Source organism: Crocuta crocuta, unplaced genomic scaffold, assembly GCF_008692635.1.
Source record: "Crocuta crocuta isolate KB4526 unplaced genomic scaffold, BGI_CrCroc_1.0 scaffold77, whole genome shotgun sequence".
In the NCBI taxonomy this organism is placed as follows: domain Eukaryota; kingdom Metazoa; phylum Chordata; class Mammalia; order Carnivora; family Hyaenidae; genus Crocuta; species Crocuta crocuta.
The window spans coordinates 6,303,804-6,361,802 of record NW_027532172.1 but is presented as its reverse complement, the minus strand read 5'-3'; the positions used below and the strand labels follow the sequence as shown (position 1 = coordinate 6,361,802).

The 57,999-nt window shown below is 42.5% G+C and overlaps 3 protein-coding genes across 4 annotated transcripts in view; 2 read left to right on the top strand and 1 right to left on the bottom strand.

The window, feature by feature from the left end:
- The window catches only part of USP4 (ubiquitin specific peptidase 4), a 46,114-nt gene extending 36,008 nt beyond the window's left edge, over window positions 1-10,106 (top strand). For both annotated transcript variants that reach the window (XM_077777186.1, XM_077777187.1), the window contains 7 exons: window positions 1,805-2,032; window positions 3,948-4,018; window positions 4,277-4,395; window positions 4,823-4,972; window positions 6,002-6,105; window positions 8,891-8,979; window positions 9,360-10,106. In XM_077777186.1, the coding sequence (XP_077633312.1) occupies window positions 1,805-2,032; window positions 3,948-4,018; window positions 4,277-4,395; window positions 4,823-4,972; window positions 6,002-6,105; window positions 8,891-8,979; window positions 9,360-9,521 (923 nt within the window). In that variant the 3' untranslated portion in view covers window positions 9,522-10,106. The remainder of the gene's footprint in view (window positions 1-1,804; window positions 2,033-3,947; window positions 4,019-4,276; window positions 4,396-4,822; window positions 4,973-6,001; window positions 6,106-8,890; window positions 8,980-9,359) is intronic.
- A 440-nt stretch (window positions 10,107-10,546) lies between these two features.
- On the top strand, window positions 10,547-13,849 carry CUNH3orf62 (chromosome unknown C3orf62 homolog). The gene is made up of 3 exons (XM_077777185.1): window positions 10,547-11,163; window positions 12,070-12,161; window positions 13,308-13,849. Exons 1-3 carry the CDS (start codon window positions 10,691-10,693, stop codon window positions 13,571-13,573), a joined length of 831 nt encoding a protein of 276 aa, XP_077633311.1. The 5' UTR covers window positions 10,547-10,690; the 3' UTR covers window positions 13,574-13,849.
- Window positions 13,850-21,614: 7,765 nt separating this feature from the next.
- On the bottom strand, window positions 21,615-51,088 carry IHO1 (interactor of HORMAD1 1). Its single transcript, XM_077777332.1, has 8 exons — window positions 51,012-51,088; window positions 47,450-47,520; window positions 43,975-44,149; window positions 42,121-42,284; window positions 31,861-31,909; window positions 31,334-31,421; window positions 23,158-23,261; window positions 21,615-22,813 (listed from the first exon to the last, which is right to left on the bottom strand). Exons 2-8 carry the CDS (start codon window positions 47,503-47,505, stop codon window positions 21,674-21,676), a joined length of 1,776 nt encoding a protein of 591 aa, XP_077633458.1. The 5' UTR covers window positions 47,506-47,520; window positions 51,012-51,088; the 3' UTR covers window positions 21,615-21,673.
- Between the last annotated feature and the right edge of the window lie 6,911 nt (window positions 51,089-57,999).

Below are 57,999 nucleotides of genomic sequence, written 5' to 3'. Positions count from 1 at the left end.
GTGAGCGGGGCAGGCAGGCGCCCCCCAGCCAGTCTGGGAGTGGAGCAGGCTCACTTAGGCGTAAAAGGGCCAGTGCCACTGCCTCAGGAGCCGAGTGAGCTGGTTGGCAAAGGAACGTCTCGTGCCAGATGGCTATTTTGGAAGGGTACTGATAGGGTCCGTGGCCCGCCCTCATGCGTGGCTGTGCTGTTCCTGTGGCCTGGGAGGAAACTGCTGCATTGTCCTGGGCCTGACTTGCCTTTCCTTATAAACACTCCCAAGGCTGATGGTCTTCGAAAAAGAGGATTTTTATGTACAACATTCTCTTTTCCTCAGTGTCGTCTACTAATATTTCCTGAGTATGTAAACTTCATATTTTATGTTATTTTATTTTCTTATTTTTAATGTTTGTTTATTTTTGAAAGAGAGAGACAGAGCGTGAGCGTGGGAGAGACAGAGAGAGAAGGAGACTCAGAAGCAGACTCCAGGCTCTGAGCGGACAGAGAGCCTGATGCGGGGCTTAAACTCATGAACTATGAAATCATGACGTGGGCCAAAGTTGGCTACTTAGCCAACTGAGCCACTCAGGCGCCCTGTAAACTTCATAATGTAAATGTTTTCTTCTCTTGTTACTTTTACATCACCTTATGGAGTTGTCCCGTCTTTGTTGAAATTACTTACCCAAAGCTCTGACTTTCCCCTTTTCTCAACAACAGAAAGTACAGTGAATATGTTTATGGACCTTTTTATTGCAGCCCCATAAACCATTTCTGAAATACCTAGGAAATTTACTCATCAGCATATGCCTCTAGAATGCCTATTAAAAAAGACTTGAGGGGCACGTGACTGGCTCAGTCAAAAGAGTGTGCAACTCTTGATCTTGGAGTCATGAATTCGAGCCCCACATTGGGTGTAGAAATTTCTAAAAAAAAATAATAATAAACTTAAAAAAAATTATTGAAACTCAGCACTCTCTGATGAATAAAGAGAAAAAAAAGTGGGCAGGATCCAGTGTTCACCGGGACCCAGCATGGTACCTGCACCTGAGAGACATTCATTCACTGACTGCTTGTTGAAGGGACAGTCAGCCTGTTTCTTGTAGAGGAACTGAAGACTTTTGCTTAAATTTGTGATCATAATATTTTTTAATTGACTTTTATTTTCTATTTTTATATTGAGAGAGAGAGAGTGAGTGTGTGTGTGTGTGTGTGTGAGTGAGAGAGAGAGAGAGAGAGAGTGGGGGAAGGGTAGAAAAAGAGGGGGACAGAGGATCCAAAGCAGACCTTGTGCTGACGGCAGACAGCCCGATGCGGGGCTCGAACTCACAAACTATGAGGTCATGACCTGAGCCAAAGTTGGGCGCTTAACCAACTGAGCCACCCAGGTGCCCCTTAATTGTCTTTTAAATTGTGTTTCTCAACTAAACTGTCTTCTTGGCTTCTCATTTTTTTCCTTTTCTCTCTGTGGGTCAAGTGATGAAGTTGAAAGAGTCAGAGGATGTGGGGTGAAGCCCAGTAAAGTACCAAGTGTGGAGGGACCCAAATTTAGGACAGTTGGGCCTGCTGACTCATTGTGTACCTTTGGGGGCATCACTGAGTCTTCCTAGGCCTGTGCTTCCTCCTCATGGGTTAGTAGTGCTCACCCTGCCTGTCTCACCAACTTGTGAGGGTCATACATGAATTCTGGTGCCTTGTGAAGGCTTAGATGTAGCCTCACATACACAGGACAAAATCTGGAAGGAAGCACCGTAGTTAAATATGAAATAAAATTTTCAACATCAAAATGGTGACAGTTTGTATACACATTGGTTTTCATTGTATGCCAGGAGAAGAAGATGAAGAAATGGAGCATCAGGATGAAGGCAAAGAGCAGCTTTCAGACACAGAAGGCAGTGGTGAGGATGAGCTGGGAAATGATCACAGTGAGACCACCCAAAAGAAGGTCAAAGGCCAGTCCTGCCCGAAAAGGCTTTTTACCTTCAGCCTCGTGAACTCCTATGGAACAGCTGATATAAATTCCCTTGCAACTGATGGAAAACTACTTAAACTCAACTGTAAGCATTTTCTTTGACCTTTCAAACTGGGCTTTTGGGGGCTTAGGGTCCGTTTAAAAATCCCATTTGCACTCAGTACTCACTGCACTGGGCTTTTGCCATCTCCCTATAGCTCCAGAAACAGACATTTGTGTGGTCCTTGGCTCAAAATTTCCTAAAAACTGTTTCCAAGACCTCACCCCCTGCCCTGGCCATTTTGTCAGGGCTTTTCCTTTGTTCCTTGATGACTTCGGATGGATGTGAGCTCTCCCTTCACCGCCACCACCCTCAGGACCTTTGCTCTGGGTTGCTAACACTTCTCGTACCTCTGGCAGCATTTCCCCAGAGCCATGTCACTTAATGAGGCCATGTGTTGTTTTCTTCTGTTCCATGAGATCGCTCATGAAATGTGCAACCCATGGTCATGGGTTGTGTAGGCTGTTTGTTAGCTGGAGCCTGTAACGGGCCGCCGCGCAGACAGAAGAGGCATCCGCACAGACTGCGCATTGTGCAGGGAGAAGTGACCCCTGCCTAGAACCAGCGCCGTGTCTCCTTCATTAGCAAAGAAATGAGCGCACTGTCCTTTTGCTCTCTTTCTTTTTTGTTATATTTCTTTAAAAAATTTGTTTGAAGAACAGCTTTACCGACGAGTTTCTGAGTCTCCATGTCTGTCTCTCTCTCTGTCCCTGCAGCTCCTTCCTCTCTGTGTGGCCGCTTCCTCTTGTACAGAGCCTTGCATGTTCTAGCCACCTTCTCGAACTCCAGTCTTTGACTCTCCACTTAAAACTTTCCATATCCTTCTACCTCTGTCTTGCACTCTGTGGCCTGGAAAGTGCAGGCAGTGAGCTGGGGCAGTGTAGGCATCACTTTTTTTTTTTTAATGTATTATTTTTTAATTTAATTACTTAATTTACATCCAAGTTAGTTAGCACATAGTGCAACAGTGATTTCGGGAGTAGATTTCTTAATGCCCCTTACCCATTTAGCCCATCCCCCCTCCCACAATCCCTCCAGTAACCTTCTGTTTGTTCTCTATAAAGAGTCTCTTACATTTTGTCTCCCTCCCTGTTTTTATATTATTTTTGCTTCCCTTCCCTTATGTTCATCTGTTTTGTATCTTAAAGTCCTCATATGAGTGAAGTCATATGATACCCATCTTTCTGTAATTTCACTTAGCATAATAACTTCTAGTTCCATCCATGTAGTTGCAAATGGCAAGATTTCATTCTTTTTGCCGACTAGTACTCCATTGTGTATATATATATATGTATATACCACATCTTCTTTATCATTTATCTATCGATGGACATTTGGGTTCTTTCAATACTTTGGCTATTGTTGATAGTGCTGCTCTTTTTTACCCCCCCTAATGTTTATTTCTGACAGAGAGCAAGCAACCAGGGGAGGGGCAGAGAGAGGGAGACACACAATCCGAAGCAGGCTCCAGGCTCTGATCCCAACGCGGGTCTCGAACTCACAAACTGTGAGATCTTGACCTGAGCTAAAGTCAGACACTTAACTGACTGAGCCACCCAGAGGCCCCTGGGCATCACCTTTTTCTCCTCTTGGGGATCGCATTCTTGCTGTGCCTAACATCCCTCATATCAAAACCACTTCATTATTTTGTCAGGTTTTCTCATGGGTTAAGGTGGGAAGATATATGTGGTTGCTGTTACTTCATCTTGATCTATGTTCTTTCAGTATCCTTATATAGTTAGAGTCTTTGGAACTTACTATGACATTGAGGAAATGTTTGCCAAAGGTTTTGGGGGTCCTGGGGTTCAGAGTAGACTGGCTCAAGATAAAGCATTGCTCTTGGCAATGGCTGGTGATAACAGGTGTTGATGGTGAAGACTGTTGTCACTCCTGTCACCTGAAGAGCCTCTCCTCTTGTTGGCTATTCAGTTATGAGTGACACCTTGGTCCTCCTCCACAGCTCGATCCACACTGGCCATCGATTGGGACAGTGAAACCCGGAGCCTTTATTATGATGAGCAAGAATCTGAGGTAGGTGACTGGGGACTCCTGGTCAGTGGTGCATGCTGGCTTCTGCTCTGGCTGTGTATTCGGGTCACTCTCCCCAGTTCCCCAGCAATTTGACAAATTCTACTGCAGATTGAAATGGAAAGCACTTGAAGATATTGTCATTATATGTTCAGATACTCCAGAAAGTGCATTATATTCCAGGCATGGGAGCTTGGGAGGTTGGCTTAACTGGGTTAGAACTCATTTCCCCAATAGAAGTCCACACTTTGTTCCCCACAGGCCTATGAGAAGCACGTGAGCATGTTGCAACCTCAGAAGAAGAAGAAAACCGCAGTGGCCCTGAGAGACTGCATCGAGCTCTTCACCACCATGGAGACCCTTGGGGAGCATGACCCCTGGTAATGAGGCACCCCATTCCAAGCAGGGGCACCTGTGTACCCTGGACTGAGCTCTGCTGTGGCCATCTCTGTACACAAAAACCCTTTTGAGGGGAGATGTGTCACTCTTTATCACATGGCTGTGACATGACTGTCCCTATATCATAGACTTTCTGTGCAAATTGTGTTTTCCAGACTAAGAAAAGCCATCCCTCTGTTTTGGAACATGGCTCAGAGAGAGAGAGAGAGGGACAGAGACAGACAGACACAGACACAGACACACACACACACACACACACACACACACACACACACACACACACAGAAGCGGCCCATGCTGAGTGCAAAAAAGATGTTAGGGGATTGTGGCTGTGCCTTGTGCTTGGGTGCCCAGGTTGCCCTGGCTCCTCGGCCCCCGGCTAAGTGGAGGTTTCTCTTTTCTTTACAGGTACTGTCCCAACTGTAAGAAGCATCAACAAGCCACGAAGAAGTTTGACCTGTGGTCTCTGCCGAAGATCCTGGTGGTCCACCTCAAACGTTTCTCCTACAATAGATACTGGAGAGATAAACTCGACACAGTCGTGGAATTCCCAGTCAGGTGGGTCCCTGAGCTACAGTGTTCTTAGGAAAATGGTAAAGTAGGCAAGAAATCTAGGTACTGATTGGCTGAGAGTTTTGCGACCAAAGGCTTTTCCGCGTTAGGATGTTTGTTGTTCCGCTCTGGGCTGTTAGACTTTGGCTCACTCCCTCTCCCCATCCTCCCACGTTTGGGGAAAAGATTCTCCAGCAGAGTACTTTCCAGGCTCAGGGTGATGCTGGTCATTGCTACCACCTGACTGAACTGGTCATCCCATCCATCATTGGTCCCAGGGAGCCTGGGCTCAGCTGGACAGCACAAACACAGGGCCTCCGCTTGTTAACAGGGCTACAAAGTAACCAGAGTGTAGTCTGCTGAGGAGAATTGGGGCTGCAGGTTGGGACGCAGAGCCACCTGTCCTATCCCTGGGGTAGAGAGTGAGACTGGCTGTCTACTCGTGTCCTCAGGTCCCAGGATGCAGAGCATAACTGATGCAGGAAAATAAGTCAACCAAAGAAGAGTTGGTCCACAAAATACAGATTTTAGAGTATTTCCCAGGTAGTGGGACTATAGGTAGATAATGAAGTATGTAGATATGTCACTGGGAGAACCTAGGTGGTAGCTACATGAATATTTGTTATAAGTTCATTTAACTTTTCTTTATTTTGAAATTTTCAAAATAAAATATTGGGGGGAAAGTTTTCTGGGGTCTGTTTTGTTACTTAGCTAAAATTTTTATAGCACCAACTAGAATTTTGGTAATAACAGCCATTTCTACAGAGTTGCTGCAGCCCTCTCGTCTGTGCCTAGAGCCCTGCCTCGCCACTTGGTCTGGGGCCCGAGTTAGCCAGGCAGCTTCTCCTCTCCAACCTGAACATCTCAGTGCTCAGAGCAAGACCCCAGGGCCCGTGCCGCCAAGGCCTATTCATTCCTTCCTCTGCAGTTAGTTTTTGAGTGTTTCCCTATGTTCTATCGTGGGAGTAGTGGGTTACTCTGACTTCTTTCTCTGAGTTTAATGTATTAAAGACCATTTTTGTGTTTTGTGCTCAGAGCTCTGAACATGTCCGAGTTCGTCTGTGACCTGTCAGCAAGGCCTTATGTGTATGACCTCATTGCCGTGTCTAATCATTATGGAGCCATGGGGGTTGGCCACTGTAAGTACTGGCATCTCTTTCCTCTGAGATGTTGAAATGCCCTCAACCAGTCTCTCACCAGCCTCTTCCTGTGTGCCAGGCACTGCCCTAAGCACTTTCTTTACACAGCACCTCAGGCCTCAAGTGTCAAGGTTTCAGTCTTGGTCCAAACTGCTGTTTCTCTATTCTGTCTTTTTTTTTTTGGTCTTCATATTCTTGAATCTGATAACCTCCCCTCTGGGAATCTATCCTAAAGAAAGGACTTGACACTGGGTAAAAGCTTTATGCACAGAGATATTCACCTCTTTATAACAGTGATAAATTAGTATCAAGATTGCTGACCCACAGTTGGCACTACTGTCTGCGCACTTGATGGAAGAGCGTGCAGCCATTGCAAAATAAAATTAGTGATCACAGGGGGAGACGCCCATGACGTGTTCAAACCTGCGTCATTGCAGAAGCTAGTGTGAAAATTACATTAAAGCAAAAAGCAAGAAAACCTTCTCTTTGCTCTACTTTATTTTCCAGTATGTCAGAATGTGTAGGTTTACTTTTATAATGAAAAGACTTATATTTTGTTGATTACGGAAGGGTATTAGTGATGTTGAAGACCTGGGTTTCCTCCCATTTCTGCTGCATCTGCACCATGCCAACTGCCACTACACCCAGTATTAGGACCCTAGAGATGACACCATGGGAGATATCAGTTCCTTTTATATTCTCAGCAGATTACAAAACTGCCCTAAGCCCCAGTCTTCTCCCTTGTACTGGTAAGCTTTTTCTGTTGGCTCAACAGTCTGCTCTCCTGCCCCTCCCTTTTTACTATATCACCTCATGGCTCACTCAGGTTGGCTGCTCAGTGTCCAGCCCTCTTGTCTACCTTCCAGGCCATCAGAAGAAGAGGAAAAGGGGCACAAACTTCCCCTTTAAGCCATCTTACCAGAAATCTCCCACAACTCCTCTGTGTACATCTCATGGGCTATAACTAGGCACATGGCTACATCTAGCTGTGGGAGAGGCTGGGAAATAAAAACTGCACCTGTTTGAAAATTGGGCTCTACTGGAATGGCTATTGGCTACCTCTGATCACATCATATCCTGCAGCACTTCCTGCAACTTTTTTCCTCCCAAAATTAATTTTGGTATCTGTGTTCATGCATGTCAAATGAATTTACTTTAAAAAAATGAACTTACTTTTAAGTACTATTTTAGTATATAAACATACCATTTGGGAAAGTTTCTTAGCCTCCTTATCCTTCTGTGTTCTCATCCATGAGCTTAGCCTGGTTGTGTGAGAACCCACATTGGGTCCACAATTGGAACTCCAGGATCGAGAACCACCACTGTGGCTGTTTTGACAAGCACGGACAATGGGGACAGGCTGTCGGCACCTTCTTCTGTGTTCTTCGCCCCTGCTTTGTGTAGGTGCTCTGATGAAGAGCTAAATGGCTGGCCCAGAGTCATGTGGCAGGTGGAGACTAGCACCCAGTCCTCCATTAGAGTCTGTCGTCGCGTAGAGTCTGGGGAGAGCAGGAATTGGTCATTGCTGCTGGGATTGCTGTTGTAAACACATCCTGCTAGGGAACAGTATAGAATCAAGACAGGAAGCATTGACTGTGGGAAATGCTTAGACCACCGTGAGGCATTGTTATCCAGCCACAGACTTGGACTCAAATTTATCTTTCTCTGAAATTGATGACTGTGAGTCATCTTGTCCACATCCCCAGCTTTGCAAACCCAGATGCCCAGCATGTCCCTTACCAGGATTACCCCAGAGGCTCCAGAGGCAGAACGAGGCAGTAATAGCCATCTCCCTGGACCAAGTGGGGGAGTTTGACGTGGCCTGTTATTTTGAGAGCCATTTTTGCTTAAATTTTTTTTTTTAATTTTTTAATGTTTTATTTATTTCTGAGAGACAGTGTGAGNGCACAGCCTGATGCGGGGCTTGAACCCACAAACTGAGATCATGACCTGAGCTAAAGTCAGAAGCTTAACCAACTACACCACCCAAGTAACCCACAAAATTACAGTTTAAAGCCTTGGTCCCTGGGGCACCTGGGTGGCTCAGTCGGTTAAGCGTCGGACTTCGGCTCAGGTCATGATCTCGCGATTCGTGGATTCGAGCCCTGCGTCGGGCTCTGTGCTAACAGCTCAGAGCCTGGAGCCTGCTTAGGATTCTGTGTCTCCCTCTCTCTCTGCCCCGCCCATGTTCGTGCTCTGTCTCTCACTGTCTGTCAATAATAAATAAATGTTTAAAAAAAATTTTTTTAAATAAAGCCTTGGTCCCTGATGACTCCATTTTTACCTTTTCAGAGCCTTTTTGAGAAAGAACAAGTTTCAAAAAGGAATTGTCTTTTGGTTGTTAGCTATAAATTTAATTTCAGGGTCTTTGTTTTCTTTTATTTTTTAAAATATAATTTATTGTCAAGTTAACTAACAGAGTATACAGTGTGCTCTTGCTTTTGGGGATAGATTCCCATGATTCATCACTTACATACAACACCCAGTGCTCATCCCAACAAATGCCCTCCTTCATGCCCATCACCCATTTTCCCTTCCCCTGCACCTCCCCATCAAGCCTCAGTTTGTTCTTTGTATTTAAGAGTCTTAGTTTGCCTCCCTCTCAGTTTGTAACCTTTTTCCCCCCTTCCCTTACCCCATGGTCTTCTGTTAAGTTTCTTAAATTCCACATATGAGTGAGAACATTGTTTCATATTTTTAGAGTTTTATTACTGTTCAGTGTAATAAACGAGCCAGACTAGTTCTCTGGTGATTGCTAGAGGTATTTTCTTTGTTGACTTGGCAGACACCGCATACGCGAAGAACAAACTGAATGGGAAATGGTATTATTTTGATGATAGCAATGTGTCCCTGGCCTCCGAGGATCAGATAGTGGTGAGTAGGCTCTAATACTTGGTTCCTCCTCTTACCTTTCTGGGTAGAAATCTCCTGGGTCTGCTGGGAAGAGTCTCCTGGGCTGGTTGGTTATTTGGTCATCCTGATGTGACAGCGGGAGCTGGGTGTGGTGGAAAAAGAGTTGACTGCCATTCCTTCTGGGACCCTTCCTAAATGAGAAGCTCAACTCTCTGGGTTCTGTCAGGGCGCTGACCTTTCCCCACTCTGGGTAGAGTCACCTTCATGGTTGCCTCTGTGCATGGACGCACAGGGCACAATGGCAGATGCCTGAGAGTGGGTCTGGAACAGTGAGAGAAAAGCTGGGGAGAATGGGTGATAATTCCAATCAGTAAATGAACTTTTCCCCTCTTGTGTTTTAGACAAAAGCAGCTTACGTGCTATTTTACCAACGTCGAGATGATGAATTTTATAAGACACCTTCACTCATCAGTTTTCCCGGATCCTCTGAGGGAGGGACGAGCCCAAGCGGCTCGCAGCAGGGCATGGGCGACGATGAGGCTTGCAGTATGGACACCAACTGATGCTGCCTCCGTGACTCTGCCACCCCACAGCGCCAGTGTAATCCCCCAGGAGAACATCTGACACCCTGGAGACTACTAGTCTAAAAACCAGATGAGGAAATTCTCTTTTATGAGCAGAAGAAAAAAAAAAAAAAAAAGACCCTGTTTGCTCAGAAGGGTTATGTCAAGAGGCTGAGTTATTTTTCTTTTTATGCAGGTGGTGAGAAATTTCTTATAAGACCTGTGGGGTGGAAATTAGGGGGTGGGGTGGGGGGTGCACAGTGGAGTAAGTCCTGTGCATTCTAAAGAATGGAGAGGAACACTAATTGAGTATGAAGACCTGCCGCAGGCTGCCCTGAGTTCCTGGATTTCTTATTCTGGTGCTGATTACCGGTCACCCCAGCAGTCTGCCCACAGTAAACCAAGCCTCAACTTCACTTGATGTTGTCCCCTTCTCCCTTGCTATGCACTGAGATGGGTTTATAATTCCCTCAAAATTAGCCACTGAAGCCAGTTTCTGTATCCCTTTAAGTCATCTTGGAATTTCCATCTTTCTTCTCCCTAATGAAATGAAAATATTTGGTGTTGGGGTCCCCTGCCCCTCAATCTCGTGTGGAACCTAGCAGTTCTGTTAAGTCCCTCACCGTTCTTGATGAATTGAGACTGTTGGATACAGTGTGGAGCTTTTATTAGGCATCACTTAAAAGAAGTCGGTTCACAAAACTGCTGGGTTCCGTGGCCCTCAGGTTTCTCTCCATGTTGGCTTGAGAACAGGAACCTTCCCTTCTTGCCAACTTTGGTAAGAAGTGAGATCGCCCCTCCAGTGGCTTCTGGGGGTTCCGCGCCCCCACCTTCTCCCAGGCGGTTCCGGCCCCCGCAGTCCTCACCAGCCTCCCTCGGTGGGCAGGGGAGGGGGGTGGGGATCCCGCTAGCTCCGTTCCCCTCTGGACCACATGGGTTTAAAGAACTAGGTGGTCGTCCAGGCATTCTTGTCTGACCTTTAACCTTTGGGGGTGGGGGAGGCGCCGNCCCTACCCCTCCCCCTACCCCTACCCCTACCCCTACCCCCACCCCCTCTCCCACCTGGAGTGTGGGTTACTGTGGCCTCTGTCCTGTGGCGTGGATCAAGCTCCAGGAGATGCGCCTTTCGGGGGTGGTTTGCAGCTTGATATGTTAATGTTATATTCCTGATGCTCTGTGCATTCCTAATGTATTACATAATAAAGACATGGTCGCTTTTAGGGGAAATGTCTGAAAAACTGAGAAGATGCAGAAAGGAGCTGACTGCAGCCATTGACCGGGCCTTTGAAGGTGTCAGTCATTCCAAGGAGTGCTCAGGCCAGCAGAGGCTGGAGCAGGACACCGCGCCGCTCTCCTTCCCCCTCCCTGTGCACCGGCTTCTTTGCAGGAGGCACCCGCTGGCAGCCTGCTCCTCCTCCTCCCTTGCTCCTTTCGCTCCAGTCCCTTGTGCTCCTGAGACTGAGAGCCCTGCTTTTGCTCCAAACCATGCCCCAATGAACGCAAAGCCACATGCTTTATACTCGAAAAGGAAACCTCTGGCCAGTAAAGAAAACGTATTGACGCATTCCTCCATTTTGGCACCGGAAAGACAGTTTTGGAGAGCCACAGGAGATGGGGAGAACTGGAGAAAAGACAGCCTAAGGTGATTCCAGTTTGATAGTGTAAAAAGTTACGATTAAGGGGATCTCATTTCTAAAAATTCCGTTTGAAGTTCCTAAATTGAATTCATAGCACTGCCTTTGCCTCCCCCTTAGGATGGTCAGACTAGTCCTAGAAAGTACCTTGCAGGCCCTACAGGGGTAGGGAACGTTAGAGAACCTGATTTCTAAAGCGCTTCATTTTTTATGCTGCAGAAACAATGTCCATACTAGGGACAAACTGAATGGATACTTCCTGCCTTCATTCTTGCTTTTTCTCCCTTCACCCCACCCCACCCCACCCCACCGGTTTTTAGGCCGTCCCTGGGTTAAGATGTCCCCTAGACCTTTTTACTCCCTGGTAGCTTTAAAGTTTATTTAAGTAATCTCAACACTCAACGTGGGGTTTGAACTCACCACCCCGAGACCAAGAGTCATATGCTCTTCTGACTGAGCCAGCAGGGCACCCCTCTCCCGGTAGGTTTAAACTGCCTGATTCTCAGCACCTTGATTTGGAGAAAGGATGACCTTATGGGATGAAACTTCAAGGTCCTGCCATCTTGGCTGACCCAGAGGCAGAGAACAAAGAAGCTATTTAGTTGGTTCCATTCTACAAATGTCATGTGGGTATTCATACGCATTAATGCACTGTCTGGGATACTTGTGAGTCATTAGGATGATGCTATTAGTCAGCCTCACTGATTTAGCAGTTTCCAGTTGTCCTCTCTATACGCAGCACAGAAGACAGTTTAAAGTTACCAGTTTTGTTTTTAAGATTATCTAACACTGAGTTCCCTACAATATTTTCTTGAAAGAGGCTCTAATCCTCTTCCTCTTCTTCTTCTTCCTTCTTCCTTCTTTCTTCTTTCTTCTTCTTCTTCTTCTTTTTTTTTCCTACCTGGGGGTTGCAGAAAAGATATGGAAAAAGATTTGAAGGTTGACTCAAACATGCCACTCAGCAGTTCTAGCCAAGAGGTCACAAAGGATCTGCTTGATATGATCGGTGAGTACAGAGGGCAGGTCTGTCCTCTCCTTAGGATAGGTCCTTCGTGCAGGTCCTGAGTCAGCAGGTGTCTTAAAAAAAAAAAAAAAAACCACTGTCTTAGTTCTCATCCATCTACATGGTACATTTGTTTTCCCTATGGCAGGCTGTCTGCATAGAGCCCTCATGGAACTGATAGCCTGATGGAGTCACACAGGAATCGGGTCATTTCATAAATGTCTAGTACAGTGAATCCCTGGATATAAGGGACAGTGGCTCCCCAGGACTTGGTGGTTGAGTTGAGACCTGGAGTCAAGGATATAGGCAAAGAGGGGGCATGGTGGGGTGGGTGGGTAACATAATATTAGAAGGAAGGATCCCCAAAGCTCCCCTGTAATTCCAGCAGCCAGAGAAAGCCACTGTTAACATAGTGCTGTACATCCCGTCAGAGGGTTTTTTTCTACACACACATCTGTACATTGTGTAAACTATGCATGACCTATTTTTATTATTATGTATGTATGTATTTATATATGCTCCATTTCTAAATGACTCACACCGTACAGTGGACCAACAGCCCCTAGTTAAGGGATGCATGGCCTTGGGGGCTGCCTGAAGCTCTTGTCTCTGGAAGTGTCTCCAGGTTATGGAGATGAAAAGGAGGCCTGGTGAGAAGATACTCCAGGCCACAGAGCAAGACCCCTGCCAGCCCACTGTGAGAAGACAGTCTCCTCCAGTAGTCCCAAGAGGGGAGCTGAAGTCACCTGCCTCAGCTCACTATCTTCCACACCCTTGCCAGCCCCAGGCAACATGTGGATTCCCCAAAAGACTGGGGTTTTTTTTCACACTATGTCTGGTCATGCCTGCAGGTCAGGGAGTTCCCTGAGATCCAAGACAAGCGTATGCATCTCTGTGTCCTCCCACTTACACCTTCCTTGGGAACTGGCAGGTAGTTGGGCTCAAGAAATGTGGAGCTGAGAGGGAGGGCTTCAAGCCCACCTAAAAATGAGGCCCTCACTCTGGCAGCTTGCCCGCCTCAGAGCAGCAATGCCAGGCTTGGCACAGTCCCTGAAGAGTGACCGCCCATTTGTGGGTTTTAACTTGGGCCTGGAATGGCTTTGGGAGCCTCTCACTGGAATTGTAATGCGGGATGTTCTTATTTTCAAGACCATGCAAGCATCCGAGCTATTGAAGAACTGGCTGGGAAGCTAGAATTTGAAAACACGTTGAGCCGCGTGTGTGGCCACTGTGGAGGCTCGCCCTTCAGGGAGGAAACCTGGGCTCTGCTCTCGGACGAGAGCCCTCAGAAGGCCTCAGATGCAGAGCCTGGCAGCCTCAAGCAGGCTTTCGATGATCACAGTATCGTTGAGACTGTGCTGGACTTGGAAGAAGACTACAATTTGATGGCCTCTTTTAAATACCAAATTGAGTAAGGACAGCTTTGGTTCTTTCCAGCAGGAGGCTGCCTCTCAGGCAGTGATTGGTGTCACTGTGGGCCACTGCCGAATGGCTGGCAGAACTGGGTTACCACACCGTCTTTAACTTCTAGTTGTGTCCCTTTTTGAGCTGAAAGCCCAATTTTTTTTTTATTGTTGCTTTGAAATGTTTCTTATTGTTAACTTTTTTTATCACTTTCCTTGAAATCTCAAATGTGTTTTTGATTGACATTTAATACACCCAGTACCCAAGGCAGGTATGGGTCGTGGGCCTCTGCTGCGTCTTCTGGTATTCTTTTCCCATGGGCCCGTGAGTAAGTACTGGGGCCACAACCAGGGTGGGCTTTGTGCACTCCCTGGGACCAGCCCAGCCCAGGCCAGCACAGCCTACACAGACTGTGGCCTCAGGTGCTCTGCCACCCATGCACACTTTCCACCCTTGCACAGGGCTGCCTGTTCTCTGCACGGGCTCCATGCTCTCCTCTTGTCCAGACCAACCTCCCGTCAGTGTCCCCCAGCCCTGCCCCTGTTCAGCTTGAAAGCCTCTGCAGGGACCTCATGGTTGTGTTGGAGGGGCGGATCCCCTCCTGACAGGACACTCCCATGAGGCCTCCCCACCACACTCTCCACATCAGACCTCTGGGCCCTCAGCCAAGGGTAATGAGACAAAAAGGTAAGCAAAGGTCCTGCCCATCCACCTTCATGCCTGAGCCTCATGCATCCCACTCCAGGCCTGGAGACCCTGTGGCAATGACCCTGCTGGGGCAAGATGGGCAGGGAGTGAAAGAGGAGCCAGCTCACTGCCCTTCTGACGTTGGCATAGCAAGAAAAGCATAACAGGGCTGCCTCTAGCCACACTCCTGGAAAGAAAGGACAAGGGCATCATCAGAAATTATTTCGGCAAATATCTCAAAACCATGATGTTCTTTCAGGAAACATAAGCTATTGGGCAAGATTTGATGCCCAGAAATGGAGTCTCAGGGAAGTGCCTGACTTCTGGGCTCATGTAGGGAGGATGGGGGTGAGGAGACTGGCACAGGGGCTGTTGTAAGACCCAAAGCTCAAATAACCCAGAGAACTGGGAAGGAAGGCCTGCTACCAAGGGCCCCCCTCCGAAAGGCCATCTTTTAGGCGAGACCTCAGCACAGGGCAGGCTGCAGAGCCGGTGACCACAGGTCTGGTGATTCCTGCAAGCTCTCAGGTGGAGACTGTGTGCTCACTCCTTAATGGAGCAAATGGCACCACTAGCCTCCGGCCACTTCAAGGGATGGGCCTCCCCTGCTGGGGCAGCCACCACCAATGCCCTACCTGGGGCAGGGGCTGGACAAGGTTAACCAGAGGACATTCAGTCCCTGCAGGGGATGGCAGCCTCAATAAGCACTCATAGTCTGTGGAGTTGGGGGCCAGTTTCTTCTCCCATAGCAAAACGGACAGGAGCAAATGAAAATAATGCTCACAGCATCCTTAGCCATACTGCTCAAGTAAAGAACAGCTGTGTGCATAGAGAGAGGTCTACTTGAGATCCAAAAAAGGGCTCAAAACAGTGAGTTTCAAATAATAAGCGCTGGTGTGGATTGTCTCCCAAAGAGAAGGTGGAGCTTAATCCACTCTCTTACCCCATCACCACCCCTTGAGGCCAGGCTAGACTTAGTGGGTCACTTCCAAGGAACAGAGCAAGGAAAAAGAAAAACAGATTTCTGTGCAGAAGCCTGATGGCACGTAAGCACGTGATGAAGGTAACACTACCAGTGATGTCATGTGGATGAACTTTCTGCCCCCCACAGGGAGCAATGAAAAGGGTGCTCCCCCTCTATCGTGCCCTTACCAAAGCCCCCACATCCCCAGTCCAATCATACACTAAATGTCCGACAAACCCAGATTAGGGGGACATTGTGCAGGGTGCCTGGCCAGCACTCCAGATTGTCGAGGTCGTGAGAACAAGGAAAGACTCAAAACCTGTGACAGCCCAGTGAAGACTAAGGAGACATGCTGGCTACAACACAGGGTAGTATCCTGGATTGGATCCTGGAACAGAAGATATTAATGGAAAAACTGGGGAAGTCTAAATAAAAGGCTAGAGTTCATGTATTTATGTTAGTTTCTTAACTTTGACAAATATGCCTCAGTTATGTAAGGTGTTAACATTAGGGGAAACTGGGTGAAGGGTAGATACAAACTGTCTGCAACTTTCCTATAAATCTAAAGTTATTCCAAAATTTGAAATGTATTTATTTTTTGAAAGTGCAGTTGATTCCAAGTTTGTACAAATGTGTGTATGAGCACGGCACATACAGGAAATTGTTATGGAAGGTAAGGTTTTGTTGTTTTTTTTTCCTTGTCTGTATTTTCTCATTTTTCTGCAGTGGACATGTATGGCTTCTTAGAAACCCCATCTCCACCACAGCCAAGGGTATCCCTCACCAGCGAACCGCCCACACCTGACCTTCATGGTTCCCAGAAACTGGGGCAGAGACCAGACCCACAGTGGGAGAAGTCACGGGGCCTTGGCAGGGGAGTTGCTGGATCCCTGGACGGAAAGCTCTAGGTCTGCATTCACGCTCCCCCAGGTTTTTGCACAGGGAGCGGCTTCTGGCAATAGGGGCCTCACCCCTACCAGAGAAGACTGCAAAGAGAGGATTATTTCTGCCTGTGGAGGAGACTGTGGTCCTTGAGAACAAGGCTCAGCATCGGGGAGAGGCCCCGCTCTCCATGGCCCCAGACAGATACACAGCTGTTTTAGCTAAACCTTTATGTAAAACTTCAGATTTGCCAGAGGGGTGATTCACCTTGGATCCTTGGATAAGGAGCTTTTTCTCACTGCAGAAATACAGCTTGTTCACTTAAAGCAGGTGAGCCCTGAGCCTCTGGCTCTCCAGTCCCAGATTAGCAGGAGCAGCCATATGGTCATCTCCCTGGTGACCTGGACTCCTGTCTCTGCCTCCCTGGCTTCCTGAGGTGTCCCAAGGAGACCCTCCTGCCTTTGTCGTCTGCTTGACTGGGCAGATGTGTGCTCATCTACACACACAGGGAGTTTGGGGCGTGGTCTCCAGACTTAGCTAGAAGGGGAAAAGGACTCTAGAACATTTACTTGGGTTTGTGGGGGGCTGGGACCAATGACTTCTTGAGACAATGATAGTCCTATTTGAGAAACTAAAAATGTTTTACGTCATTTGGTTCTCTCCCCCGCAGCTCATCTTGGCAAACCAAACAATCACTGAATTGTTTCCGTGGAAACACCAAACTGTGATTTGGATTAGCGGAATCAAAATAGAAACAAGGCAACCTCAAGAATAAATAGGAGCTTTGGAACCTGCTAGTTGCAAACTGCAAATTCAAGCCACAGCATAAGGCATGTGAGAAGCTGGGTCCATCCAGCCCTGTAAGAGTCCCCTGGCTGCATCCCACCAGTGTCCATGCCAAAGCTACTAGAAACCAGTTCTGTATACAGACTGGTTGACTTTGTAAGGCAGGATCTGGCCCACAGAAGCTCCTAGGACCTGCTGGGGGGCAGACAGGGCAGGCTGAGGAAGAAGGGGTAGGATAAAGGAGAGAGATGAGCCAATGGCCGAGTGAAGGTCAGCTTGGAGCAGAGAACCACAGCTGAGGCCTGAGAGCAGAGCAACAATTCTTTCAAAAGGACAATTCAAGGGCTGGAAATGTTGACCCTGCCCTCAGCCTCAACTAGACTGCCATGTTCTCCACATTACTGGGCATGGCTGTCTAGCCACATGGGTCTAGATCAGAATCTGAAATCTTGCGAGGTGAGTTCTGGGGGAACTTCCGGTTAGGGGGAACTTCCTGTTCTGGGGGAACTTCTCTGCCTCTCTGAGGCTCAGCCAGTGCTATCAGGCACTGGGGCCTGTCTTCTCATTTCTGGATCTCCAGGTCCCCCTCTCCCCTGCCTCCTGCTCCCCTCAGTAGGGGAATAGGGGAGCTCCCTCCTGGCCTACCTGCCCTGGCTCCTTGGACCAGGCAGAAGGCAACAGAACTCCTCAGCCCCTGTGTCTCTCACCTGTGTATCCAGGAACGTGCTGATAGGGCAGCAACACCATCCTCCCACTTGTGAAGTTGTGAGCTGTCAGTGTTCAAAGAAATTGAGGACGAGGATTTGCAAAAGAGGCCTAATTCAGGCCAATCTTCCTCTTGTTGAATGACCCAGCTGGGGGCTCACCTGGTACCAGAATGCTACCTCTTCTAACTAAATAAAGCAAAAGGCATTGAATATGGCAATGGCCAATGAATAGGGCATTCGAACAAGGGAAGCCACTACACCTGACCGTAAATAACAATTGAAAAGGCTTTCATCCCAAGACTATCTGAGGCTCTGGCAATTTCCTTTCTCCCTGGAGTATGTGAGAGAATGTTAATATTTTATGTCCCAGAAAAATAGAGTGGACCAAGTTTTACTTAGGAAATCTACTTGACAATGGATCCTAGCCCTAGTGAGGAAGGACTCTCTGTGCTTGCCCAACTTGAAAATGCCTGCATTGATGAAGAGTTCTGGCCTAAGGCCTGGCATGAAAAAATTTTCAAAATTGCTCATCCCTTGTAGGAAGCAACTATCTTTTTGGAAGGCAAAAGAAAGGCTGTGGTTTTCTGGGCATTTTGGGTGGAGAGAGTTTGCTGGCGCCTTGCCTGGAAGAAAAGAGGGCATATTGCAGGAGACCCCCTCATCAGGAGACCTTTGGAACTTCTGAGACAAAACACAAAGGAAGTTGCAAAGGGATGCTAGAGAGACCTGACTTTGGGACAGGGCTGCAAAGAGCAGTTCAAATGTTAAGCAAGCAATCCCTGCCCTCAGTATTTGTCACGTGTCTACTAAGGTCAGACACTCTCCTGGGTGCTGAAGATACACCTGGGATGAGGCAGATGCTGCTCTTGCTTCTGGGGTTTCTATTCCACCCACCAAGGCAGGCAAATCAAGTATGTGCATCAATATGCCTTTCAGATGGAACTGTAGGAGAAAATTAAAACAGGGTAAGGGAATGGGCAGTGAGTAGGGCAAGCTCTTACAGAAGAGGTCAGGAAAAGGTCTCTCTGTAGGTGACATTATTTTTTAAGTTTATTTATCTGAGAGAGAGAGAGAGAGAGAGAGAGAATCCCAAGCAGGCTCTGCACCATCAGTGCAGAGCTGGATGTGGGGCTCAAACTCACAAACCGTGAGATAATGACCTAAGCCGAAATTAAGACTGAGCCACCCAGATGCCCACTCTGTAGAGGACATTTAAATTGATACTTGAGAGGTGCCTAGGTGGCTCAGATGGGGTTAAGCCTCTGACTCTTGATTTCAGCTCAGGTCATGATGTCATGGTTGGTGAGTTCGAGCCGAGCCCTGCATCGGGCTCTGTGCTGATGGCTTGGAGCCTGCTTGGGATTCTGTCTCCCTCTCTCTCTCTCAAAATAAATAAATAAAAACTTTAAAAATGACAATTGAATGTCAAGACAATTAGGTGCTGTGGTTCGCTTTATTTCCATCCTCAGATGTAGCTGGGGTCATTATCAGAGGGAGGAGCCCCTAGGTGGCTCTCTGGGCCCTAGGTCCATAGACCTCCCACTATTTCGCCCCTGTGTAGCCACATCTCTATCAGTTATCCAAAGAGCCAAAAACATCGTGTGCTCTGGGGATGTGCCTGGGATATGTCACGCTCACCAAATCTGGCAGGAACACAGTAGTTAAAAAAAAAAAAAAGCCTTAGGAATAAAATAAGAAACAGAATATCCTTTCCCGATTATTACCAGAGACAGGCAGTGTAATTTTAATTAACTCAGCCTTGTTGGGAGATAAATTTACTGCTCATTCTACAAAAACACCCAGCTCATAGAACACTGAGTCACTCTGATCTTTGACTTCATAACACAAAATTAAATACTTCTGAAGAAATGCAGGATTTTATAATTCACAGCAGAATCAGAGAACAGAGGGTCCTGCTTTGGCATTTCAAAATTGGACAGACCCTTCAGTGAGAAAGCCACAGTCATAAATATTAATTGGATTCTCTCAACAAGGTCTCAACTTTGAGTTAAAATGATCAAACTTTTCAGCTTAGAGTAATAAAAGATTTCCAGATACAAACCCCTCTGGTCTACAAGCCTCATGCTTGCTGCTCAGCAACCACCTGCAGTCAGTTTGGGAAGGGTTGGAAGGACCCCATTGCATGGCTGGGGGTCATGCCTTCCTCCCATGCCTTCCTTGTACAAGCAGAGAAAACCAGTATGGAAGGCAATAGAGACTGGCAGAGGGCAGGGTGAACGGGCATGCAGTGAGGCTCACGGGGAGAAGAGGCCAGGGCAGCCTGAGGCAGAGTCCAAGTCCAAGTCTTTCCTGGGCCTTGGAAAGGGCTACTGTCATTGTCTGAGGTTCCCAGCTAGAGGTCATCGGAGGCCCGTGGTTTGGAAACAGGAGTAAGAGCAGCTTAGGCTGGTGCCTAGTATCCCTGACAAAGGTGTTGCAGCTAAATTAAACTCACACCTTTGTAAAGGGATACACACCCTTGAAAATAATGAAAATAAGAAAAAAATCAAGAGCCACTGCTTTCTGTAATGGTCCACTTAGAGGTCCCAGTGTGATTTACTGCATTGCCTTGAAAATGGGCAAATTCTGGAAGGCAATCCATCCAGTGAGGATTTTTACTTTCAAACAATAAAGGAAAAGAAAAAAGGAAATTAGTCCAAGTAGGGTGGTGTTTATTCAAAATAATTTGGGTGAAGTCTATGGAATAAAAAGATGGTATATGTCTTATGCATTTTATTTTCTTTTTTTAAAATATTCATTTTTTAGGAGAGAGAGAGAGAGAGAGAGAGAGAGAGAACGAGTGGGGGAGGGGCAGAGAGGGGGATTGGAGAATGGATGATATGAAGCAGGCTCTGGGCTTGGTGCTGACGGCAGAGAGCCTGGTGTGGGGCTCAAACTCATGAACTGTGAGATCATGACCTGAGCCAAAGTCAGAAGCTCAACCGACTAAGCCACTCAGACACCCTATTTGATTTTCTTTTTTTTTTTAACTTTTTAAATGTTTGTTTATTATTGAGACAGAGAGAACCAGAGCATGAGTTGGGGAGGGGCTGAGAGAAAGGGAAACACAGAATCCAAACCAGGCTCCAGGCTCTGAGCTGTCAGCACAGAGCCCGATGCAGGGCTTGAACCCATGAATCATGAGATCATGACCTGAGCTGAAGTTGGATGCTTAACCGACTGAGCCACCCAGGTGCCCCTTGATTTTCTCAAGTTGTTGGGAGATCCTTCAATAAACTTAATGGAAAAAATGTTTTTAAAATTTTTTATTTTTTGTTATAAAATAAATATACATATATATAAAACAAAAATTCAAAACTGCTGCAAGATATAAATAGCCAAAGTCTCATATAAGCCCATGTCTCTCTGGAAATAATGCGGGGTCCTTAGATGCTCTCATTAGCTTGAAGGTGGTTGAAAACAGGATAGGGAAAAACAGCTGGGAAGGAAAATGGGATTGTGTGGCTTGTGTACAGTGGCGCTCTGGGCATTTATTGGGTGCATGTCACCTCTTTTTCATTGGCAGCTTAACATTCTCTATTTCTCTGTTCACAAGAAGACAGCGTGTCCTGTAATACGTCCACTGATCAAAAACTGCAAGTGCTCTGACAGTAAAACTGGATAAAAATAGTAACTAAAAAATCCTGAGGCCTGGATAGGCATTGGTCATGTGTAGGAAATCCTGTGAAGACCAAAAATGTTTGGGAGTCATGCTGCCACAGTAACAGTTCTGTGAGAGCCCTTCTGCCACTCAGTATGCATACGGAGGCCAGCCCTGCTTTCACCAAAAACAGCACCCTCCTCCTGATGCCTTACACTGAGGCTGCTGCCCCAGCTCATCACCATCTTCACATACCTCACTCCAATAAATAAGGATGCAATTATCCCTTATGCCTGTCATGGGAAGCACCTGCTACCCAGAATGCCAGAGCTGCCCTCCCACCCCACACCTGTCCTGCACTGACCTCCTGAGGGCTCCAATCAGGCTGCAGGGACTTTCTGCTGTTAGCCAGCCCCAGTGTTCTAGAATTTGTCTTTCAAGCTGAGACCAATTAACTATCAGCTGAAGTCAGTTTATGGGCTGGTCAAAAGCCATCATCACTGCTGTCAAAACCCAGATCATAGAGCATACTCTTGCCTGGCTCCTTGCACAGAGGAGACTGTGAACTTCCAAGGCGGAGGTCACTGAACCAGCTCATCTGGTGGTCCCCCAGAGAACTTTTAGAAAGCAGGCTATTTTCTTGGGAAGAATGCCCACTGGGCTGCAAAATGTTCTCCTGCGCTTCCCTCACTGTCTTACTGGGCATGACTGTTGCTCTCAGAACAGGGCTGACTGGTTTTGTGGGAGTCCTGGCACCCCACAGATGCAGGGACTGAGTAAGGGGTTCCTGCTGCTCCAGGGGGAGCCTCTGTGGGCCAGAAACTGGAAGCTGAGGAGATTTAGAATTGAAAGCACAGGCTTTGCTAGGGGTTTGTTCTTGCTTCCTGGCTAGGAGCTTGCTTCTGCAGGCTTTCCTGGGCTGCTGCTGCTTGCCTTTCCTCCCTCTTTCCATAATTGTGCCTTTCTGTGTAGTCACCAACTTTTGTTCGCAAGGGGCACACGAAAACACACCTTCAGCTTGACATTTTTGGCAGGTGTTCTTAATGCTGGATTCAAAGTCCAAGGGTATAAGCCTTGAGGCTCCTTGGGAAACCCAGTTCCTGTCACAAGGCACTTTGTGGCCTGGGGAGCTGGAGCCATGGTTCTCAGAGCTGGTATTATTCTGAGTCCAATTCTTGCAGTTGGTCTGCACTGCCTTGTCCTTTACTTGCCTGTTTCTTTTGCCGGTTCCAGCTGCCATCAGCACAGCCTCTCCCTGGAGAGCAGCACTTTTTGCTCCCTCAGGACAGACAGCAAACTCCCCAGGCTGCAGGGAGCTCATATTAAGATTCCAGACAGCAGGGAGGGCCTGAGTTTGCCACGTAACTGGTTCCCCAGAGGCATATCTGTCCTGCCTGGTGAAGCTGAGGCTCTGAGCCAGAGGTGGTGAGGTCTGGGAAGTGCTGTCTTTCACCTGCCCAGGTACCTGAGGGACTGAAATCAATCTCTTCAGCTCTGCTATGACACTGGCCACATTCAGCTGGCCTAGCTGCTCACACAGCTGCTGGAAGTCCTTACTCTGCTGGGCAACTAAAACTTCAAGGTGCTTCAGGCCGGACTTCATTTCTATAAATTCTGCTTGTCTCTAGGGAAAGACAGTGGAAAGAAAAGAGTTATGGACACTGCAACTCAGAACGTACAGTGAAATGTGCAAACCAATCAAAGCATGTGCTGGCAGAACCACAGCTTTCCTTTGCTGGGTGCGTCACAGAGGAGGCATGGTAACACCCTGGAGCAGGGCCCCCTGCGCCCCACATCATGCCGGAGAACCTTTGAGAAGGAAGTTGGCCTCTACCTTGGTCCATTACAAGGGACCTGTCTTGGTTCTGCTCTTGGTTGAAAAAAATTGCAACTTTAAAGGTGTCTCTCTGGGACTTAGTGACAAAGCCAAAAACATACTTGATGAAAGAAGCTGGGATCCACACTTACAGCATCAAATCTCTTCTGTATCTCGAGGACAACCTGCTCCATGTTGCCTTTGTCATGCACAGTTCCCAACACCAGATCACTCTGGGCCTGCACAGTCTCTTGCACTAAATACAGAAAAATGACAATTATCTCACGAAGACTATGGCATGCCCACCCTGCCCAGACCACAATGGCGGAGAGGAAGGAGCTAAAATCTGGCACTGGCCGCCTGGGCCTGCTCAGCTAGTGCCCAGAACTCTACCCAGATCAGCCTTAGTGAGGAGAGAAAGCCAGAGTAGGGCAGTTCCTCTGCTGTCTCTTCTTCCTTCCCTTCCCGAGAACATCCTGGCCAAGGCAGACTCAATCTCAGCACCTCCTAGGGACACTGAAACCTGCCCAGATGATGGCACCAACCTCCTCCTTGGCCTACCTTCTTGGTCCCGTCATCAGAGTATTCTCTCGAGAGTGTAGATATGATCATGCCTCCTCTGAAACCCTTGTTGAAACTTTCAATGGCACCACACTGGCCACTGGATAAAGTCCAAATCTTTAAATTGGCCATCAGACCCAGGATCACTTCCTCTCACCTTCTCTATCCACCTCCACATCTCTGAGCTCTGTTTCCTAAGCAATCTCCCTCTCGCCATTGCCCTTGTGCATGCCCTTGGCTTGGAGTCTATCTCTGCTTCTACCCCTGTCAACTCTACCCATTCCCCTCAACCACCACCTCAGTGCAACTCATTCTTATTCTTTCTTCTGCTCTCAGAAGTCCCCTCCTTGGAAAATAGCATTTCCTGGCTGGCTTGGGGGCTCCTTCTCTCTGCTGTGTGCTGTACCATCACTTATCACCCTCCACTTATGTATCCCCTCTTTACACTTGGGCTGTAATGAACTTGGTGACCCAAGTTGTAACCTCTCAGGACTGATACTGATTCCTCTCTTTGGCATAGAGAGCTTTTAACCTACTAAACCACCCAGGTGCCCCTGGCATAGAGAGATTTTAAACACACACATGTGCGCGCACGCGCACACACACACACACACACACACACACAGTCTTAATAACCCATTGTGTTGCAATCAATTATTGTCATCCTCTTCTAAATGGCAGGTCATGTGAAGATGCTCTTACATATATTCAACAAATACTTGATGAGTATCTGCCATATGCTATAAACTATTATTATAAGTTCACATACATCTTAAATGCATAGCAAGTATAATTTACAAATAATCAGGAATAATATACCAGAGATTCCTTTTATCTTCTCATATATCTAAAGGATATTTCAAGATTCTTTTTTTTTTTTAAATTTTTTTTAATTAATGTTTTATTTATTTCTAGGAGAGAGAGAGAGAGACAGCGTGAGCAGGGGAGGGTCAGAGAGAGAGGGAGTCACAGACTCTGAAACAGGCTCCAGGCTCTGAGTTGGCAGTCAGCACAGAGCCCGACGCGGGGCTCGAACCCACGAACCGCGAGATCATGACCTAAGCAAAAGTCGGACGCTTAACCAACTAAGCCACCCAGGCGCCCCTGATGTTTCAAAATTCTTGACAAAATGTTTTTATTTTAGATGGGTAAAAAACAATTTGGTAACAAAAGATGCTTAACTCTTCACGAAAAATGGAAGGAAAACAAAAGTAACATCTGGTGCTTGAAAAGACAGGATAATAGACTCAAATTAGATCTTACTTGAAAACTTCCCTCAATCTGATAGGTGCTTTGTTCCCCATGCTTTAATTATTCTGTCTTTTGTCTTCTCTTATCAGCCAAGGGCAGGAATTTACCACATGGTATCTCATAAAGTTTAAGTGATTTACTTCAGAGTTTCTCTTTAAAATAAAACATAATAATTACCTTCTTAAGGGGAGTCTTACATTTCAGATTTGAAAAAAAAAAAGCTTATTTATTTTTGAGAGAGAGAGAGCATGCATGAGCTGGGGAGGGGCAGAGAGAGAGGGGGACAGAGGATCCAAAGCAGGCTCTGCACTGACAGCAGAGAGCCCCCGATATGGGGCTCATACCCACAAACCACGAGATCATGAGTTGAGCCAAAGTCGGACACTTAACCAACTAAGCCAGTCAGCCTCGTGCTCGCTCTCTCTCTCTCAAAAATAAATAGGCATTAAAAATTTTTTTTAATGTTTTATTTATTTCTGAGATAGAGACAGCGTGAGCAGGGGAGGGTCAGAATGAGAGGGAGATACAGGATCTGAAGCAGGCTCCAGGCTCTGAGCTGGCTGTCAGCACAGAGCCCGACATGGGGCTCAAACTCACGAACTGTGAGATCATGACCTGAGCCGAAGTCGGGCGCTCAACCAACTGAGCAACCCAGGCAATAGGCATTTTAAAAAACTAAAAAAAAAAAAAAAAAAAAAAAAAAAAAAAAAAAAAAAAAAAAAAAAAAAAAAGAAAGAAAAGAAAAGAACATCAAGGGAAAACATGAGGCTCAAGAACTCAAGAAATGTCCGTTAAAGGATAGTTGTGGGGGGAACCCAAATAACATAAAGAATCAAGAAGAAGAATTGCATCAAACATCTCAATAACCAAACTGAAACTAGAAGACAATGGAGCCATGCCTTAGAAATTCTGAGGGCAAAGAATTTCTCACTTAGGATTCTAGACCCATGTGGAGATAGAAGTCATTTTCAAAAATGCAATGTATAAAAAAAGTTACCTCCCATATACTTTCTCAGAAAGCTATTGGAAGATGTGTATCACCAAATACAACTGTAAACCAAAGTCCAGGAAGCAAAGGGATCCAAGACTGGGGATGAAAAAAATAATTGGATCCTCAAAATGATGGTGAAGAGAAGCCCTAAGATTGGGATCTCAGGAGTAATCTGCCCAGTCTAGAGCTGGAAGGCCGAGTTCAGCTGGGAGGTCTCTAATGAGAAAATGAAACAGAATTCCTGATGTGTCTGAACACATTCAATGGAGATTTACAGTTTTATCTGAAAATTATTATCAGATACTGTACTAGGAACACAGAAACAGTTTTGAACAAAACTGTCTACTATATACATGAATTCTGCAATTTTGAAAAGGAAAAAATAACAATAAACAAACATGAACATAAATAAATGAAAACTGTAATAAATGCTATGATAGGGATTATAATAAAAATAAGAGCAGGGTCACCTACTTCATATAAGGTCATCAGAGATGGAGACATTTAAGGTGAAACCAGAAGAATTAAAAGTAGTTAACCCTGCAAAGATTAAGGGAAGGTTGTTCAGATAGAGAAAAGAGCAAGTGCAAAGTTCTGAGGCAAGAAAGAGCCTGTTATGACAGAAATAGACAAGCCAGTAGAGTCTTGCAAAATAACAGTAAGAAATGGTAAATTTTAAGTGTATTTTACCACAATAAAAAAAGTAAGAATTTTTTAGAAAGCAAATGTTCTCCTATTTCTCAATACAAAGTTAAATTCCATATGTCAACCAATTAGAAAAAGGCTGTTTACTTATGTTTCAAGTACTGGATTCCTGTTCCTAAACTCAATTAGTCAAATATTTTTCCAGACATCTTTGCAGATATTTGTAGTAGGAAGCAAATGTAATTATCCTATCCTAGATAAATTCCTAAATAGCAACGTTTCCTAGCAACAATAAACGTTACCAACCACAAAAGCAGAGACTGAGGAAGGCAAGAAAAGTGTTCAATTCCAGATTCAGTACTGAGAAAGCATCTATCTGTGGTCCCACATGGTCTTTCCTTGTCCCCTGGGAAAGGGGATCTTTTCTTTTTTTTTTTTTATTTTTTTTAATGTTTCTTTTATTTATTTCTAGGAGAGAGAGAGAGACAGCGTGAGCAGGGAGGATCAGAGAGAGAGGGAGTCACAGACTCCGAAACAGGCTCCAGGCTCTGGGCTGGCAGTCAGCACAGAGCCCAACGCAGGGCTCGAACCCACGAACCATGAGATCATGACCTAAGCTAAAGTCGGACGCTTAACCGACTAAGCCACCCAGGCGCCCCAAAAGGGGATCTTTTCTTTTGGGATCTTCTCTTTCACAGGATTTTTGTATTGAGCTCATTACTTCCAAAGTCTATCCTTTTTTTTTTTCCTTTTACAAAGTTAATTTGGGGTACCTGGGGTGCTCAGTCAGTTAAACGTCTAACTCTTGATTTCAGCTCAGGTCATGATCTCAGGGCTCATGAGTTCGAGCCCTGCATCGGGCTCTGTTTGGATAGTGTGGTGCCTACTTGGGATTTTCTCTCTCCCTCTCTCTCTGTTCCTGCTTGTGCTCTCTTTCTCTCTCTCTCAAATTAAATAAACTTTAAAAAATTGTGGGTTTTTTTTTAAAGTGTATTTAAGAGGCATCTGGCTGGTTCAGNAGGCTCTGGGCTGGCAGTCAGCACAGAGCCCAACGCAGGGCTCGAACCCACGAACCATGAGATCATGACCTAAGCTAAAGTCGGACGCTTAACCGACTAAGCCACCCAGGCGCCCCAAAAGGGGATCTTTTCTTTTGGGATCTTCTCTTTCACAGGATTTTTGTATTGAGCTCATTACTTCCAAAGTCTATCCTTTTTTTTTTTCCTTTTACAAAGTTAATTTGGGGTACCTGGGGTGCTCAGTCAGTTAAACGTCTAACTCTTGATTTCAGCTCAGGTCATGATCTCAGGGCTCATGAGTTCGAGCCCTGCATCGGGCTCTGTTTGGATAGTGTGGTGCCTACTTGGGATTTTCTCTCTCCCTCTCTCTCTGTTCCTGCTTGTGCTCTCTTTCTCTCTCTCTCAAATTAAATAAACTTTAAAAAATTGTGGGTTTTTTTTTAAAGTGTATTTAAGAGGCATCTGGCTGGTTCAGCTGGTAAAACACCCGACTTTATTTATTTATTTATTTATTTATTTATTTAAAAGCACTTGAGTCTTGATTTTGGCTTAGGTCATAATCTCATAGTTTGTGGGATCCAGTTCCACATTTGGCTCCCTGTTGACAGCATGGAACCTGCTTGGGATTCTCTCTCTTCCTCCCTCTCTGCCCCCCCCTTCCCCCACTTGCACGCACGCTCTCTCTCTCTCTTTCTCTCTCTCTCTCTCAAAATAAACATTTAAAAAATTTTTATTTAAGAAAATAATTTAGTGGCCCCTGGATGGCTCAGTTGGTTAAGTGTCTAACTTTGGCTCAGGTCATGATCTCATGGTTCATGAGTTCAAACCCTGCATCAGGCTCTTCGCTGTCAGGAAGAGCCTGCTTTGGATCCTCTGTCCTCCTCTCTCTCTCCCCCTCCCCTGCTCATGCTCTCTCTCTAAAACATAAACATTAAAAAAAAAAAAAACCCTCAAACCTTTAACAGTATAAAAAGGCATACAATGAAAAGTAACTCATTCTCTCCCATCCAGACCTCAGTTCTACTTCTTAGAACATATAGTAATTATACATAATTAACATTATGAGCAGTTTCTGGAATTTTGCATGGATACATTGATAAATGTGGATATCCATGTATAGATTATAGATTGTGTTCGTGTGTGTGTATGAGTGGTTCTTTAGAAGGGGACTCATTTCATTTTTGCTTTGGCTGTAAACATCAGATATTTTTAGCTTTTTTTGTAAAATGCCATTTAAAATCCATTTCCATATTCTGGATAATAACTGTTTTCTTGGAAAATGATTTTTTTATTCATTTCTATTTTAGCGATTTGACAACGGCTCTACCGACATCAGATAAGATTCTGATGCTTTTGCACTGATGGCCAGTGGTTTTCCTTTTACGTGGTTTTGTTCTCTCTGCTGTGCTAATGAGAGCCTGAGGAAAAGTCCGGGAGCTTCCATCTATAATAAGAGATTCCTCAGTCTCCCATTTTTGGGGGGATACCCTTCTCAATTTTCACTGATTGGTCACACTCCTCCACAAGATGTGTCCTGGAGTGAACTATGTGCACACAAGCAGTACCTTGCTGTTAGTATTTAACAATGCATAGATATTTCCATTTCAACATGGTTCGCAAAGATAGACCTCATTCTTCTTAATGATTATATGTACCTTGCTTAAGAAGACACTGCTGTACTCCAAGATTATAAAAATGTTGTCCATGTTTTCTTATAGTTTTTGTTTTTTTAATTTGAGAGAGAAAGTGTGCACATGTGCATGAGTTGGGGGGAAAGGGCAGAAGGAGAGAGAACCATAAGCAGGCTCCATGCTTAGCATGGAAGTCGACACAAGGCTCTATCCCACAACCATGGGATCATGACCTGAGGCAAAATCAAGAGTTGGACACTCAACTGGCTGAGCCACCCAGGTGCTCCTCTTATAGCTCTTATTATGACTTAATAATTATACTTAATATATTTATTCATGTGGAATTCATTTTTATGTATAAAGTTATCTGTTTTCTAAAAGAGACATTTTCTGATTTTCAATACAGCCCTTCATTTTTATTTTCCTAATGATATTTTTCAATAGAATTGATACCTGTTAGATGGTACTGCTCTCTGCTAAGCCTAACTAAACCTAAAGTAGGATGTGGATGGCCTTGGCAATTCACTCTATTACTCTGGTCCTTAGTTCTCAGCTAAAGAACAAGAGGAGTTAGATCAGATGCCTTTGAGTGATCCTTCTGGTTGAACAGGCAGACTGTGACTGGGGAAAGATATCATGACCTCATTCTGTGAAGGCGCCAATTACATAATAGCACAAGAGAGTACTTTCACACATCTTTTCTCTCTCCCTTTCCCTTACAAGCCACAGTCAGTGCATACTGAAGGCTGTAGAATGTACTGACTGGCAAATTCAGTGCTTCTGGTCAGCTGGACTGGGCCAGACCATATGATAGAGGATTTGTCTGGTTCTTCTCTCAATGACTAACTTCCTGATCCTCATCACTACCTACCAAGAAAAGGAATGACTCTGGACAGACTACTTGTGCTCATTTTCAAGAATGACCTGGCTTTCTAATTAATATGATGCCACAGTATCTTTTACTGTTTTCCCTATCAATGTGACTCCTTCTCCTGAATCTTACCCTCTAAAAAGGAACCATCGGGGGTGAAGGATCAGGACCCCTACCGTTACTATAAGCCAGGCCCAGTTCTAACCCTCACTCTGCCTTGATCTTGTATTGGGACCTTGGGCACTTCCATTCCTTGTACTGGACTAAGAATGTCACACTTTTGCTGCAACCTTCCTTGTTTCATTTCACCTAGTTTTAAATGTAGAAAGCAGGAATAGTACTCTCCTTGGATACTTCCAAATGAGTTATTCTATCATGTTATACAAAGGAAGCATTCCTGATTTGCTTCTGCTCTTTGTCTTGCTACTTCTTGTGAGGGTAATAGTCCCAGGCTTCCTGAACTGATTTCCAAACAGATGCACAGTTGGCCTGTGTGTGGAATACCCAGGTTGGAAGCTAGCAGACAGTACAGTGCTTTCTTTGCAGACAGATGGAGATTAATTTCTAAGCCACACAAAGGCATTAATTTTTGTAAATCATGAGCAATCCATCCCAAAGCATTTAAATAAGTTGACTTCAATTGTTTGAAACAAAAAATAAACACACAGACAAATGCAAACAAGTGCAGATGCAGTCATCATCTTGCTATTTAGCTGAGAAGCTGTTGGTTCTACAGAGGTGTCCACCTAAGGAGAGCTGTGTAATGGCTCTCTTCTGCCATAAAACCAGGACCATGGTTTTGTCTAAACATAAATCAATAATTGGCAGAGCATGGCACGTTACAAACCACTAACTATAACTGAAATGGAGAAAGATGCTGTGATTCACTACAAAATAGCTCTCATTAGAACCAGGACAGAAAGAAGAAGTGGAGGTGACTGGATTATTTCTAACTCCAAAGTGAGCAGAGTGTTTATTTCTAAGTCCTAAGGGAACAATGTCTTTAAAGACAGCACAGCTAGCAATTCATTTGGGACTCAGGGATGCTGCTTATTCACTTCAGGCAGTGAGATGAGAAATCTGGCAGAGCTAGCCTACCCAGGGGCAGTGGGGTTACTGGGTGGAGGATTAGTGGTTCACAGAGGGCATCTAGGGACCAGGAACATTCCCACACATAGGGGTCCCCACTACCGAATTCAGCGTGCACCACATCTCTTCAAGGCTAATCTTAGGTACCCATCCTCTCCTCTGGAAATACTGTGAAACCTCACCACTGGCAGAAACATGGCTAGGGTCAGAAAGTTAGGTTCACTGCTCACTAGTGCCCTCTGCTGATAACCTCAAACACAAGATACTCACATGTCTTGGCCATAGTCTCCAAACAATCCAAAATAGATTGGCTTCTTGAACTGAGATGTTCCTCAGACTTTTCCACAGATGCCTGCAACTAAGAAACCCCAAATTAAGAAAGAATTCAGACTGTTGCCTTATTTTACTAACTTGGAGTATTGTCACTTAATGATAAAAAAGGTGGTTAAAATACTGCTATCCTATTAAGATATTGAATTAAGATCAATGCAATGTAACTATTAAAAACTTCTTAAAATAGGGGCGCCTGGGTGGCTTAGTCGGTTAAGCATCCCACTTTCGCTTAGGTCATGATCTCGCGGTTCGTGGGTTCGAGCCCAGCATTGGGCTCTGTGCTGACTGCCAGCTCAGAGCCTGGAGCCTGCTTCAGATTCTATGTCTCCCTCTCTCTCTGACCCTACCCTGCTCGCACTGTCTCTCTCTCTCTCCTAGAAATAAATAAAACATTAAAAAAATTAAAAAAAAAAACTTCTTAAAATATAAAATGTTCTCATTCCTTGACATGTAGCTATACTTACCCGGTGAATGCTTTCTCTGATATGGGAAATGAAGTTGTATACAGTCTCACTAGAATGAGCAAGAAAAAAAAAGAAAACGAATCTTTGTGAAATACTGAAAATGTAACAGAATCGATTTCATGAACATGGCAGGCTGCAAAACAGTGCTTGGTTAGAGCTGGGAGACTCAGTCCTGAAAAATTTAATGTGCAGCCACAAAAAATAAGGACATAGACTTTTCATGACCACTGCCAAAGCAAACCACATTTTCTTTTTAAAAATCTACTCTAGGGGCGCCTGGGTGGCTCAGTTGGTTAAGTGTTTGACTTCGGCTCAGGTCATGATCTCACAGTTCATAGGTTTGAGCCCCACGTTGGGCTCTGTGCTGTCAACTAGCTAGAGCCTGGAGCCTGCCTCAGATTCTGTGTCTTCCTCTCTCTCCTGACCCTCCCCTGCTCATGCTGTCTCTCTCTCTCTCTCTCTCAGAAATAAATTTAAAAAAAATTTTTTAATAAATAAATAAATAAATAAGATAAAAATCTACTCTAGGGGGCATCTGCATTGCTCAGTTGGTTAAGTATCCAAATCTTGATACGGTCTCAGATCGTGACCTCTTGGTTGTGAGACTGAGTCCCTCATCAAGCCCCATACCAGGCTCCGAGCTGAGCATGGAGCCTACTTGGGATTCTCTCTCTCCTTCTTTCTCTGCCCCTCCCCCCCATTGCCTCTCTCTCTCTCTCTTTCTCTCACCCCCCTCAATAAATACATGAACATTTAAACCTGTCAGATACCAAAAAAATAAGAAGAAAATAAAATTTACTCTATATGTATCTTTAAAAAGGTTAAATATTAGGGGCACCTGGGTGGCTCAGTCAGTTAAGCATCCAACTCTTGATTTCAGCTTAGGTCATGATCTCACAGTTTAGTGGGTTCAAGCCCCACACTGGGCTCTGGGCTCTACCCCTCCTCTACTCACCCTATCTCTGTCTCTCTTAAAATAAAAAAAAAGTTAAAAAAATTAAAAAATGTTAAATATACAACTCAAGTAATTACTACAGTAAAACAGGCCAGCTTTCATTTTGATAGCAACAATAGCTTCAGAAAATAGTGATTTCTTTCTGGTAGTACAAAATTCCCGGAAATATCTTAGTCTAATGACTATTGTATTGACTGTGAGAATGGGCAGAGTCAATTCTGGGAGCAATATTAATTTCTAATGAAAAGAAACTATTACAATTATTCCTCAAATGAATATCCCACTTTTGAAAAGATTCAGACATGGATTATTATCAGAAATTTTACAGATTTTGTTTCTTTAATCTGCACAATATAAACACAAACATCAATTTTTAAATCCAAATAGAGCTATTCTTTGTACCAAGTCTTTTGGATACTCAACCTACTGAGCTAACCAGGTGCCCCTAACATTTTCCATTTAAAGTCAGTCTAACGGTTCTATAAAATTCTCATTTTGTTTATTATTTTTTTTTGAAAGAGAGACAGAGAGCATGAAAGCAGGGAAGAGGGGCAGAGAGAGAGACTGAGAGAGAATCCTAAGCAGGCTCCATGCCCAGCACAAAGCCCAACATGGGGCTCCTTCCCACAGCCCAGGGATCATGACTAGAGCAGAAATCAAGAGTTGGACGCTTAACCAACTGAGTCACCCAGGCCTCCCTGCATCAAACGTCTTAAAAGCAACATATAAAGTGATATGGCGATGGGAACAATGCTTTAGAAACGTTGAGGAAAAATAATGAACCAATATAGAATTCTATAGCCAACCTAATTTGCAATCAAGTGTGAGGGGAAAGTAAAGAATTTCAGATATGTAAGGTCTCAAAAAATTACTTAGGTGCCATGCGCCTGTTGTCAGGAAGTTTCTGGAATATATGCTCGACCAAATCCAAGGAGTAAACTAAGGAAGAAAAGGATCCAAGTAACAGAGAATCCAGCATTGCAGAGAGGAAGTAGAAATGCCTAGGACAATGGTGAAGGGGAGACTCAGGATGACAGATGCGCTGCAGAGCAAGTCAGAATTAGGGAAAAAAATGCCTCTGAGAAGAAAATAACACTGAAAGGATTTCTGATGTGTTTGACTATAAAACAAGGAGCTTTTTTTTTTTTAAATTTTTAATGTTTTTTAATTTATTTCTGAGAGAGACAGCGTGAGCAGGGGAGGGTAAGAGAGAGAGGGAGATACAAAATCTGAAACAGGCTCCAGGCTCTGAGCTGGCTGTTAGCACAGAGCCCAACGTGGAGCTCAAACCCATGAACGGTGAGATCATGACCTGAGCTGAAGTTGGATGCTTAACCAACTGAGCCACCCAGGCACCCCAAGGAGCTTTTTAACTAAAATTTCTGTGTAGAGTTTGGGGAAAGACTGATTCCTACATCAAAAACTCAGCAAAAAAGAAACCAAGACAACTTTCTTTTTTAATTAAGAAAATGTAATTATTGTATATATAATTTTTCTAGGCTATCTAGTTAAGGCTTTAAAGATTGAAAAATTATTTAACTGAAAATGTTCAAACAGCTATATTGGGATGATGGAAGAGAAGTTTATGGTGGAGGAGGCAGAGAAGCAACTTTTTACTCCAGGGTCACAAGTCATTCTCTGAAGCTGAAAAAAATCAAGAAAAGATAATGTAAGTTATTTAACATATGCCATAAGATATATGGAGGTTAAGTACTAACAGAGCTAAAAAGGTTCAATTTGGTGTAAAAAGGAAAAAGGAACTAGAAGCGGAGAAAGAGGGGTGCCTGGATGGCTCACATCTGATTCTTGATTTGGGCTCAGGTCATGATCTCATGGTTCCTCGGTTTGAGCCCCAAGTTGGGCTCTGCACTGACAGTGGGGAGTCTGCTTGGGATTCTCTCTCTCCCTTTCCCTCTACCTCTTACCTGCTCCCTGCTCGTTCTCCCCACCCACCCCTCTCTCTCAATAAATAAACTTAAAAAAAAGAAGTGGAGAAAGTCCTGCTGTTTTTCACTATAATCCTAATTATATATATATATTTTTTACCAATAGTTTATTGTCAAATTAGTTTCCACATAACACTCAGTGCTCATCCCCAAAGTGCCCTCCTCCATGCCCATCCCCCCTCCCCTAATCCTAATTATATTTTTAAAAAAACTAACATGTAATAACTTGACTGAAAGAAATATAAAATTTTAAAGGTGTCTAAAGCCTAATAATGCTACCAAAATGCTGCCTATGAAAGCCTACTAAATATAATAGGTAATGACCTCACTCCTTATTAGTACAATTGGGAACCAATGTTCCCAACATGAAACTATATTATACAAATTAAATACTGTTTATATATAGTTTTATATTGAAATGTTTTATATATAACTGATAGCTCCCATTACTTTAACTGTTTTCTAATCCTTGATTACACCTTGTCTGAATTGAAATGTCAAGTTCTGATTAATTCAAAGCCTTTAAAAGACGCTTAATAAATAGAGTAAAAACATTGAGTGCTTGATAACTGAAACTTTCATAAAAAGCTACTGTTCATTTGGAAGCCATTTTTATTATTCCAAAATAAAATAAAAAAGAATGCTTGAAGTAGAGATTTCTTACCCACCCCAATATCATGTATAAGTTCATGGAAGTCAATTGTGACCTAATCTTTTCTCTACAAAAAGTCAATTGGGAAATTCTGTTCATCTGTGCTAACACACACACACACACACACACACACACACACCATTTTTTAAAATAATTTTTAAAATGTTTTTTAAAATTTATTTCTGAAAGAGAGACAGCATGAGCAGGGGAGGGTCAGAGAAAGAGGGAGATACAGAATCTGAAACAGGCTCCAGGCTCTGAGCTAGCTGTCAGCACAGAGCCCGACATGGGGCTCAAACTCACGAACCGTGAGATCATGACCTGAGCCAAAGTCGGACGCTTAACTGACTGAGCCACCCAGGTGCTCCTCTATTTTTAAGAATGAAAGGAAGGTGAATTATTTTGCTTTGAAAATTCACTCATTTATTCAACTATTTATTGAGCCCTCTTTTGTTACAAGTCCTTGGTTATAAGCTTTAGTGATGTGGAGTGAGAAAAAACTCAACTCCCTATCTTCAAGGAGCTTACCTAGTTGGTGTTTTTAATGCATTTTCAAAATCCATTTAAATTGAATGCTTTTTATTTTTTTTTNTTTGATTTGTATTTCCCTGATGAGGAGGGATGCTAAGCATCATTTCATGTGTCTATTGGCCATCTGGAATGATTTTTATTTTTAAAAAATTTATTGAAGCTTATTGAATCAAATCCTCCGCTTATTGAGATGGCCAATAACAATGTATTTAAGTAAATGATACTATATGCAGATCTGACAGCAACCTCGCATGAAGACACTGTGTCAATTGCTTATAGTCAGCATTTATGCTGAGTGGTGAGTGTTCAAGCTTCACTTTTTATTATTATTTTTATAATAATAAAAATGTTTTTATTATTTTTGACAGAAAGAGCATGAGGGGGGAGAAGCAGAGAGGTGGGGGGGGGGACAGAAGATCCAAAGCAGGCTCTGGGCTGACAGCAGTGAGCCCGATGGGGACTCGANCACAAACAATATGCAAACAAAATCTTTTTTTTTTTAATGTTTTATTTATTTCTGAGAGAGAGAGACAGTGTGAGCATGGGAGGGTCAGAGAGAGAGAGAGGGAAATACAGAATCTGAAGCAGGCTCCAGGCTCTGAGCTAGCTGTCAGCACAGAGCCCGATATGGGGCCTGAACCCACGAATCATGAGATCATGACCTGAGCCCAAGTCAGACACTTAACTGATTGAGCCACCCAGACACCCCTGTATTTTTTAAAAAATATTATTTCTTTCAATTCATGACTATAAAGATCTTTTTTTATTTTTTAATGTTTACTTATTTTTGAGAAAGAGACAGACAGAATGTGGGCCGGGAAGGGCAGAGAGAGAGACACAGAATCTGAAGCAAGCTCTGGGCCCTGAGCTGTCAGCACAGAGCCTGATGTAGGGGTTGAACTCATGAACTGTGAGATCATGACCTGAGCCAAAGTCAGACACTTAACTGACTGTTAACATTTAACTGACTGAGCCACCCAGGCACCCCTCAATGTGTATTTTTTAAAATCATATTGAGTTATGATTGCTATAGAAAACCCTGTACATATTTAATGTTTACAAGTTTGGAGATATGTATACAACTATGAAACCATCACCACAATCTATGCCATAAACATATCCATCACCCATCACCTCTAAAAGCTTTCTCTCACCCTCTTTTTTTATTATTATTAGTAGTAGTAGTAGTGATAAAAAATACTTAACAAAAATTTACCATCTTAGCAAATTTTAAAGTATACAATACTGTATTGTTTAATGATAGGCACTATGCTGTATGGTAGATCTCTAGGACTTATTCTTGTATAAAATGAAACCTTGTACCCTTTAATTAATACCTCCCTGTTTGCCCCATACCCCAGCCCCAGCAGCCACCATTCTACACTATGCTTCTTTGAGTCTGACTATTTTACATTTCTCATATAAGCGGTATCATATAGTACAGTTGGCCCTTGAACAATGCAGGGGTTAGGGGAACTGATCCCCACATAGTTGAAAATCTGCATATAACTTATGATTTTCCCCAAAACATAGTAGCCTACTATTATAGCTTACCAATAACATAAATAGTTGCTTAACACATATTTTGCATGTTATACATACTATATAATATATTCTTACAATAAAGTAAGCTAAAGAAAAGAAATGTTAAGAAAATCACAAGAGAAAAAAATCATAAGAGAAAATATTTACAATACTGTAATATAAAAAGTTTGCATACAAGCAGACCTGCACAGTTCACACCTGTGTTGTGCAAAGGTCAACTGTATTTGTCCTTCTGTGTCTGACTTAACATAACATCCTCCAGGTTCATCCATGTTGTCACAAGTGACAGAATTTTCTTTTTTAAGGCTGAAGACTATTCCATTATATGTATATACCACTTTTTATTTTTCTTTTTTAAAGAGAGAGAGAAAATTTCTCTCTGATCAGTTATTTAAAAAAAAAACAACATTTATTTTTGAGACAGAGAGAGACAGAGCACGATCTGGGGAGGAGAAGAGAGAGAGGAAAACACTGAATCCAAAACAGGCTCCAGGCTCTGAGCTGTCAGCACAGAGCCTGATGTGGGGCTCAAACCCACGAATCATGAGATCATGGCCTGAGACGAAGTTGGCCACTTAACTGACTGAGCCACTCAGGTGCCCCATCTACCACTTTTTGTTTATCTGTTCGCTCACTGATGGACATTTAGGTTACTCCCATCTCTGCTATTGTAACTAATGCTGCAATGAATATGGCAGTGCAGATATCTCTTTGAGATACTGATTTAATTCCTTTGGACATATACTTAGAAATTGGGGTTGCACCAATTTACATTCCCACCATCAATATATAAAGGTTCCCTTTTCACCACATCCTTGCCAACGCATACATACATACATACATATATATGTTTATAATTGTCAACCTGACTGATGTAAAATGATATTTCATTGTGGTTTCAATTTGCACTTCCCTGGTGACTAGTGATATTGAGCACCTTTTCATACACCTGTTGGCCATTAGTATGTCTTCTTTACATATGTGTATATTCAGTTCCTTTGCCCATCTTCTAATTTGGGCTATTTGTTTTTACACTATTGAGCTGTAGGAGTTCCTTATATATTTATTAACCCTTTATCAGATATATGGTTTGCACATATTTTCTACCATTCTGTAAGCTGCCTTTTCATTTTGCTGACTGTTTCCTTTGCTGTGTAGAAACTTTTTAGTTTGATGTAATCCCACTTGTCTATGTTTGGTTTTGATGATTGTGCTTCTGGTGTCATACTCAGGAAATCGTTCAGAAAGCTAATGTCAGAAAGCTTTTTACCTATGTTTTTCTTCTAGGAATTCTACAGTTTCAAGTCTTATCTTTAAGTCTTTAATCCATTTTGAGTTGATTTTTAGGTATGGTATAGGATAAAAGTCCTTTTTCATTCTTTTGCATATGGATTCAGTTTTTCCAACAGCATTTGTTGAAAAGATTAATCTTTCCCCATTATGTATTCTTGGCACTCTCTCATGCTGTATTAAATATTTAAAACACAGCCTTTGAAAGATCTATATGATAGAGTACAATGAAACCATTAGAAATGATTTTGTAGATGAAATAAACATAATCATTAAAGATTATTAAATTTAAAAAGCAGGTTGAAAAACAGTCCATAGGAAATGATACCATTTTTATTTTTTTAATACATAAAAATAGAGCAGAGTTATACAAACATTGTGTTTTTTAAGGCTTTTGTTTTTTTAAAATTTTTTAATGTTTTATTTATTTTTGAGAGAGAGAAAGAGACACAGCGTGAGCAGGGGAGGTCAGAGAGAGAGGGAGACCCAGAATTGGAAGTAGGCTCCAGGCTCTAAACTGGCTGTCAGCACAGAGCCCGATGCGGGGCTCGAACCCATAAACTGTGAGATCATGACCTGAGCCAAAGTTGGACGCTCAACCGACTGAGCCACCCAGGTGCCCCTCAAATATCCTCTTTAAGAATTCCTTTTCCATTGAAATGAACTTATTTCTACTGCTTACAACCAATAATTCTGGTCTAGTTGTATCCAACAAATGCCTGTTTTCCTAACCAGACTAAGAACTTCAAAGATAAGTTTGTAGTACAACAAAACAGTGTTTATTTAATGAACGAATGAACGAACGAATGAATGAATGAGTGAATGAATTTCACTATGGTAATCAACAATTATTGAAAGAACATGGTTATTTTTATAATCTACTTGTGGTCCTTAGGTGTTCATTTGTTATGAGACTAATCTGTTTTCTCAAATATTACAGCCAAAAAACAATAATCTGGGTAATGGCCATCCACTGTGTGGTGTACCCAGAATCCTCCTTTGATAGGGAACTGTTTCTTTCTGCACCCAGAAAGTGGTTCTGGTGAGGACTTCTAGTCACACCTCTCTCCTTTCACCCCTATGACCTAAGCAAGCCTACCAGAAGCCTCAACTAGAATTTTTCAAATTCAAACTATGGAAAAAGAGTCCCTTTCTCTGTGCTGGTAGGAAGCTGGTCTTTACAAGAAAGAACAAAGTATAAATGGACAGAGAAGCACAGAAAAGAGATTCTGATTTCATTCATTCATTCTGATTTCATTCCCTGTCCTTCCCAGACTGGTTAAAAGAGTTAATATATCCTCCATTTTGTCAGAGCTAGTCTGAGGTAAGTTTTTACTTGTCACCAAAAGAGTCATAACAAATGCAATTTGGGGCGCCTGGGTGGCTCAGTTGGTTAAGCATCCGACTTCAGCTCAGGTCATGATCTCATGGTTCGTGAGTTCGAGCGCCGCATCAGGCTCTGTGCTGACGGCTTGAGCCTGGAGCCTGCTTCGGATTCTGTGTCTCCCTCTCTCTCTGAACCTCCCCTGCTCATGCTGTCTCTCTCTCTCTCTCAGAAATAAATAAAAAACATTTAAAAAAAATTTTTTTAAAGAATCATAACAAATGCAATCTGAATGATTAGTCTTCTTTTGAGATTTCTTTCCCTCAAAGCCTTTTCTATGAGTTTGGGGAAATATGTACTTTCAAAACACAATATGTAAATCCATGTCTTATAAGTTTGTAGCATGTCTTATGTTTGAATCCTGCACCATGTCTTATCACTTTCCTACTTCCATATTAACAGAGATATGCTTTCTTTCTCTCATTTAAAAATTTATCTCTCCTTCTCACCACATTTTTTTAAGTAGGCTCCACACCCAACATAGGGCTTGAACTCATGACCTTGAGATCATAAGTTGCATGTTCTACTGACTAAGTCAGCCAGATACCCCATTCTTACCACATTTCTTTTTTTTTTTCTTAAATTGTTTATTGTCAAGTTGGTTTCCATATAACATCCAGTGCTCATCCCCGCAAGTGCCCTCCCCCATGCCCATTACCCCCCTTCCCCTGTACCCCACCCCCATCAGGCCTCAGTTTGTTCTTAGCATTCAAGAGTCTCTCATGGTTTGCCTCCCTCCCTCTCCCTCTTTTCCTCTTCTTCTCCCTCATGGTCCTCTGTTAAGTTCCTGCTAATCCACCTATATGTGCAAACATATAGTATCTGTCCTTCTCTACCTGACTTATTTTACTCAGCATAACACCCTCGAGTTCCATCCATTTTGCTACAAATGGCCAGATTTTATTCTTTCTCATTGCCATGTAGTATTCCATTGTATAAATATACCATGTCTTCTTGATCCATTCATCATTTGATGGACACTTAGGCCCTTTCCATGTTTTGGCTACTGTTGAGAGTGCTGCTATGAACATTGGGGTACATGTGCTCCTATGCATCAGCACTCCTGTATCCCTTGGTCTTACCACATTTCTAACAAGTACTTATTGACAAAAAAAAAATCTAAAATCTAGAATCTTGGGTTTTATTTTTGCCAGAATTTATTAAAATTATGATTCTTTTTGCCTATCATATAAGTCAATATCTTAAGCTTAATTTTTTTAATGGAGATTTTTCAGAGTCCTCATCATTTGTTCTCTCTATATAAACGCTATATATATTTTTGCTGTCTTGTAAATAACTGTTAACAGAAACTCATTTCACTACAAAAAAAGGAAATGATATAGGAAAAGAGAGAGAGCAAGGAAGGAAGAAAATATCATGAGAAACTTAACATTTCAAAAAACCTTTTTTTAGCTACAGAAAAAAAAAATTTTTTAAAGTGATCTCTGTTGCGGGGCGCCTAGGTGGCTCAGTCGGTTAAGGGTCCAACTTCAGCTCAGGTCATGATCTCACAGTTTGTGGGTTTGAGCCCTGCGCCAGGCTCTGGGCGGACAGCCAGCTCAGAGCCTGGAGCCTGTTTCAGATTCTGTGTCTCCCTCTCTCTCTGACCCTCCCCTGCTCACGCTGTCTCTCTCTCTCAGAAATAAATAAAACAGTAAAAAATAAAAAATTAAAAAAATAATAAAGTGATCTCTGTTGGGGCACCTGGGTGGCTCAGTTGATTAAGCGTCCTATTTCGGCTCAGGTCATGATCACACNGAGGGGCCAGAGCTGAGGCAGCCATATTCAAATCTGCCACAATTCACAATGACAAGTAACCAAATAAAGAGTAATTATTAGCTGATCTATAAAGGTAAGTGTGCTAACATGCTCAAATAGAATTATTTGACTATTAATATTCCATTTTCTGTTTCCTTCAAAAAAGAAGCTGTCACCTCCACTCGAAAGGTTTGCATACCTGTCACATTTGTCTTTTGCCCTTTTCTTTTTCTCCTCAAACTGTTCCAAGAGGCCCTTTGATTGTCCAAGTGACAAAGGAAGAGGAAATAAGCCTCTATCATTTGTATTTCCTCCAAATAGCTGGGGTTTTGTTTGGTATTTTGTGAAAATACTAGGTTCACTCTGTTAAATGAAAAAACAAAACAAAACAAAACAAACCACAGCATTTCATACATAAAAATATTTATAGCATTCACTATTTCTACATAACATAGTCACATTTAAGTGTAAACAATAACACTAAAAAACAACATGGCATGTATTTCCTTTTTATTTCATATACATCAGAAAATCTTATTAAAGAAACTTTTTTTTAATTAATAAGGTTTATGGCTTACCAACACAGAGATATTTAAAATATCAGCTAATTGGTGTGCCTGGCTGGCTTGATCAGGTAGAGCAGATGACTCTTACTCTCAGGGTCAGTTCTTGATTTCGACTCAGGTCATGATCTCATGGTTTGTGAGTTCGAGCCACCCATCAGGCTCTGTGCTGACAGTGTGGAACCTGTTGGGGATTCTCTCTCTCCCTCCCTCTCTCTGCCCCTCCTCTGCTTGCTCTCTCTTTCTCTCTCTCAAAATAAATAAATAAATAAACTTTGAAAAACTTTTAAAAAAATCAGTTGTACAAACTTGAAAGCAATAACTGAATTATTTATGCAGTCTCTGAAATATGTTAAAGTTTTCATATTAATATGTTTAACTCAATTACTGTTGAACTAGACTTGATAAGTTTGACATGGACAGTAAGTATGCTGGCATGTGGTGAGCCAATTCCTGCATTTGAGGCAAAACTTACTCTGAAACATTCAGGGAGTACATTTATTCCTTCATATCACTGGGTACCAATTTTTGTACTGAAATACTTAACTGAGAACATATCATATTATCTTAAACATTTTTTAATGTTTTTTTATTTTATTTCTAAGAAAGAGAGAGAGAGAGAGAGACACAGCATGAGCAGGGAAGGGTCAGAGAGAGACAGAGGTACAGAATCTGAAACAGGCTCCAGGCTCTGAGCTAGCTGTCAGCACAGAGCCTGACGTGGGGCTCAAACCCACAAACCGTGAAATCATGACCTGAGCTGAAATCGGATGCTTAACCGACTTAGCCATCCAAGTGCCCCCATACTGTACTATCTTAAAACACTGACTTAATCGTATCCTTAGAGTCTCTGTTTGATGCAGGTTAAGTCCGTATATAAAGTTAAATCTAGTTTTAAACCAAAAAAAAAAATATGTAAAAGTATTTCTGACCCACTAAAGAAGACAGATTGGTCTCAAAAAATCGAGGACTCAAGAGACTCTATTCTTGATTCTGGCCCTTATTCATTAACCAAGTCCTCAGAATCCTCATGTCCTTCTTCAAGGAAATGAAGGACCGACACTACTATAGCACAGTAGACTAAAAAAAGCATCGAAAGTTTCTTAGGAAAAAATATCCATATAAAATAAAATTTATGTTAATTTATTCCTATTTTTCTAAAGCTCTTCTTTCTTATGAAAATTTTACAAACAATAGTATGCCTTAGAAAACATCATGCCATTTTTGGTTTTCCTAAGAGAGTCAAAGTACTGGCAATATTCTATATCGCTTTAGTAATAGAAGAAACTGCAAATATAAATATTTTATCTATTTCAGATTACCAAGTCTGATCCCAAGACAGAGTACTGAGTCACCACCAATCAAGCACAAATCCATTTAGGAGAGTAATTTTTAGAGATGTATAAATTCTAAAATAAAATCCAACATTATAGCTTATCTCCATAATGACTATGAAATGTGTGCAGAGAAACTTTGGAAATGAGACTTACGTCCAGAGAATTCTGTTGTGACTGTTTAGGATGTCTCAAGTAGACACCAAAGTCCAAGGGTGCTGACAGAGTCTCTGAACTTTCTGGACAGAACTGGGATCCAAAGAGGAATTGGGAATCACTGAGACTGGAGTGATCAGTCTGATTATTATTCCAGCTAGAGGAATTAGTGGTCCTGAAAGATTAAGCAAGAAAAGAAAAGTATAGCAAGTAGACAAACATCTTGAACAAATGAAATCATAATTTGTTCAGAAATCATATTCATTTCAGAATATCCTTAGGCAAAGTACTAATTTGTTCTGATCTCCTAAAACCCTGCATACTGCCAGTACTACACATAAAGCAACACAAAGAAATTCTGAATGTCAGACATTTTGATTACAGTAACTTGAGAACAATCAGATGGAAATTCAAACATTAAGGACTGACACTACTATTTTTGGTACAACAGCACTGTGGGCTATAACACCATTTTGGAGATCAAAGTTCCTGAAATCTTTAGGGGTTAAAAGAACATTATCTTTTAAGAAGTTGAATCTATTTGGGCACCTGGGTGACACAGTTGGTTAAGTATCTGACTCTTGACTTAGGCTCAGGCCATGATCTTGCATTTTGTGAGTTCAAGCCCCATGTTGGGCTCCGTGCTGACAGTGAACAGCCTGCTTAGGATTCATTCTCTCTCTCTCTCTCTTTCTCTCTCTTTCTAAATAAATAAATAAATAAATAAACTTAAAAAAAAGTTGAATCTGTTCATCACAAAGAGAATCTACATCATAGCACACCAAACAAGTATATAACTGAATGTTATAGAAGGTGAATTAGAACTCTCATTAACTCTCCTAGACTATGCCTACAGGGAAGGAAGGGATCTGGATTAGAGGTAGAGTAGGAATCATAATAGAAAAAACACAGCTAATAACTAAGACAGCTTAGTTATGGACTGAATGCTGTGTCCTCCCAAATTATTATGTTGAAGTTCTAATTCCTAAGGTGATAATATTTGGAAATGGGGTCTTTGGGAGGCAATTAGGGTTAGACAAGGTCATGGGGGCAGGCTTTCATGATGGAATTAAGGTCTTACAATAAGAGATACCAAAGTTTGCCCTCTCTCTTTTAACAAAAAAATTTTTTTAATGTTCATTTATGTTTGAGAGACAGAGACAGAGCACAATCAGGGAAGGGGCAGACAGAAGAGACACAGAAGATGAAGGAGACTTCAGGCTCCGAGCTGCCAGCAGAGCCTGACGTGGGGCTCGAACCCATGAACTATGAGATCATGACCTGAGCCAAAGTTGGACACTTAACTGACTGAATCACCCAGGCACCCCTCTTTTTTTTTTTTTTTTAAGTTTATATATTTGTTTTTTGAGAGAGAGCAGGGGAGGGGCAGAGAGAGAGAATCCCAATCCTAATGACTGTGCAGAGCCCATGCAGGGCTGGAACCCACAAACTGTGAGATCATAACCTGAGTCAAAACCAAGAATTGAACTCTTGACTAACTGAGCCACTCATACACCCCTGCCCTCTCTCTTTCTTTCTCCTCCATGTAAGGACACAGAGAGAAGATAGTTGTCTGCAAACCAGGAAGGGAGCCCTTATAAGAAATGATCTGGCTTGCATTCACTTCTAGGACTTCCAATCTCCAGGACTGAGGAAATAAATTTCTACTGTTGAAACCATCCAGTTTAGGGTATTTTGTTATGGTAGCCCAGTAGACTAATACAGGCCTCATCCAAATTGAAGAATGTGATCAACTCAGATTTGTGCATAGGAGAATCCATTAAAAATTGTTTTTGAAACAAGGTGATGTTCCCTTTCACACTGTTAGTGTCTTAGTCTCGCTTTAAGTACTTTCAGCTGTGGACTTCCAACTTGCTTCCCATAGATATATACATTTAAACCTCACATATGGGGGTGGCTGGGTGGTTCAGTCAGTTGAGTGACCAACTTGTGCTTTTGGCTCAGGTTATAATCTCACAGTTTGTGGGATCATACCCTGAGTCCAGTTCTGTGCTGGCAGCCCAGAGTCTGCTTGGGATTCTCTCTCCCTCTCTCTCTCTGCCCCTACCCCACTTGTGCACATGTGCATGCACTCTCTCTCTCTCCCTCTCAAAATAAATAAACATTAAAAAAAAGATCTCAATAACAATTTGGGTTACTTAATGCTGCTGTGTAAGCTAAAAAAAACATGCTTTTCATTAAAACACACAAACAGAAATCATTCCTTTTAAAAAAGCTAAATTAAAGTAATTACATAGCATATAAGTACATATTCCAAGCCAAAGGGACCATCATATATTAATGCAAGACAAAAAGAAACTAATAATTCAGCACAGGAAAGAGCAATTATTTTCACTCATAGAACCATTATCTAAGATTAGCTAAGGTAATGGGATGCACACATATATTATAATATGGGTTGTGTAATCATTGCTCAAAATAGCTTAAATAGCTCTCTGTGACTCCCCTCTTAGGTTAAAGAGAATAATTAGCTGTGCTGGATTAAAAAAAAGAAAAACACACACCCAAAACCTGTAAGCTTACAGAAATCATGTAGGATTTACATCTTAAAGCTGTGATCTGGAATTTAACAAAGATAGATTTTTCTCTACTCTGTATCAACTGAAAGCATTTTTTTTTCCTTCTGAGAAATAAAAAGCACAATGCTCTAGGTATGCTGAATTAATAACTGTCTTCAATAAGGTATTAGGAAGAAAAGAAACTATCCAATAATAAAAGCATACCAAAAACAATTAGAAATCTCTTAAATATATACTATTTCTGGGGCACATCCACCAAGTTAGCAATGGCAGGCCCACTGCACGGCTGATGGACACCAATGTAAGTACCTCAGTTGAGTAGTAGAAGGGGCAGTATTTCAGTGAGCCTTATCAACAGCTGGAGTAGCTCTTAACTCCACAGTACCTACAACCATACAAATGAACACATATCTAACCATTGTCTTGATTTTGCTCCTTGCCGTTTCAATAGAAATCACTCCAACTGAGGTGAGTTTCTAGATGTTAGGCCATTTCTAATTCTCACAGGCCTCATATTCCCTAGGTCCAGTTCTGGACACAGAATCACTGCTCAATCAACACACATAGATAAATTGACATTGCTTTTATCATCAGAACTTAGGCAAGAGGAGGGGCGCCTGGGTGGCTCAGTTGGTTAAGCATCTGACTCTGAATCTCAGCTCAGGTCTTGATCTCAGGGTCATGAGTTCAAGCCCTGCACTGGGCTCCACAATGGGTGTGAACCTGCTTTTTAAAAAAAAGAAAAGAAAAGAAAATAGGCAAAAGGAAAAAGACAAGTATGGGAGAGTGTAGCAGTGAAGGGAAAAGAAGGGGGAAAAGCTATATGAAGTAACCCTATTACTAATAAACTAATAGGAAAGGGAGCCTTTTTCAATGAAATCAATATAACTATAAAACTTTCATTAAGTGTCAGAGTATAAAACCAGAAAACTTACCCAGAACCTGAGGGAATACTGAGCATCTCTTTGATATTCCAAACATTAAAATTCATTTCTTATGTTTAGCCCTATTAAAAAGAGAGGAATATTAATTTACAAGGTTAAGAAAGTATAACTTATCCCTAAAGATGATTTTACTGGTGACTGTCATATATAGATGAGGACATTTCAGCAACTATATTACCATCCAATTGGTGAAAATTCCCATTACCTATGTGTCAGAAACAGGTATTTTGGGGGCACCTGGTTGGCTCAGTGCCCAGTGCTCAGTAGAAATATGTGACTCTTGATCTCAGGGTTGTGAGTTCAACCCCCCACATTGGGTGTAGAGATTACTTAAAAATAAAATCTTTAGGCAGTGCCTGGGTGGCTCAGTCGATTAAGCATCTAACTTCAGCTCAGGTCATGATCTCATGGTTCATGGGTTCGAGCCCTGAATCAAGCTCTGTGCTTACAGCTCAGAGCAGCCTGGAGACTGCTTTAGATTCTGTGTCTCCCTCTCTCTGCCCCTTCCCTGCTCACACACTGTCTCTCTTTCTCTCAAAAATAAATAAAAATTTAAAAAATTTAATGAATACACATCAACATTTTTAAAAATCTTTAGGGGCACTTGGGTGGCTTAGTCGGTTAAGCATCCAACTCTGGATTTCAGCTCAGGTCATGATGTCACAGTTTGTGGGATTTAACCCTGCGTCAGGCTCTGCACTGACAGCAAGGAGCCTGCTTGGGATTCTATCTCTCCCCCTCTCTCTGCCTTTTTCTCTCTCTCTCAAAATAAATAAAGAAACTTTAAAAAAAAAAAAAAGTAGAGTTGGGATAACTGAAGAGCTATATGAAAAAAGATTAAGACTGGATCTAGTCCTTTTACCATACAATATAAAATATCCAAATGGATCAGAGATAATATAAAAATGAGATCATAAAAGCACTGGAGGGGAGGGGCGCCTGGGTGGCTCAGTCGGTTAAGCGTCCGACTTTCGCTTAGGTCATGATCTCGCGGTTCGTGGGTTCGAGCCCCGCGTCGGGCTCTGTACTGACTGCCAGCTCAGAGCCTGANTATAGCCTAGAAGTGGGGAAAACTTTGACTCAAAAATTCAAAAGTGATAAGAGAAAACACCAATAAATTTGACTACATAAAATTTTTATTATTTTAAATTTATTATTAAATTTTAAAAAATACTTATTCATTTTTGAGAGACAGAGAATGAGTGGGGGAGGAGCAGAGAGAAAAAGAGACACAAAATCTGAAGCAGGCTCCAGGCTCCGAGCTGTCAGTACAGAGCCTGATGTGGGGCTCAAACTCATGAACCATGAGATCATGACCTGAGCTAAAGTCAGACGCTTAACCAACTGAGCCACCCAGGTGCCCCTGACTACATAAAATTTTTAAAAAGAACATTTTGTTTCAAATAAAAGTCTTACAGAAAATGGTCAAGACATGTGGGCCAACAGTTCACAGAAAAATAAATACAAAGACATATACATATATAAATGGGCAACCTCACATTAAAAGAGATGTAAATTAACATCATACAGATTTTGGGCATCTGGGTGGCTCAGATGGTTAAGTGTCCGACTTCAGCTCAGGTCATGATCTCACAGTTTGTGAGTTTGAGCCCCACGTCAGGCTCTGTGCTGACAGCTCAGGGCCTGGAGCCTGCTTCAGATTCTGTGTCTCCCTCCTTCTCTGCCCCTCTCCCACATGCTTGAGCTCTCTCTCTCTCTCTCTCAAAAATAAACATTAAAAAAATTTTGTTAAGGGGCGCCTGGGTGGCTTAGTTGGTTAAGCGTCCNAAAAAATTTTTTTTGTTAATCATAGAGATTATTTTCTTTCCTATAAAGGTGGTAAAAATGCAAGTATAATAATGTAATCTATTACTGAGGCTGGGAGGAAAGAGGCACTTTCATGCACTTCTGTTGGGAAGGCCTCTATGGAGGAGAATTTGTCGTTATCAAGAACATTTACAAATGTATTTACTGTTTAATCCAGCAATCCTACTTTTAAGGATTGGGATATATCCCAATAATACTTGGCAGAAATAGAAAATTATATATACACATGGCTCTTCAATACAATACCATCATAACAGCAAGACCATAAACAACCCAATGTCCATCAGTTGGTCAAACTATGGTATATTCATACAACGGAGTTTTATGGAACTGTTAAAAGGAATATATACTCTTATATATATATATATATATGTATAAGATATACTTCAATATACTCTGAGAGTGACCTCCAAGATATATTGCTGAGCATACACACACACACAAAAACAAAAGGCAAGGTGAAGAACAGTGTATGCGGTATGTAATATTTCATTCAAAAAATGTCAAAGGAGCATGAATATAAATAAATATACACACATAGCATGTGCTTTTTTTTTTAAGTAAGGAAAGAAGAAAGGCAAGGAAGAAGACAGAGAGAAGAAAAATAGATAAATTGAAAACCAACAAAAATGTTTACCTTGGAGTGTACAAATAGGGTGGAAAGGCTAGAAATGAAAGCTAGACTTCTCCAAATATAGCAGTTTTTACAGTTTCAACTTTATTTTTTTTTTAATGTTTTATTTATTTCTAGGAGAGAGAGAGAGAGAGACAGCGTGAGCAGGGGAGGGTCAGAGAGAGAGGGAGTCACAGACTGAAAAAGGTTCCAGGCTCTGAGCTGACAGTCAGCACAGAGCCCGACGCGGGGCTCAAACCCACGAACCGTGAGATCATGACCTAAGCGAAAGTCGGATGCTTAACCGACTAAGCCACCCAGGCGCCCCTACAGTTTCAACTTTAGAATAATGTAAATACTGTAAGTATACAAAGCCACATAGTTATAAAACAAAATCAAATAAAAAATGGGAAAAACAAAGCAATTCCTACAAAGGAGCAAAATGGAACATACAAGCTGGTTATTGAGCCTCACAGGAAGAGTCTATTTCCTGTGCTTCTAAATATGATAATTTGATACTACATCTCTAGTGAAGTATAACCTAAGGAAAAAATGAATAGTAAAGGAATTTGTGTATTTGTTTTCAGTAATCATAGTTAGTGTATATATATATATATATGCATACATATAATATGTATATATACATATACATATGTACATGTAATCTCTATCAGAATACAACAAATCAATAATATATTAATGTCATCAGGAACAAAAATTTTCAGTGTATGAGAAAAGAGGCAGAAACATAAAATAAAGTCAAGCAAAAACCCTATAATCCTAGGTCTGAAATAAATAGAAAATTATTAGTAATTCTTGATGTACAACCCTAGCACCAAGCTTTTGGTCTTGAAATACCATTCACCACTAAAAGGTCTGGGGCAGAAAATGTACAACTTGAGCCCGGAACATCTTGTCCCAGAGAACAAGGAAATTATCAAAGACTACCAGGGCCAAAGATTATTGGAGAGCTAGCTTAAAGGACTTCCTCTGTTAAATTTATATATTTATAAATTTATAAATATATAATCCTCATCAGTCACTTTGGAGGATAGGCAACCAATTTATTATTTTGAAAGCTGGTAGGGTAGACAAAAGAATCATTCATCTTACCTTCCTAGAATACATGCACCTCAAAGTAACCAACATATAGATGTGAGAAAGTTCTTCTTTATAGAAGTATTCCAGCTAATAAACACAGAATGGATGGTACAATTAGATTATTACCATTTTGGAGTTCCAAAGAAAATAATGGGTCTAGAAAATGATCATAAATGGCTGTTTAAACCATGAAGTGAAAGGCTGATAGGAAACTTTATAATGAATAGATCAGGCTGAAAACCTAAACCCCTCAAATGATCTTTTATTCACAAAGATAGACACCAGCCCTAGTATGAACCTCTTGATGAGGTTCAACAGGAGGTGCCAAGCATTACCAAAGAAGTAAGTATACTTGCCAAAAATATTGAGCCTTAATCTAACTAACCTTCTAGATGTAAGGACCAGTACACAGAAAATACAGTAGTTAAACAGAACCAGTGGAATGCAATCACCAAAATCCAGAGTGGTTAATTCTACAGTTTAAATGATCATATTCTTTTTTTTTTTTTAATTTTTTTTTTTTAATTTCTAGGAGAGAGAGAGAGAGACAGCATGAGCAGGGGAGGGTCAGAGAGAGAGGGAGTCACAGACTGAAACAGGCTCCAGGCTCCAAGCTGGCAGTCAGCACAGAGCCCGACACGGGGCTCGAACCCATGAACCCCGAGATCATGACCTAAGTGAAAGTCGGACGCTTAACCGACTAAGCCACCCAGGCACCCCAATGATCATATTCTTTTAAAGCATAAGAGACAGGAAAAAAAAGAGAGATGGGAGACTATAAATTAAAAGAGATTTATGAACCACACCAACCAAATACAATGTGTTTAGATCCTGCATTATAAGAAAGCAATTAAGAAAATTTAAACATTGGCTAGCTACTTAATTATATTAAGAAATTGTTACTTTAAGTATGGTAATGATATTGTGGTTATGATAAAAACATAGTCCTTATCTTTTATACATACATAAATTTTAAATGAATAAAATAATCTTTAAAAGTTTTGCTTTGCTTTAAAATAATGGAGATGGATTAGGGGACCGGAAAAGGGGTACAGACTTTCCCTAGGTTGATAATTGTTGAAGCTAGGTGATGGGTACATTGGCATTCATTCATCCAATGATTTCTACTCTTATATGTTTTAAATTTTCCACAATAAAAAGTTAATATATGAATGGATAAATGCCTATATTAGCTGACAACACCCAAGTTTTTACCTCCAGCCCAGACCCCTCTCCTGAACTTCAGACTCCTATATTCAAGTGCTGGCCTGACCTCATTACTTGGGTGACTAGTAAGTACCTCAAACCAACACATCCAAAAGCAAGATCATTTTTTCCCCAAAACATTCTCCACCTACAGTCTTCCCATTCCAGTTAATGATAATTCTATCTTTCTAATTGCTCAGGCCAAAATCTAAGAGTCCTCTTTGACTCTCTTCTCACATCCAATCTGTCAGCAAATACTATGATTAATTCTTTTAAACATGTCCAGAATCTGTTCACTTTTCATTCCTTCCTCTATAGGTTTACCAGATAAAATATAGGATGCCCAGTTAAATTTGAACTTCCCAAATATTGCACAGGACATATTTGTATATTTTATAATATATATATAATATATATACATTAGTACAAGTGTGTCCTGTACTACCTGAAATTCACATTTAACTTGGTGTCCTGTATTTTTATTTGCTAAATCTGACAACTTTAAGATTCAGAGTTCCTCTAACCTTAAGTCAGATCATGTTATTCCTCTGTTCAAACTCTCCACTGTTCCTACCTTACTCTAATACAAGCCAGAATTTCCATGATTATCTCTGGTGTCTCTGCAATCTTTCCTTAGCCTTGCTTTTTTCCCATCTACAATCCATTCCACATTTCTTATAGGGCTCCTCACTGTTGCTCTCCCTTGCTGGGCACTCAATCAGCTTCAGGCCCTTTCCCATACTGTTTTCTCCACTTGCTTCACTCTTCCTTTAGATTATCAGCATAATAGGCCAAACCACCTCCACCACTTCCAGGGGGTTCTTGCAAATTATTCAAAACTGGAGCACCTCAATAATCAATATTTCTCTGCTTTTTCTCCTCAGCATGCCATTATTCTAATACATTATATATTTTTAAAATGTATCTTGTTTTGTCTGTCTCAGCATACACACCCAAGCCTACAAGAATATAATGTTAAGCTCTTTGAGGATAGGTATTTTTGTGTGTTCTGTTCTCTGCTATATCCTCAGACTCTAGAAATTGTGCCTGACACATAAGAGGTGCCCAGAAAATATTTACTGTTAAATGAGTTGGTTTTTTTTTTTAAATGAAAACTAAATTAGGGCAAGGAGTAAAACTTTCCAAGTATCCACAAATTTAAAAACATGTATGATTTCTCAATTATTACATTTTAAACCCCTATATCAGCACAGATTCATTACATACTTTAATAAAGAGGAAGAATTGAGGTAAATGTAGGATTCCTGACTCTTATGTTTACTTATTTCTTTGATAGTCTGAGTCTTTTTCTCCCATCCACACTTTGGAAATTCTTCCTTCTAGAGTCTTGATTTAGAATCTAAACAATTTTATACACATCACTACAAGACGGTTATTATTACATCTAGAATGATAAATCCTCTTTCATCTTCCACTTCTGTTTATGCTGAAAAAAGAGAATAATCTATGCAGTATGTGGCTTGGGGGTTAGACTAACTACCCTGCTGCGGGTTCCAGACCTAACTTACTCCTACGAGGTTTCTTAAATATTGAAAAAAATCCCATGGTTGCATCCTTGCCTATGTCTAAGGACCCCATGGGGCTTGATGTGCTCAGCCTCAGGTTTATCTCTTCTCTATGCACTTACTTGTCACCATGCTACCTATGATAGGCTTTCCCAGATGGCAGAAATCCCATCTGCCTAAACCTATCCTTGTAGATGCCAGCACACTAGATGAAGACGTAGTCATTTTTAGGTAGGACACTAGGTAAATGAAAACTGAAATGCACACATTACAAACTTCCAAGGGCAGGCTTCTCTCTCCCTCTCATGCCTCAATCCTATTAGAAGAAGCATAAAAGCAGAGGAAAGGCTTAAGCGCCTGCAAGGAATATGACTGCCTCCCTAGAAAGGGCCTTGACAAGGGAGGAACAAATGGGTTAAAGAGAATGCCCTAAGGGGAAACACACCACCCCCACCATCTGGCCCCGTCTTCAACAACAGAGACTCCTGAGACCACAGTGTAAGGTCCTCCATGTGCTCTTCTGGCTCTTACACTCGGTCACAGAAAAAAACCAGTTCTCTCCCTCAGACTTTCTGGCCCTTTGGGCCTCAACCAGGCCCTCCCAAACCTCTCAGGGCCATTTGCTCTCATCTTCAGTCTTTTCAACGAGAGACACACTCTGGTCCTTTCCAAAGGCCTCCAAGGGATACTGTAGAATTATAAGGCAAATCCCAGTCAGTTTCCCCGGGTTCCTGTTCACTATGACTTTCTGGGCCGATTCTCTTCCTTGCGTCTCCTAATCCCAGACTCGGGATGAGAGACTGTGGACACCCGGGAATCTGACAAAAACAACTCTCCAAAAATGAGCACAAAGGGGCGCCTGGGTGGCTCAGTCGGTTATGCGTCAGACTTCGGTTGCGGTCATGATCTCAAGGTTCGTGGGTTCGGGTCTCGCGTCGGGCTCTGTGCTGACAGCTAGCTCAGAGCCTGAAGGCTGTTTCAGATTCTGTATCTCCCTCTCTCTCTGACCCTTCCCTGCTCATGCTGTCTGTCTGTCTCTCTCTCAGAAATAAATAAAACATTAAAAAAAAAAAAAAAAAAGATGAGCACAGAAAGTCTTGAAGAGCCAGAGCGGTCTTCTGTCACAGAGAAAGAATAAATGGCTAGGAATTCCAGGACAAGAATCAAGTTGGACAAGCCACCATCCCGAGAAACTCCTCGACGTCCCCAGAAATCTCGAACCTATATGCAAGGCCCAGTACGGCTCTCCGAATCCCCACCTTCACCCCATCCTCCTCCCTGCCCTCCTTGGCCAAACCCCTTCCGCCTCCACCTCTGAGAACAGCTCCCGCGCCCCACTTGGGGAGTCTCTGATTTTACCTCAAGGCCACTCAGTCCCGCCGAGGTTGCCTGAGCATGCGTAGTCCCGCCCCCAGGGTTCTATCTGACCAATGGGGATTAAGCCCTGCCTCCTGGGCTCTCTTCCTCCGCCACGCTGGGTTAATGGTTTTAAAGGCTTTACCGGCACGTTCTTTGGCCAGGCCAGGCAGCCTTCCTCGCGGTGAATACCGATGCATGCCTTACCCGTCGCACGTGTACCTCTCAAAGTGTACCTGCGGCTTCCACTGTCACAACCTGCTGCCACTCACACCTCCCCCAGCATTCCCTCAGTAAGTCAGACTGCTCAGGAGTTACCTGACACACACCCTGCTACTTGTGGAGAGAACCCTGTGCCCAGAGGCTAGGACATGCTTCGGGGCCAAGTGGACCTAACCAGAGCTGGGTGGGGGAGCCGCTGGGAAGAGAGGAGCTGTGGTCAACAGGGAACACAGAACTGGGGGCCTGGCCTGATGGGGAAAGGAAGGCAAGAAATAGTCCAAGGTACCTGGCCTGCTAGGTACTGGGGCAGCCTGAGGGCAGAGTGGGCAAGGGCAAAGGGTGTAGGGAGAAGGGGGTCTATGTAACTCTGCCTCTAATGTTTATAGGTGGGCTTTAAAGTCGTGAAGTATAAAGAGTTCACCAATAAAGTTGCATGGATGGAAAACATTGTATCGAGCCCCAGGACACACACTTTAGAGGCCTGGATAAGGAAAAAGCAGCAAAGGACCCAAAGCAGGTGTGGTCAGGGACAGGGAAGGGACACCAGGAGAATGAGGTGCTGTGGAAGTCTTCTGGATCATCCTTAAAAGAGGAGGAGGAGACCGGGTGTGTTGTTAGGGTGAGAAAATGGAGGTTTGATTGGAAGGCTCAGTTCTTGGATTCCCCAGGAAAGATTTACATGAGGATTCCCACTGGAATAAAGACAGCCAGAAGGAAAGTAGCAAGTACAAAGCAGTTTTTTAGTTTATTAAGATGGGAGAGTGGGCAGGCCCAGAGATGGCAACTGTCTTTAAGATGGTTGTCTTTTCTTTTTATGTTTGTATAGATTATGGATCATAGCTAGAGCCATCCCTGACTGAGGAGGGAGGACTCCTGCGGGTTGGGAGGGGGAGTTTTTGGCCCTAAAAGGTTCTTGCTGGAATTGTCTTGGCCATCTTGCCCCACAGGGGTTGGGAGTGTGAAACCCACATTGTAAATATATTACAATGAACCTAGGGAGTCACTCTGGGGCAGAGGTTGACGTGAGAGTATGTGTTCTGCACCTGTGGCTCTTGATCTGTCAGCCCCTGGAATGACAGATCTGCACCTGTGGCTCATGATCTGGAAGCCATAAGACTACGATTTTAAAAGCCACAAAGTTAGGCTGTTGTGCCCTCAGGCTTCTAATATGTCATCTATTTATCACAGTCCTTGCCTCAAGCTCTCATCTAACTGCATACTTCATCAATGTCAGATGCTCCTGTTGGGTCAAGGAAAATGAAGAGTAAGAATTAATTATGGGTGACTTTGACAGGGGCAGTTTTAGTTGTTGTAATGGGGACAAAAACCTGATTATAATTAAGTGTGTGGATTCAAGACATCTGATAAAGGACTGTTATTCACAATATATAAAGAACTCTTAAAACTGAACAATAAGAATACAACCCGATTTGAAAATGTGCCAAAGACCTAACATGTTGCACACAAAAAGATATATAGATGGCAAATAAGCATATGAAAAGATGCCCAATATTTTATATCACTAGGAAAGTGCACATTAAAACAATAATGAGGGGTGCCTGGTTGGCTCAGTCAGTTAACTGACCAGACTCTTGATTTCCCAACTCTTTATATCGGCTCAGGCCATGATCTCATGGTTCATGAGTTCTAGCCCCACATTGGGCTTCATGCTGACATTTTGGAGCCTGCTTGGGATTCTCTATTTCTCTCTGCCCCTCCCCTACTCATACTCTCTCTCTCTCTCAAAATAAATAAGCTTTAAAAAAATGAGCTAATACTCTACACCTGTCGGAATGGCCAAGATCCAAAACACAGATAACACAAAATGCAGGTGAGGATGTGGAGCAACAGGAACTCTCATCACTAATGGAAATGCTAAATGGTACAACCACCTTGAAAGATTTTTTTGGCAATTTCTTACAAAACTAAACATAGTCTTATTATATGATCCAACAATCATGCTCTTTGGTATTTACCCGAAGGACTTGAACACTTATGTGCACACAAAAACCTGCACATGGATATTTATAGCAGGTTTATTTCATAATTGCAAACCTTAAAAGTAAGCAAGATGTCATTTTCAATAAGTGAATGAATAAATAAACTGTGGTACATCCAGACAATGGAATGTTATTAAGCCCTAAAAAGAAATGAGCTAGGCAAAGACATAGGGGAAATTTAAATACATCTTATTAACGGAAAGAAGCCAATCTGAAAAGCCTATATATGTAGGATTCCAACAATTTGACATTGTGGAAAAGACAAAATTATGGAGATAGTAAAAAGATCAGTGGTTGCCATGGGTTAGGGGGTTGGGAGGGATGAATAGGTGGAGCACAGAGGATTTTTAGGGCAGTGAAACTATTCTGTATGATACTATAATGGTGCATATGTGTAATTGCAGTATACATTTGTCCAAACCCATAGAATATACAACTCCAAGAGTTGAACTATGGACTTTGGGGGATAATCACATGTCAATTTAGGTTCAGCAGTTACCACAAGTGTGCTATTCTAGTGGGAGATAGTGATAATAAGAGAGGTCATGCATGTGTGGGGCAGGAGGTGTATGAGAAATCTCTGTACCTTCCATTCAATATTGCTGGAAACCTAAAATTACTCTAAAAAGTATACTTAAATATATATATTTTTAATATATTATATTATATTATATATATATATATATATAT

Bases quoted from the DNA above. Each gene is read 5' to 3' on its own strand.
- CUNH3orf62 (XM_077777185.1), top strand. From the start codon at position 10,691: ATGCTCTGTGCATTCCTAATGTATTACATAATAAAGACATGGTCGCTT. The intron at 11,164-12,069 runs GTGATTCCAGTT...TGGGGGTTGCAG, and splicing joins TGGAGAAAAGACAGCCTAAG to AAAAGATATGGAAAAAGATT. The intron at 12,162-13,307 runs GTGAGTACAGAG...CTTATTTTCAAG, and splicing joins GGATCTGCTTGATATGATCG to ACCATGCAAGCATCCGAGCT.
- IHO1 (XM_077777332.1), bottom strand. From the start codon at position 47,505: ATGAATTTTAATGTTTGGAATATCAAAGAGATGCTCAGTATTCCCTCA. The intron at 44,150-47,449 runs GTAAGTTTTCTG...TTAATCTTTCAG, and splicing joins AGTATTCCCTCAGGTTCTGG to GACCACTAATTCCTCTAGCT. The intron at 31,910-42,120 runs GTATGCAAACCT...TGCTCATTCTAG, and splicing joins GCAAAAGACAAATGTGACAG to TGAGACTGTATACAACTTCA.